Source organism: Neopsephotus bourkii, unplaced genomic scaffold (genome assembly GCF_033783945.1).
Source record: "Neopsephotus bourkii isolate Nb327-2 ecotype Australia unplaced genomic scaffold, CSIRO-AGI_Nbou_v1 NB_941, whole genome shotgun sequence".
Classification (NCBI taxonomy): Eukaryota; Metazoa; Chordata; class Aves; order Psittaciformes; family Psittacidae; genus Neopsephotus; species Neopsephotus bourkii.
This window is the reverse complement of record NW_026901435.1, coordinates 2984207-3038927: the sequence shown is the minus strand read 5'-3', so window position 1 is coordinate 3038927 and position 54721 is coordinate 2984207. Positions and strand designations below refer to the sequence as shown.

The following is a 54721-nucleotide window of genomic DNA, read 5'->3' as shown; positions in this document are numbered from 1 at the left end:
AAAGTTAAAATAAACTTATATTAGATGGGGAAAAAAAAACCCAAACCAAGAGGTCGGGTGAAAGAGAGTTTTTTATTAATAAGCATAAAGTTGAGGAAAGGGAAGATTTAATTTAAGGACTGTGTAAAGATTAAAAAAAAAAAATAGATCAGCCAGGGCTAAATGCAACCAAAAAGCAATCAGGGGGAAAACAAAACAAAACAAACAAACAAAAAAAAACCAAGCCAAAACAAACAAAAATAACCCACAAAACAACCAAATAAAACAAAACAAAACAAAAATGATTTAAAAAACAAAGAAAAAAGCAACCTATAAGTAGTGAAACTAAAAAAAAATTAAAAATAAAATTGCATAAGCCATCTGTTGCTTGCACCTGCTCAGAGTTTGATTCATGGGCAGAGGTACACTCAGGCAAATGTTGTCACCCTTTCCTGTCTATTTCATGGTCTTCTAAAACATGAATTCTTCACTTCAGATTTTTGTATGTTGCATAAATCTTCTATTCCACTTTTGGGGGGAGAGGAGGGTGTAGCAGCTAGCAGAATCTGAGTGCTATCAAGTTATTCCAAACAAGACTTTTTATTTGCTGATAAAATACTTCCTCTTTTGGTTTTGGTGTGTGTTTGCAGTCTGGATGCATTAGGTTGTTGCCCAAGTAATTATTTCCAGGTAACATCCTGAATGATTCTCTAATCAGTCATTTATTCTTTTATCTTTACCAAAAGATAGAAGTCTTCCTTTTTTTTCTTTCAACCCTTACACTCTGCTAACACTGCTCTCCTATCAATGAGAAGCAAAAGCCCATTTAGCTTCTTCCTTTAGCTCCAGATTTATGAGTTTGGCACTTCCCAAGAATGCATGCTGTGCACCCAGCTGACAACAGGTACACGGCCATGCAGGATGTGTAGTCAGGGAGATCTAAATATGATTGTGGTACAGCATTCTTGTCACTACTGACTGCAAAAATCTGGCACACCAGATCAACAGTGTTTCAATGGAGCGACCTTTGGCCTTATATTACTGTTCCTTTAAAATCTCTACTTGAAATTTGGCCCCCAGCTGGACTAATCTCTGTGATAATGTACAGAAGAGGACTGGACACATCAAAAGATTTTGCAGTCCTAATAAAAAAGATGTGGGAGAGAAAGAATACATATGGAGATCAAAGGCAACATGATGACTTACAGTATTCCTCAAAGATGAAAGCAGGTGAACAGTTAAGTCCAAATGCAACATTGCCCCAGAGTTACAGATTATTATCATGTCTGTTTTCAGTCAAAAGCCATTAAGGAGGCCACCAGTCATATTCACAGCTTTTTTACTTCAGGTCAGATGATTTCAGTAGCCATCACTGATCCCAAAAAGACATTCCTTCCTCTCCTTAATCTTGTGATAAACTGCCATGGAACATCTATGGGGATGTACTGGATATCTTAGCAATTTTTCAAGATGCCTAGTGCCACAGCTCTACGATATGTAACAAGCTGGGATAAGGAATGCTTTGCTATGTGTCAAATGACTAGTCGGATTTATTGCTAGACAAAATTACAGATTAAATGGAAGTTACTTGAGAAACATAGGTTTTCAGTTATGGAATAAATTCACAAAAGAGAAAATGACAATGGCATCATTATGATTACACTTAACAATACATGTTCTCCCTGGATGAATTCAACTGCAGCTATGCTCTACCTCACTTTCTCTTAGGTATAGCTGGAAATTTACTGCTGCTAATGAGTTAAGATGGAATAATTTTTTTTGTATGCTCATATATGTTGTCTATATGGCTTTTGCATCTGCCACATGCCTTCTTTCCCCACACTCACATCCTCTTGGTCATGGAAGAGCACAGGACAAAGGCTGAGAACTCCTTTCTGACTCATCTCAAAGCAGAATGTCTCATTTCTGGAAGAAAACTTTCCTACCCTTTGCTCGTGAGTGATGCCATACAATACAGAGGACAAGGAATTACTCTCTCTCATCTCTCCTCCTAAAGCTTCCATGATGAAGATTACCATGGTATCTCTCAATTAGCATATTCAGCCTGCCTGTTTAACAGCCATCCTGAAACATGTATTTAACCAATGAATACAGGAAAACTTTGTAAGTACTATGTATTTTTAGGTCTATTAGTCTGATTCTGAATGAATAAAATAGGTAACAATTTTAGTAATGCAGATCCAGCTGCATGCTTTTGGTTCCATGGATTTTCTTCTACCATATCAAGTTGGATTTCTATTGCTGTGCATAGTATGATAGTTAAGGTATATATATCAAATAAGCATCACTGGATGAAAAGGCTTCCTTCTTTAGACTACTGTATCGAATAGGAGTACTCTCAGTGGATACATGATTCACTAACAGTTTAGTCAAGCACAGAAATCCCACTGAACTGTTTTTACTTACTGTCTAGACCAAGAGAAGAACTACACCATCTCAACACCCAAAGGAGAGTAGCATTTCCAAACCTAGAGGGAACAGAAAACAGTTCTGAAAGGAAGTAACAATGGCGTCATGACTCTCTCCTGGCTCAGCTGGGGATGAAGCAACTGCTGGGAATGACAGGCATTTATCTAGCTCTGAAAAGTTAGACCTGACTTCAAAGTCCAGATTCATGTCAGGAATAAAAAGACAAAGCAGGACCTGACACTTCTGGAGGTTTACAAAAGGCAAGTGGATCCTCGTCCTTAGCAAGGATGGCTGTGAGCTTCCTGACTGAAATATACAGGGTGGGAAAGAGTATTAAAGGTAGTTTAATAGTAAGTGTGGAGCTATTCCCTTGCACTTCAGTATGCATGCATTTTTATAAAGCCTCTTCCACTCTGCTGTTTAATGTTGACATATGTATAAAAGTACTTCTGCTTATTTTAACTAGACTTCAAGGATTTTAAAGGTAACTCTTTAACAGCAATGTATTTTATACAGCTCAGAATCAGGATCCTGGGACACTTTAGGGATTATTTGAGAGCTGGTAATAGAGAAAACATAATTAAGAAACCTTTACAGCATATAGCAAGGTAGAAGAGAGTATGCACAGATGCCGGGAATCCTGAGACAGCATATGGTGCTCACCCCTGAAGACCAGTGACATTGCAATGGGGTTGCAAAGCAGAGGACTAGTGGACTGCTCTGCCATGGAATGAAACAAGCCTGAACTTCCCATCACTTTGTGCAGCAAAGATACAGATTTCTGCACAGGTTCGGGTTCTGATATCACCTTAATTTTGCCATTTGTCTGTCAGATTGCAGGTAAATCACTAGGTGCTCTCAGCATTATTTTGCACTGTATCCTGAAACATGGAAAAAGGCAGCTCACAGCAGAAAAATCAGATACACAGAAAAGGGATGTGACAGGAATTGAAAAGAACAGTGTGGGTTCTGAACTTTTAGGCCTGGCCTGCAACAAGTCAGGAAACAATAACATCATCTGAAAGCCAAAACAGATTAAAAATCCTGTCTGTCTTCTATAGCACATCTTCTGCAACTGTGGATGGGGTGGGAGGCTACAACCATCATCTTTTTTTTTTCTGAAACACTAAGGGCCAAATCATGTTAGTACCCTGATGAATTCCTAGTCCCTTGGAAATGGCTTTCCTAGGACTGACAAATACATGTTCTGAAAATTATAGAGTTAAAACAATGCTTATTTCCCCAAAGAAAGAAAACCAGTATCATTGTCTTCCTTAACAGAAGGGATGTAAGGCACAGAGTTCTCAGGGACACTTAGCAGGTCAAAACCAACTCAGTCTTTCTTCTGCTCCCACATCCACTTGATAGTCCCCCTTGGGCAGCACACTCCTGCAGGATCCCAGGGCATCAAGGGGCAGTGTCCATGAGACAGGTGCTGTGGTGGGTGACGTGGACTTGGTGGAGAGGAGAAGCACCGTGAAATGCTGCTTGGGTAACCACTGAGACTTGCAAAGCCTTGGGTCTCCTTTCAAAAGTAAAGTGGTAAAACATGGGGAAAAGAACAGGAATTATTTTCCCTGGGGCAGAATGTCTCTGAAGCTATGTTGAGAGATTGCCTCACACTGAATTCAGCTCTTCAAGGAAAAATAGAATTCATGGAACATCTTCTTATATGCAGTGAGGATGGGAAAACAACCCGTTAAGCTGCTCACAGAGGTCAGGCAGTAAAAATATATTTACCTGTCTACTGTTTCTTTTGATCAAAACATCACAAAATAAATGTCCAGACAGTCAAACCCATGGTTGGTGCTAAACATCAGCTGTCCTTCAGACAGGCACCCTGCCCTGCCTCTGCCAGCTGCTGACTAAATGAAGGAAAACAGCATTTTCTAGTCATACTTCTTCCTCAGCTGCAGTGGGAGCCATCTCATACACCTCCGCTGACCCAAGATGGACTACCATGGTAGGGGCACAAGAGCAGCCACTTCCAGTCCTGCCTTCACCAGCATTTTATAGGAGTTTCCCAGCCTTGAGTGGGGCTGGCTGGCTCTATGAACCAGGTCCTGAATTCCAGCAGTCCTGCTTGGCTGGCCAAGCAGTCACATCATCCCCTCCGTGGTGTGCAAAGTACAGTCAAGGCACAGCTGATTGATATCTACTCCTGAAAGTTCACATCTTTTTGGTCAGAAAGCTGACTGATTTATAGCTGTTTTCTTGTGTTCAGGGGTCTAAAATATTTGCAAATGGTCACTGGCAGACCACATGCTCCTCAGTTAAAGGGAGTGATATCCCCTTTGCTGCCTCCAGCAGCCTTCTATGCATTACATGAAAGCAAAATTGCAGTAATTTCAGATATAAAAAGAAATCAATAGTTGCCAACATGAACTCCACAACAGTACTGAAAAACTGTACTTCTTTGCTAATCTAGTGGATCAGAGAATGTGAAGTCTTAAGCCAAATGGGTCTTTTAGCCCTGAAAGGTTTTTTTGGGACTTAGAAGCCTCATGCTGATAAATGCAGGTCCCTGAGATAAAGAGCTACTGCCACATTCAGGCAGTCTCTTAGAGAAGACACAATTTTCTTTGCCAGTATTGACACTCCTTTTTGATATTCCTTTCTCATAATTTTAAGTTTCATAAGGTTGAGGCTTTTTTAGAAATGCATAAGACATTTTGAAAGGGAAGGGCACAAAGCTTGCGTTTGAAAAAGGTGTATTCAGAAACTTCAACTTTTCAAACAGCTGAAAAGAACATTTGGGATTACCTCTAAGAGCATTCAAAACCTCTTTTTTTTTTTTTTTCTTAGAAAACTAATCTGCAGCTATAAAAACCCCAGCATTGCTCCTCTGCTGAAGAACAACTGCTTCATTAAATGCAATAGGAAGCACTGCATCGTTCTTTTTAATGATGGGTCTGAATTCTTATCCTTCAAGAAGAAATACTGCCTCTAGCCAATTGAAGGATTTAATCCGCAAACAATATTCAGGCAAAAATCCCACACGTAAGGAAAGTTGAAAGCACGTGAAGAACTTCCTTCTAGCAACTGAGCTGGTAGCCATGCAGATTGGAAAAAGCCTGGTGGAATTCCTTTAGGATCTTATCCTAAGCCTGAGTAAAGGAATTGAACCATATCTGCTGATGAAATTGTCAGAATAGTTTGTGTAGTGTAACTGAAGTGTGACTGAAACCTGTCATTCAGGCAGAAATAAATTCACTGTTCCTATAGCAAAATGTAAAACTCCCAGTGCTACTAACTCTTATTTAATTGAAATAAATACTGCAGTTTAAAAATCTAATTGAGCAAGAGTATCCTACAGGGTGTTGACATCCAACTGCTTTCTGTGGAAGCTGAGTTATAACAGTGCCAATTTATGAACTACTGAGAAGGTCTGTGATTTAATTAAAGACAGAAGAGATAAAATCCTTCATAAATGAAATCTAATGCCCTCTAATTGTGTATAGATGAGGAAGAATACAGAGAAGCATGTGTAAGCCTTCTTTCTTTATAAAACCCTGGAGTGCCCAGATCTGGGAAATTACAGGATGATTAGTTTTTTTCTAATATTCAGTTCTTCTGTATGTGTAGAGACCCACTTAATAAAACAGAGCATAAGGAACTGGGCCCTAGATTTTCAAAGCATTCTATCAGCATCAGAAACCTCATTTGTTGGATACTCACTCTGGAAGACCTAAGGTGATGCTTTCTTTGAATGCAATTGTTATTGTACCATTCAGTGTCCATCTTGACGTCTTAACCTGCAAATTAACAACTAATAGAGGAATCATGGTCAGAAAACTGCAGACTAGCTAAAAGTCTTAATTCCTATCCACCTAATGCAGAAGCAGGGCAGGATAGGCTGGGGAATCAGCAATCCTCAGCACAACTAGAGACGAGAAAAGCATCAGAAATGCTTTCTGGGGATTTTCAGGCACAGTGGAATCAAACCAAGCACAACTGCATGTACAAATGTGTTGCTTCATATAATGATGGTTGTGGTCTGAATGTGCCTTTTTTTCCTTGCCTTGCTGTTAAGTTGTCCTTGCATGGTACAGGTACAGCATTCACAACCTCCCTGGACAACCCATTCCAGTGCCTCACTACCCTAACAGGAAAGAATTTCCTCCTTATATCCAATCCAAACTTCCCCTGTTTAAGTTTTAACTCATTACCCCGTGTCCTACCACTACAGTCCCTAATGATGAGTCCACCCCCAGCACCCTATATGCCCCCTTCAGATATTGGAAGGCTGCTATGAGGTCTCCACGCAGCCTTCTCTTCTCCAGGCTGAACAGCTCCAACTTTCTCAGCCGATCTTCATATGGGAGGTGCTCCAGTCCCCTGATCATCCGCGTGGCCCTCCTCTGGACTTGTTCCAACAGATCCATGTCCTTTTTATGTTGAGGACACCAGAACTGTACACAATCCTCCAGGTGAGGTCTCACAAGAGCAGAATAAAGGGGCAGGATCACCTCCTTCGACCTGCTGGTCATGCTCCTTTTGATGCAGGCCAGGATACAGTTGGCTTTCTGGGCTGCAAGCGCACACTGAAGCCGGTTCATGTTCATTTTCTCATCGACCAGCACCCCCGAGTCCTTCTCCATCGGGCTGCTCTGAATCTCTTCTCTGCCCAGCCAGTAGCTGTGTCTGGGATTGCTCCGACCCAGGTGTAGGACCTTGCACTTGGCATGGTTAAACTTCATGAGGTTGGCATCAGCCCACCTCACAAGCGTGTCAAGGTCCCTCTGGATGGCATTCCTTCCCTCCAGCGTATCAAAAATTTAAGGACATTAAGTACAATGCCCAGGCACCAATACTTGTCCAGTGCCTAACTGGTAATCTTGTAAGATTCTAATAGTTGCTCCTGCTAAAACTTTAGCCAAAGCACAAGTATTTAAATGAAAGAGACTGATTAACTTATCATGATGACTCCTTCAGTCATCTTTTCCACTAGCATGGAATTAATTGAAGTGCAGAAAGCTTTCACAAAGCCATTTCAGATCTAGCTGTCTGATATGTATGATCTAAACTTGGGTTATGCAAGATCTAGCCCTGACCCCATAAAGACCTTTATTCTTCAAGGTCCCAAAGCAGAGAGTAGCTCTTTGTGAAGTGTTGAAGATTGGTGGCCATCTAAACAATCACACTTTGCCTATGATGTCCATACATTCATTCCACATGAAGACTTCACAACAGATTAGTTTTTATGCTCTGGCTGTATTTTTGTAGGTAGTTTCTGGCATTCTAATTTATTCAACCCATATTAGACCTCCAGTCTTCTGACATCTGGAACGTTGACCGTCAACTATTTCCCTTCCCATTTTTTCCCAGAAGAGGTAATACGTCAGGTTACATGTTAAAAAGCTCATCTATTCCCCTACAAAGGAGCACAGAAACAATGGCAGGTGGGGGATGCTAAATCATACCCTGTCTTAGATCCTCCCTGACCCATCACAGAGGGGCCACATGGCCATCAAAGGCCTAACTCCGCAAGCCCAGAAGAGCACAAAGGCAGGTAGTTCTGGGGGACAGAAATTAAGGATGTGGAAATTAATTAAGAAATTAAGAGGAAGGCACAACCTGCCTGGATCCTTCCCAGAGTTGTCCCTGGGGAACCTCACCCATTGTGTCCAGGCATGAAGCCCATCACAATTAGTCAACAGGAACACTTTTCCCACTGGGGCAGATTCCTACCTAGGGGAATGAGACACTTTATGAGATGCAAGGGAAGAGCATAAGGCAAGACTTCGTCATGTTTAAACCCAATCAACAGCAAAGTACCATGCCAAAACCAAGCGGGAGGTGAACCAAAAGGGGGAGAAAGGGAGAGCTCAAAGTTGTTTGGGAAGGAACAAGTGTAGGAAACATTGTATGAAGGAGTGATACAGGAATAAAAGAACTGGCCCTCTGTAAACAAGGGCTGATTGATATGGCTGCCTGGCCATACTCTGCGTCTGATCAGTGCAGCCTGTCATGTCTTATTAAACTCTGTTTCTAATTCTTTTCCCGGGTAGGGGTCTCTATTTTGTGTGCACATATACACCTTGAGGTCTGTCGTGGTTTAAGGTTAGCTGCTCCCAGGGGAGCCAGTAAGGTCTAAGAGCCATTAACTCCAGCGGGATCATGGGTGGGAGGGGCTGAATGTCTGTGGTGCAAAAACTGGAGAGACCAGCATGAATGCATGATCACTTGCAGAGGTAAAGCCAGATTACCCAGAGAGCAGATGCAATGCTCCAGGAGCTGAGCGTGTGTATCTGTGTGTGTGTGTGTGAGCTATTACGACATCCTTAATGTGTGTATACGCATGTGCATGCGTGTGTGTGTGTGAGCAATGGTTTGTACTAGCAGCTGGAGTGGGGCTGCAAATAACTGTGGACGATGAAATGTGATATCTGAGCCCAGCTGCTGTATGGATCCACCTTATACATATATATATTTCGGTTTTTTCACTATTGGACCTCCATCCTAATTAGCCAGAGAGGTGAGCACTATGAGGCTATTGGTACTGCTTAGATTGGTGTGAGCACTGAATGTCTGCCTGTGTTGATCTGTGTGGCTGCCTATGTGTATACATATGTTGCACATATGTATGCATGTACCTGGGAATACATGCTCAGCCTCACTACTGACTGAAGCTGGGTCACAGAGCTGTGCAACCTCACCTGTACCAGGCTACTGGACTCAGCTCCCCTAGCACAGTCTTCCCAGTGGCCAGATCCACAGCCACGTGGCTCCTGTATCAGAGCTGCCCTGGACCACCCGGCCCCAGAGGAGAGAAGGCCCATGAAGCCCCTGGGGATGCAGGTTCAGTCATCTCTTACGTAGTCCTGAATCTCCTCGCCCTTCACTCCCTGACAGATCCACTGAATCTTTCCAGACTCAACTAAATGAAAAGATTTGGTATGTCCTTTGTGGGTCAGACAGACCCATCCCAGTACAAGCTTAGCACTGATGCTTTCCTTCTGCTGCCCAAACACCTGGCTGTTTTGTATGTCTGCACTGGTTTATGGTGTGGCTTATGTCATATCTGTGTCCTTCAACTCCACAGTAAATTTTTCTAGGACATTAATTCAGGAAAGGACAGCCTTCTCCTATAGATAGCAGAGACCTCTCCTATAGACAGCAAGAGACCTTGCTTGCTTTTGCACTAATTCTCTTACATGTACTAATTTGAATATTCCCTTTGCAAACAATGTTTCTTATCCTTTTAGTGACTGAATTTTAGAGGGCTGGGTCCAAACAAGATTCATGTTTTGAAGTCAGCACACAAGAAGAAAAGAGCAGAAAGTAATTGATATTTGAAATCTACAAGAAAAAAAGTGAACAAGCTTGGGAAGTGTATGCCTTAATATAAAATTGGGTACAAATGCATTAATCAAGATTTTTAGAAATGGCATTATGAAACTAATATTAGGATAGTTGGACCTCTGAAGTATCTGGATGGAAGGAAACTTCTAATTTCCACTTCTCTGAATTCTGGAAATGTATTTATTATTTTTGTCTCATTCTACCTTAAACATGTTCCTGAAATCCAATGTAACCTCATTGACGCCTAAATCTTCCAGATCTTGTTTTTTCCTGTTGTTCTAGTTTTTGTCTTGGTTCCATATAAGGAAAGAACTTATGAAAATGGGTTATTTTACATAATCATCCCTGGTCCTCTCTTTCCTATTTTTCTTCTCTGACCATTCAGCCTAAAAGACAGAACATGATTACCCAGTGAAAGCTCTGCAGCCATGAACCGTCCGTTTTGTAGCCTTCAAAGTATTGTTTCTATAAAGACAATAAAAAAGTCTTGTTCCTTTATAAGGATGACTGCAAGGAGTGCAAGGAGTTTGCTCTCTGAGAAGAACAGCAAAGATTTTCCTTCTCCAGCTCTTGAAAATGACTCAGTAAGAGATTTTGATCTCTATATTGTAAATTTGATATCCTGTGGATCTCCTCTTCACCTCACCTATTGAGTTGCCTGTTATATTACATCTTTCAAGCTTAATATGTGATTGATTAAAAAGCTTCATTTTCTGCTTGCTTTTCTATGTGATTATTCTGGGCTTAAATCTTTCATACTCATTAGTATTAGCAGCCAAACTCACTGCTGTAGGAAAATTCACTTAAATTCTGTCTGCTTGGTTTAGGTACTAATTATTGGAATATGTAAAAAACTTCTTAATACAAACCACAGATCTTTCTGTCTGATGTAGACAGGTTTTTAAGGATATGTCTCAAATATGTGCAATTCCCCTAAAGACAAAAAGGTTCCCAACACACAAAAAGAAGTTACCATCCATTTTATTGAATAAATGCACCCCTGTAATTTTCTTACGTCTCTCTGGGTATGGTCCTTCTCTCTGAAACTGCGGAGACCCAGGAGTAACCCTGGGGTTCTTTCCTTACTCACAGACCAAGTGTTGGAGATTTTGGATTACTTTCTTGGCCTCTTTCTTTCCTATGGGCTCACTTTTCTTGAGAAACATGTTCTTCAATCTCTGCTACATTTCAATTTGAATGGGATTTCACCACTTGCATATAAAATTGCTCTCAGCCACACTGCTCAGCTTTATTTGCTGCTGCAGATCAAAATGCTTGTTCTTCAACGTTACTACTACTTAGGGTTTTTTCCCTTTTTTCCCTGAAAGAATAGCTTTAGACTGACCTGGATTTTCAGTTAAAAGTCCTTACTTCTGACAATACCCAGTCCTTTCTGACCAAGACAGCAGCAAGCGTGAATCAGAAAGCCACGGGAGTACTCTCCTAATGAAAGGCAGATTGGTTTTTTGCAGGCAGGGGCAGAGAAGGGTGGAAACGTGGCTGCTCCAAATGGAATATTAACTGTCATTCCTACTCTACATGGCCCTGCTGGAGGTTGAATTCCAGGTCAGCTTCCTCAAATGCTGCAGCAGAGAATATGGTATAAATGTCCAAAGAATCAGTCGAAAACCCCTTTGTCCCATGGAGCCTTGGCTCCGTTAGTCAAGCATGCTTTCTTACCTTGCAGAAGAGGTAGAACTTTGTAGGTTGCTGCATGGCTGTATGAAGGTTCATTGCAAAGGATTTCCTCTCTCAATTTCTATATTCTGCACCTGTGTTTTATTAATTGGAATAGTGAGAAATGACTCTTAAGAAAAACTGAGGAACAGTGAAAAAACAGTGCAGCTACCAGGCTGCAAGCAGCTGCTCCCACAACTGCAGCTACTCTTGAAGTGTCATATGCCTCACAGTGTGTGCAGTCAGCAACACTATCATGCCCATATCCCTTACCATGAAACGTGAGAAGCATGAGGTTTGCAAACATGTGATCAACTTCAAACCTCAGTGCCAGAAATTTGTCTCAGCAACAGCATTTGAGAGTGTTTGAACCCAGTGAAACAAGGTAAGAGGAAGGCATGCGCTTCTGTATTTAAAGACTGAAACTACACAGCATGAGCTTCAGCACCTTTGGGGTTTACCTGCAGAGTCACGAAGAAGTTCCTCCCATAACAAACTAACACCAAGAGACAGGGGTATCTGAGCCCCTTCCACAGGAGTACAGACAGGGGTCGACAGAGAGCACAGCCTCTCCTACTGAAAATTCCAGAAGCTTCATCCTTCCAGAGGTAGAGCACAGTGACCAGGCACAGCAAAGGAATTGAGAAGCAGGAGGGCAATATCCTGAGAATCCAAACTTCACTTCCACATCTCTGTACCGTAACATCTTTTAAAACCTAGGTTCAACCAGGACACACTCTGCCAGTCATAAAGAAGCAAAGCTCACATGGGCCACCATTCCTGTCCTGAACACACTACGTGAATCTTGGAATGTGTATTAAATATTTATGCTTTCTAGCACTGAGTGATGTTTGCCCTACATTTCTTCTCTCCCACTGTGAACAGATGCATGTCCTCACTCTATCTCCCTCCAGGAACGTTTTTCTGAACTAGATGATGATGCTCAGGTAGCACAAGGCTTTTAACTAGGAGGTATCTCAGCAAGGCTCCAGTTAGCTTCCTCTTCTCTGGCCCCAAGTCACTCAGCACAGCTCTCACACCGTCTTCATAACAGTGAGCGTGGTTATCTGAAATGTTTGCTTGTGCAGGAAGTTTGGAGTCCCAGCATAAACTTGGAAGGATAATTTCTCGATGAATTAGCTTCTCAGCAAAATTCTCACCACAGGGAGCTGGGAGTATTTGCTGCCAGTTGCTGAAGATGAAGGTATACTCTAGCAGTGAAGGGACCGGAAAAGTCCAACTCCTAAACCTCACACTCGCCAAGGCACAGAACTTTGTAAAACTGCCAGAAAACTCAGGCCAGACTTCAAATGCTGAAAACTACAGTCTCATTTTCAATTTTTCAGGTGCACAAGAAGCCTAATGATTTCACTGAGAATTCGAGGTAAACAAAATTCACTCTACAAGACTGGAAAATGACAACACAAGTTAAGCATTGTTTGATGCTAACTTTGATGCAACCTTCCTTGCTTTTTCCATCCCATGGATGGAAAAAAAAAAGAATTTAAAAGCAACATTATCACTTCAGTCAAATAAGAGTGGTTTAGAAAATTTCTCTAATCATATTTAGTTTTAATAATTTTAGAGGGTACTTTCTAGAAACATAGTAGAATAGTTCTCTTTTTTAGAGATATGCAATTTTGAAGTAAGTCTTCCAGATTTCTTCAAATTGCTGAAAATGTGTATTTCCCACTATTCTGATTAAAATCTTGCAAACTTCTTTCCTGCTCATGACCACATCTTACTCGTTACAGTTAATGGGAGTTTTAGAGGCACAGAGGGTCGAGTTTTTTCTTTACTATTTAGATAGGCAAATAAAACCTTATTACTTGAATGACTCTCTGAAGAATAACAGGTAGATAAAATATGATTTATAAGTTTTTTCCAGTCTTTATAAGAGCCCTCATCAGGAATACATACATAGTTTTAAAAAAGCATTGATTACAGCATCCACCAAGTGCTAAAATAAGTTTTGTTTGCTTTTAATGAAGACAAATAAAAAAAGAACAAACTAAAAATGTAATGTTGGATTATATGAAATTAATAAGACTATACCTAACAGTACCGATTAGGATGAAAGCAAAACTGTTAAAAATTTGACCACTGATCAAAGCTTGCAATTTCAGCCTTCATCAATTGCTTTCTTGAGTGACTCATCAAATCAGTGTTACCTAGAAAGTCAATACTGAAAAAACAGGTAAACCAACAAATACTCCTTTTAGTCACACAACTCTTGAGAACACAGTAAAGCATTTTATTGTTTATACTCATTTTCATTTACACATAGAAGGAACAATCAATGCAGTTCTATCACAGCAGGTGGACCATATCCTGAAACTAACTTTTGACTGCTGAATATGCATAGACCTGTCTTAAGGTCAAATCAGAGGGGGGGGAAAAAGGAAGGAAAAAAAAAAAAAAAGAAAAGAACTATAGGAGGGAAGTAGGGAGGAGAGTAATTTCACTAACATCAGTTTACTCATGATTCATGGGTATTTATTTTGCAGGTGACACAGCTCTTCTGAGAGAACAAACTGCTTCACTTCTTTACAAAATACACTAAATAATGTAATTACTTAGAGAATTCTAAATTTCGCAGTGGTTCATGCAGTAAGGGTGTGCAACTGACACAAAATGGAAAACATGGTTACAACATCAAACTGCTACTTCTATTCCCAGCTGGCTTATGGAAAAGGTCATTGGACTTCCTGATTTCTGCTCTTGAGTTATGGAGTAAAAGCAGGAAGTATTTACTTTGTAAATGCAACTATGAAGACAGACTATAGATATGCAGTGCAGTTGAACAGGTCTACAACTCTGGTTTCTACAGCATTTGCTATTGTGTTGAAATACAAACATAACTTTTGCACACTGTCACTTCTCACACATGTTCAGCTGGAGGAGTCATTTACAGAATGTACTGTGATACTCCTATTTTAAACACTGCCTTTTTTTTTTTTTTCCTCCTCTTGGCCTCATATGTGAAGGGAGCAACTCTTTCCACTGAAAGAAAGAAATTACAGGTGTGCAGAAGTACAACTATGCTACCAACACAGACAGAGACAACTGTGCTCTTGTGCACACCCCTACAACCTGCCAGAGAACAAATTAAGAAGTTAAGCCTGCAAAATAAATGGAGTTTACTCTCAAACTTTTTCTTCAGTCCAGATGAATTATAGACCTTGATACGAGGCTGCCCTCTTTTTTTGCAACTGATCTGCGTGACTATTGGAACAGCATCTCTGCCAGAGTCATTACACTGAAATGCAGAGCTGAGCAGTTTGGTGGCAGTATGTATTGACGGTTTTGCAGCATCATGAGTCTGGCAACTGGGCTTGGGGAAGTTTCAAGCAGTGGGTCTTTACAATAGCAACTTGATTCTGCAGACAAAAAGCAAAAGATTGTCAGAATTATTAAAGTATCACAATAAAGGCAAGTGTGCAGAACATGGAGCTGAGCTTAGCTATTAGCTGGCAGACGCTTTTGTCAGCCGCGCAAAAAGGCACAGCTTCCCCGTGTGTGAAGAGAAACACAAAGGTGTCCAGTCTTTCATGGTGGCTAAAAAGCAGCTTTCCTCTCAGGATGCCTGCTCCCAGCCGGCTCCGCTCTCAGCAGGAGCAGTCGGAACCGTAAGGACAGAAAGTAGGCTGAACTTTACCAGCAGCCTTAATCTGCGGCCTGTCCTACCTTCCTTTCAAAAAAACAAACCCACCCCAAAACAATAAAACAAGCCGATGCTGGCACCGGGACTGCACCCGACTCCCTGCAGAGGGGGTTGCATCTCGGCTGCCTCGGGATGCCTCCAGCTACCGCCGTGGGACCGGAGGCGGCACTGGGCGGGGGCGACGACGGCACGGGGGGGATGCCCTGCCCCAGTCAGCAACCGGCTTGGAAAGCAAGTGCAATTTAGCACTAACTGGTCTAAACACGGACATTATCATACGAAATGGCGGCAGACTGGTTTAATAGGTGGAATAAAAAGCAGATTGCCGTGAGTCACTCCCTGCGAGCTGGGGGGGGAACAACCCAGCACACGCTGTGAAATGTCAGGAGCGTGCGGCATCGCCGCTGCTCGTCGCCACTTGCAAAGGGGCTGAAACTAGCTATTTATTTGTGAGGTCGTACCCCCTTCTTCCCGTTCCCGAAACCTTCCCGCCCCATTCCCGATCACCTCCACACGCCCCCCAGTCCTCTCCCGGAGCGCACCCACCTGTGGCGCCGGGCACCGGCGTGCGTCGGGGCAGACCCGGAGGACACATCGCATTCAAAACGTTCAGCCTGTGCATCGGAAACGTATGAGTTTGTGGAAAGCTTGTTTGAAGTCTTCGTTCGACATAGTATAGATGACGGGGTTGATGAGGGAGTTGAGATATCCAAGCCATGTGAAAAAATCAAAGATGGCCATGTGGAACCAGCAAGCGTCCTTGCAAATAGGCAACACCAGGCTGATGATGAAAAAGGGCAGCCAACAGACGATGAAGGCTCCTAAAATAATTCCTAAAGTCTTTGTAGCTTTCCGCTCTCTAGCGGCCGTGAGCTTCTTTTTCTCCAGGAGGGCATCCGAGACCTTCACCTTCACCTGGTTCATGTACACGGGAGAGCCCGTTTCGCTGAATCCCTCGGGGGTCTTGGAGTTTATGGACGTGACGGAGGAGGACGACCCCGGGGAGTCTGTGATTAACTGAGCCCGCGTTAGTCTTTTACCTGCTTTCTTTGGCGTCTGCTTCAAAATGCGCGACCTGGCTTCCACGTAGATCCTCCCGTAGAGGGCTATCAGCAGCAGGGTGGGGAAGTAGAAGGCTCCCACCGTAGAGTACACGGTGTAGAGGACGTGGTCGGTGTTCACCACACAGTGGGAGACTTCTTCAGCCTTCGCCTGCCGCCAAAACAAAGGGGGCATGGAAATGCAGATGGAGAAAACCCACACCAGAGCGATCATGCCCGCTGCCCGCTTGGGAGTCCGTTTTGTGGAGTACTCGACGGCGTCGGTGATCGCCCAGTAGCGGTCCAGGGCGATGACACAGAGGTGCAGGATGGACGCCGTGCAACAGGTGATGTCCGAGGACAACCAGATATCGCAGACTACCTGGCCCAGCGTCCACTTGCCGGTCACAGTGTACATGGTGCTGATGGGCATGACGAGGATGGAGACGAGAAGGTCGGTGACAGCCAGCGAGGCGATGAGATAGTTGGCCGGCGTGTGAAGTTTCCTCGTCTGGTAGACCGTGGCGATGACAAAGGCGTTGGAGAGCACTGTGGCCAGGGTGACAAGAGCCAGGACGACGGCGAGCACGATCTTCCAGGAGAGAGGGGTGGAATCTTGGTAGATCCCTTCTTCGGCGCTGCAGTTTCGGTAAGAATCGTTGGCGGGGATCAGCTGCGCCCGGCAGGGACCTGGCGGCTCCATCCCTCCGCTGCCGCCCCCCGCCCCGCAGACGGCGGGGCTCGGCGCGGCACACGGGGCCGCTACCCCGGTAGGACCCCGTCGGCACCGGGGGAGGGCTGCAGCATCCCCGCGCCAGCACCACCCCTCGCCCGCCCGCCCGCCCTTCCGGGAGCACCGAGCGGGGCTCCGCGGAGTCTCACTCCCCGCCGGCGAGGAAGCAGAGCAGATCGGGGGACAGACGTGCCCGCTCGCCCCGCCAGCGCATTGCCCCGCCGCCTCCCTGCGGACAGCGGCGAGCCCTGAGCATGGGGCTCTCGCCCCGGTCGCCCTTAGGTGTAGCCCCGCCGCCCGCAGCTCCGCACCGCGTCTCGACGGGCGCAGCGGCGGCGCTGCATGTTCGCGGGCGGCGGCCTCGCCCCTCGGGCTGCGGGCGCGACGGCTGCAAGGGCAGCGGAGCCGCCCCGCCGGGCTCTGCCTTCACACACAGCCCGCTGCAGCAAGTTTGCAGCCGCCGCCGCGGGTGCGGGAGGAGCAGGGGGAGGAGAAGGAAGAGGAGGGTCCGCAGGAGGCAGGAGGGGAGACCACCTCCCATGGCGGCCCGCCGCGAGCCATGCTGTCGGGGGCCTTCCTCAGCCTACTACCGACACCCGCGGGCAGAGGCCGGTGTGAGGGAGAGGTGAGCAGCCGCCGCCCCTTATATAGCGGGCGGCGCAGTCCCGCCGGCACCGAGCAACCGGTGCCGCTCCCGGGCGGGCTGCCCGCCTGCCCGCGGAGGAGGAGCCGCCCTCTGCTTCGGCCCTCCTTCCTTCCTCCCTCCCGCACCCACCCGCTGCCCGACGGGGGGTCCGGCCCGCCCCCGCCCCGCGCACCGCCCCACCGCCATCCCTCCGCCCTTCTCCCTGCAGGCGTCGGGAGGAGCCCGCGTTTGTCCCCAGTCCCACTACAGCGCGGAGGGGGAGCAGACCCTCTCCTCCCCAGTCCTCCCGATCCGACATGAGGTGCGACGGCGCTGGGGGATGTGGGTCGCACTGGTCCTTCGCCTGGCCCCATCCCTTGCTGCACCGTGTCCGCCGCGCCTCGATGCGGGGCCGGGTCATGGGCTCCCCACGGAGCCCTCTGGCCGCGCAGGGGTGGCTGTCCTCCGCCGCCCCGTCCCAAGGCGGCCTCGCAGATGCCGCTCCGTGCCGGAGCTGTGCGCTAGGGGGAAGAGCAGGGGCAAGCAGCATGGTGCGGTGCAAGGACAGAGGCACAGCCGGAACGGGCAGACATCTAGGTTCGCCCGCCCAGCCCGGCGGGCAGGGGGTTGTGCGGTGTGGCAGGTCGCGCTCCTGCGGGTGCCGCACGTCCCACCGGCTCACATCGCCTACTTTACACTTAAACGGTTAGCAATCCAGCTCCTCCGGCGTTCCGACTTTTTTACCTTTTATTCACCACCTCCTCCGGGGCTCAGACTTTGTTACCTTTTATTCACCTTTTCTTTCTATTTTTTTTTCCCTGTTGTGCTTGGAAATGCACATCCGTGACCGAACAGCCCTAACGTGCCCCGCAGGATCCTTCCCTGCTCCGGAGGCGGGGGCAGGAGGTGTACCCGGAGCACACATTTGTTCGTGTCTCGCAGCTCCTGCTGGCGTTTGTTCTCCGCAGCCGCAGGGAAGTTTTACACACAAAGGGAAGTGCGAGCTTGCTTTTTTGCTGGGTCAGGGTAATTCCAAGCTCAGTGAAATGTCTGGTCTCCAGCCATGGAGCAAATCTTCCCGAAGATGCCACGACATACCCAGTAGAGAGGAGCTAGGGCATGTCTGTCTGCAGGCATGTTTGTGCACACCTGCGCATGTGCTACCTAAACAAACTGCGAACTCTCAGCGCTCCCCTCTTGAATATCTCCTCCCGGCTGTTTTCCTCTGTGGTAGGAAGGCAAAGTGCCCTCATTCTTCCTGGGCTATGCTCAGCACCAGACAGGGATAAACACTGTGTGGATCTCCCTGGGACACTGGGCTGATGGCAGGGTGAGAAACCTCAGTGCCCTGTTAGTCATCCTTGAGCAAAAGCAACTGGCACACCTGAAAGGATGGAAATCAAGGAAGAACATCACAAGGAGGCTGGAGACAGTCCATGGTTGCCCAGAGGTCACCCCACTGGGTGAGACTTAAAACTCTAGAAAGAGAATCATTGAACTGCGGGAGAGCCAGGGCTGCACAAGAGTGTGGGAAAGCCAGAGCCCTGCAGGGACAACCCTTTTGCTCCCTCTTTCAGTACTGGGCAAGGTGCCCTGATCTTGGGATGCACTAAGCACCCACAGGTCCTCTGAGATAAAAAAGCAGTGATGGTGCTTGAGATTTTGTAAAATCAGTCATAGATCAGTTCCCTAATTAGGCTCTCTCAAGAACTGAGGTAGGGAGAGGGTTGCCTTAGATTAATCAAAGTGTGGCAGTGAAGGTTTGCCTGCGTTCACCAAACTGATAGGAAGATAAAATGTCAGAAAGCCTTTCTGTTTTCCCAGAAGAGCTTGGGATAGGGTTTGGTCTGTTTCCATGATTTTATTTTGTTAGTGCCTCCTGGTGCTCAGTGGAGCCTGGTAATTGGTTGGAGTCTCTAGGCTCTATTGCGTTAAAAATAATAATACAGAGCTATCTACAGTCTTCTGGTCTCTTTGATGGGCAGAGATTTTATAATCCTGCTTTTTAACACAGTGTGATATTGCTTCCACTTCTGCTTGACATTTCTGGCTTAATTTAGTTGTGCTTAAGTTGGCAGCTGCCCTCGAGCATCCATAGCTCAACATTCTTCCCAAATAGGGCTACATATCAGAAACCGATTTAAATTTAAAACACCAATAATAACAAAAGGAAAACCTAGTTCTTCATTCAGTATTGAGGCAGCTTTCCTCTAGTGGAAAGGCTCTTCTGATATTATAGTATCTCCAAGGGTAATGTGTTAGCTCTAGCCACTGCCATTAGTCATGTCATGTAATGCAGACACATACTATGTGAATGGGCAATGTGTTCTGGCCACCCTGCTAATGTCACTGTTTACCCTCATTATAAAATGTTTGTGTTCTGTGCACAGCTTTTGCTGTTGCCCTTCTCCATTAATTCTGGGTTATTATTCATCAGTAATCACCATTCATTGCTTCCCTCTTTGACTTGGCAAGAAGATGCTTTTCTCTTCCCATGTTTGTTTTCTTCTGTTGTGCTCACTTGTTTCTTATTCAGTTATGTAGTCCTGCTGCCAATGGTCAGGAAAGCATTCAACCCATTGCAGGTCTAACTGTGATTGACTTCACTACATAGCCCTGTGCCACACCTGGGCTCCCAAGAGGTAAGGCTTGGTGAAAACAGGCACCAGGTTCTGCCTAGACCATCAATAAGTGCTGGCATATTGGAGTACCACTCAAAAACATTTTCTGAATCATATATATTATCACATGAATAATCATATCTCATTGTTGTGCTGTCACCCTGAAGCTTACATTTTATTGTGTACCTTCCCTTCTCCTAACTGGATCTGAAAAAATGCTTAAGGGAAGAGATCCTATTTCCTAAAGCTTCTGGCTTCTGTGCAGAGGCAGGCATAAAATTAATTTCTTTCTGCTGACATAAGACTGTTAATACTTCTTAAATCCATATTTTGATGTATTAAAATACAAATATAGAAACTGCAATAAAAACTGAGCCTGTTACTGATTTATTGCATCACAAAGTGCCCATGTATGGCATAAATGTCATCAATGACTTATAAATAAACCAGAGAGAGAAGACAGACACATAGAAACAAACCTCAGTACCAGAAAGGAAAAGTCCTCATCCTATAGTCAGATCTGTCCTGGCCACAGATAATGTTGTCTGGGTTTTGGCTTTTGGACCTTCTAGGTATATTTGAACACAGGGCTCAGCACGGAATATAAACATCACCTCTACCCTTGACTCAGGTGGCAAGTTGTATGGAATGCCATCTGTAGCCTCCTGCAATGTGATGAGATTCATCCTCATATTTTAAATAATGAAATTCTGAGTCCTTCTGTTAGCAAAGATAACCTTCACTATGTAAATCAATGCAGTGGTATTTTGTTGAATTTGCCAACAGACAAATAACACTAATGTATGTGTGAAGTTTCTCAATGTTAACTTTGCAATATAGCTAAGGCCATTTAAATGCCAACACTTTTAAGTCACTAGTCAAAATAAAAACACCCAGCTTGAGTTACTGAAATTTAATTATAAGGAACAGCTGGGCCTGGTTTTGATTTTGACGCTAAGGACCCAGAAAAAGAAACAAGCACATGGGCTCAGTAGGCACATGTATAGGCTGAGTTTTTCTGACCCAAGGGAATAAAGCCAGATGAATTTATTTCCTTATTCTTCATACTGGTCAGGTACAGTTGCTGAAAAATGCACTCAGATACCCTCCAAAGAGTGTTCAATTACTTTAAGTAGGCAATTGAGGTCAAGCAAAAAGAAACTCCAGTCCTCCCTTACACTGTCTCTACCATTTTGCACCCATCCTGACACATTTCAGTTCATGGAGGCTGCAGTTGAGGTTGGTGGCTGTTCCTAATTCATCTACAAGGGATTGCTCTTTAATGATGTTTCTACAGATGCTCCACAGGAAACTGCTTCAATCCTGCCCCATCTCCTCTCCTTCTATGCTGCCCATTATTCTCTTGCTTCATTACAAAGCAGAAGAAATTACTGCTTGTATTGCTTCCTTGTTATTGTGTTTTCCATCTGAGGCTGCTGGGGCCTGTAATTCACACTAAAATCAGTTCAAATGCATGTTTTGCTGCCACAGAGTCTTCATGAAGAATCATCCCTGCAGTTCAGGTTGTCTCCAGTTACACACTTTTAAGAGGTTTTAACCCTCCAGGATCTGTCTGTGATGAAATAGATGCAGATCCACCGGGGAATGAACTGTAGGAAATAGCCATGACAGTATGACATAAAGGTACAGCTGTCTACTAGGATCGAAAGTCAATGACATAACCTTTAACTCCTGCCTACCACATAAGAAAGAAAAAAGAAAGAGAAGAGCACCCATTCAGCATGAAGGCAAAGGATGCTGCATTTAGACTCTGCAGGGATTCAGATTAAAGTGTCATGTTCTGTGCTCAGACCTGGCAGACTAAATCCTCCACTTTCAGATATGGACCCATACCAGCTTTAAAGTATTGGCCCACTTCAGTATGTTCAAATATTCCTTCTTTTGGAGATGAAGTCTGCAATGGTCTACTTTCAGGATCCAGATCTGATTTCAAATGGGTTCCAAATATAAAGTTTTCAGAAACAAAACATTGAATTCTGTGTTTAAAAAAAGTCTGCATACATTTTAAAGCAGAAAACTACTAATGCAGAAAGCTTGATGGAAAATTGTGCAATGCAGTGAATCAGAGTAAAGAAGTAAAATTGGTTAAAATTAAGAATTAAATCTTTTCCTTGTGAAATCAGCATGTCAACACTGATTTAAGGGGAGGTACAAAGATTTCTACCTAGTAAAGAACTGGTTCTTCAGCATGGTTAATTAATATTTATCTAGGAAAGAAGGTAACATATGCTAAGCCCACTGCCACTATTTATAAGTATGCTCTAGTCGTTCTTTGTTCCCGGAGATAATCAGAAGCTAGGAGCTTTGGCTGGCATGCAGATTTGGGCTGCTAATTAAATAAAATGCATTATCCATTAATTTGAGTCCTTTTAGGATGCCAGTGTTTACTAGTTGACAGTTTTCTTCCGCAGTACGACATTTAATTGCAAAATTCAGTTGTCTATTCTACTTAGCAAGAGGCTTACAGAGACGCTTGCAACATGCTGAAATTCAGAAAAGGAAGAAACTGATGGCCACAGAAGTCTTGTAGGCCTACTTTTATCAGCAGAGTAAGGCAGCAAGACTAAAGCAGTAGTGAGTGGCTATGGCATTGTCCAAATGCCAGAGATTTGCAAGGTTCAGAGGCCCTTTGAGGGATTCAGGATATGTGCAGTTTACTCTCAGCAGCACTTTGCAAGGTAGTGCACAGCCAAAGATCTCATTTTGATGACAAGTGAGAGCTTCTGTAAACCAATTAAATTCAATATAACCTGGTCTTTGGAGCAAGGCTGTTATGAAATTTTTGGTCTAGATGCTCCAAAGTGTGAAATCCACTCTACCTAAAGAATAATTGAGCTGGCAAAGGCCATCACTATCACCACTGCTTTATGAGTAGCTCTTTCTTTGAGGAAGAAAACAAGGACTCTGAGAAGCAAAAAGCTCAGAAGAGGTAGATAAATATAATTATGTCACTTCCGCCAAATATGAGCCATTGGTGCGTCCTGCTGGCTGGAAGCAGAACTGTATCTAATATGGCAGAAAAGTAACCAAGAAAAGCCCAGATCAGCATCAACCCAGTGATTTAAGGAAGCTGTAGCCAATGCTATCAAAGGATGTGACCTGTTATTGTTTCTCAATATTTTAATTATCTAAAGATTCTTTAACTGACAGGTCTCATAGAAACCTGTAAAACTCAACTTCACGTCTAGTGCGTACATGTGTTTATTGGAGAAGGGAGTTTATACTGAAGATACATATATAGATGCAATTTCTATTTAGAAAAGTACTTTTTATTTTTCATTACAGGAAGAAGTCAGTCTTAAAGGATGCCCAGAGAGAGATATTGAGCTGATCTTAAAATACCGTTCTGCTGGGTGTATCCTTTAAAATGTGAATGGAGTTTAAAAGAAAAAAAAAAAAAAAAAAGAGATGTGGTCTTTTCCTCATTTGCAAGATCATAGAATCACAGAATGGTTTGGGTTGCAATGGACCCTAACAATCACCTAGTTCCACCTCTCTGCCATGGGTAGTGATACCTTCCACTAGAACATGTCGCTCAAAGCCCTGTCCAACCTGGCCTTGGTTCACATCTGTGTGGAAGCAGAATCAGATAATTGCATCTTGTAGCTTTTATATTTCAATTGTGCATTTCATTGGTATCCTTTTCTTTCCTTGGGAAAATCTTGTTATGCCCTTTTCCCAATGCTTACTCTCTTCATAATCCTGCCTCTACGTTCCAGGTGGTCTGCAAACGCACATTGAATGTACAGTTCACCTCTGTGAGAGGAAGCCAAGGCTTCCGAACCCAAGCAGTTCTCTTCTTACCAAGTACAAGAAAAATATGCATCTGTTATTAAAACAAACAAACAAACAAACAAACAAGATAACCTACAGCTCTCTTTGTGTTTTCTTGACTTTCTCATCATTCTCAAAATTCCTTTGGACTTGGCCCAGATCTGTCCCCATATCCCTTTCATCCTAGTAATGAACTTTCTCTCCTCACTTCCAAGCTGCCTTCTCCATGTCTTGCTCCTTGCATCTGGGCACCCCTCTGCACAGGACCCTGACCTTCTGTTCCTCCACCCTGCTCACACTCCTGTCCTTGGGAGGGAGGAGGAAGGACTTCCTTGCATATCTCTCAAAGACTCACAGTCTCTCTTATGTTTAAATAAGAACACTAAATCATGGGGGATTTCTACATTCCAAAACTCTAAGCCCCATGTAAGATGCTGGAAAAACCTCAGGTGAAGTTACCTCACTGCCCAAGCTGCCTCTGCTTAAGAGTAGAGCTAGGGAGCTTTAGTAGCTAAAACTACCAGCCTGGTTTCTATCATGTTTCAGTTACTTTTTCCTAGCCTTGGAATCTGCACCATACCTAGCCTACACATTTCCAGAGCCTGCTGCTGTGGCTATGATCCCCTTCTCTCTTCATCCATTCTTTGTGCATCCCTCCGTTATCCCATTCCTCCACTAATACCTCACTAATAGGCACATTTTCTTTACATGACTTTCAAAGCCTTTGGTAGTTTATCTGCTTCTCATCACATATTCAGGTCAATTACTACCTTCCACTAGACTCTCATGCTGGCCCCTCCCAGAGTCTTATTTGATTTCAATCAGACATCTTCATGCTTTCCCAGGCTTGAGAGAAGCTTCCTTAACAGGCACAGATATCTTCATTATCTTACCTAAAAATCCTCCTTTGCTGTAATGCCTACAAAACACACTTGACAGAAGTCAGGCTGTTGATTAAGCCATGACTACTACCTATTATTCTTTCTGGTAGTATTTTGTCTGCTGATGTTCTCCCACCTCTGTGCCTCTGCTAGCACTAATCTCAGACTTTGATTCTTTAGAACAAAGACTACATATTTGCTCTAAGTGGTTGCAGAACCTTGAAAATAGCTTTTAGGGTCCTGATCCTGTCCTTCAAGTGGCTTGCTATGAACTGGTTTTGTATCAATAGTAACTATTAACAACATCTTTTGTGCTGTTTCTTATCTGTACAGTTCAGAAATCACTTTGTCAATAATCCCAAATCAATACAAGGTATGAACTGTGATGGGCTGATCCTGGCTGAAAGCCAGGTGCCCACCAAAGCCACTCTATCACTCCCCTCCTCAGCTGGACAGGAGAGAGAGAAAATGTAACAGAAAGCTCATGAGCCAAGATAAGGACAGGGAGAGATAATTCATCAGTTAGCGTCATGGGCAAAATGGATTCAACCTGGGGAAAAGGAATTTAATTTATTGCCAATCAGATCAGAGTAGGATAATGAAAAATAAAACCCAAATCTTAAAAACACATTCCCCCCCCACCCCTTCTTCTTCCCAGGCTCAACTTCACTCCTGATTTCTCTACCTCCTTTCCCCCGGCAGCAGAGTGGAACAGGGAATGGGAGTTGTGTTCAGCTCATCGCACATTGTCTTTGCAAGTCCTTCCACCTCAGGGGGAAGACTCCTCACACTCTTCCCCTAGTCCAGTGGGTTCCCTCCCACAGGAGACAGACCTCCAGAAACTTCTCCAAATTGAGTCCTTCCAAATTGGCTACATTCCTGCATGAACAGCTCCAGTGTGGGCCCCTTCCATGGGGTGCAGTCTTTCAGGAACACACTGCTCCAGCATGGGACCCCCCCTGGGGCCACAAGTCCTCCAGCAAACCTGCTCCAGCGTGGGCTCCTCTCTCCATGGGTCCACAGGTCCTGCCAGGAGCTTGCTCCAGCACAATGAACAAGGGGTCACAGCCTCCTCTGGGCATTCCTTTGTTCTGGTTTGGGCCCCTCCACAGGAGCCCAACCTTTTGTTTCCCCATCCTGCTTACGCTCCTGTCCCTGGGAAGGAAGAGAGTGACAAGGTGGATATATTGTGTAACCTTATCTAGGTGTTCCTGCTCCGGCAGGGGGATTGGACTAGATGATCTTTTGAGGTCCCTTCCAATCTCTAACATACTGTGATACTGTGATATTTGCTCCACTGTGAACCTCCATGGGCTGCAGGGGGACAGCCTGCCTCACCATGGTCTGCAACACAGGCTGCAGGGGAATATCTGCTCTGATGCCTGGAGCAGCTGCTAGCCTCCTTCTGCACTGACCTTGGTGGCTGCAGAGTTGATGCTCTCACATTTTCTCACTACTCTTTTCACCTGCAGTTGTGCAGATTTTTCCCCTCTTCTTAATGTTATCCCAGAGGTGCTCCCACTGTCACTGGTGGGCTTGGCCTTGGCCAGCAGTGGGTGCATCTTGGAGCCATCTGACACTGGCTCTGTTGGACACCAGGAAAGCTTCTAGGAGGTTCTCACAGAAGCCACCCCCATAGTCTCCCCTTTTCCCCCCTCAAACCTTGGCACACAAACACAATACAGCAACATTTGACTGATCCATATAAACTGGCATGATCAGTGCAGCAGAGAACTCTGAAATCAGACAGAACCTACAAATGTAAACATCCTCATTTGCTGTTTGAGGAAAACTGTAATGTTTTGCTATTTTAAAAGATGAGAAGGACTGTCCCTTATTTCCCTTATGCAACTAATCAGAAATAAAAGAGCAGACTATTAAAATATGATATGCTTCTGGTTGTTCTCTTCTATTACAGCTCTGAATTCTGAGCTGTAGAGAGAAAAGGGAGGAAAAAACCCAAACCTGCTGGAAAAGAAGTTCCCAAAGACTGGGGGGTTGTAAAACAGAGAGCATGATTACCCTTTCCCTTCTGCATCTGATCCTTACCTGTCCTAAGAGACCAGGTTCTCCAAAGTTTCCCCAGATGAGAATTTATCGGTTAAAGTTTTATTATAAGAATTAGTGGTTTAATCTTAAGTGATCTTGCCTACCCTCTGCCTAAATTATATTCACTTAAAATAAAACCTGGAGCACCTGGTCATGGCAGACAGGATCTCTATTCTCAGTGGCTTCCTAGGCCTCTTCGTCTTTCCTTTGGCTGTAGTACAAACATTGGTACTTATTCTAGGAAATCTCTTTCATTAGCAGTATGTTTCTTGCCTCAGGGAGGCAGGCTTTCTTCCTAGCTCAGCACTATATGTAACATTAGATGTTAATTTACTCTTGTCTTCCACTGTGCTGGCTTGTCAATGAATGGCCTTCTGACTAATGGTGACAAAACCACTAATGTAGGTTGCTTTTCTACTTGATTCAATATTAATCTGGTAAGATCTCTGCAGGACTCTTATTGCCTTCATCAAGAACACTGTGAATTCTTGCAAAAAGTTTTTAGTTTCATGTTCTGAGAGACCTGTAAGATTTCAGGAGTTCCCTTTAAAAAAAAAACAAACAGTGTTTTGGTAGCATTGTTCAGTCTTTGCCATTTTGATTGCCATTAAGTACACAAAGTCCTCTGAGACATTGTCCTCTGAGGAGCTGTGAAACACGGGTCAGTCAGATGTTGACAGCCTAATATTATCTGGCTGAAACAGTATGAGAGATATTCCTGGGAGATAATGGTTGTGTGCCTTCCCTTTTTTGGTTTTGTTATGTGAAAATTATTGGAGCGTGTTTAGACATCCTCCCTTCCTTTATGGAGGGAGTACTTTACACTTTTTTTTCTGAGATTTTAAGCACACTGTAAAATCGTCTACCGTTTTCTCAGTACTTTGCTCCTTTTTCTGGACCTAATTCTGCTTTCATTTAAAAGGGTCAGACTGCTCCTTTTTTTTTTTTTTAGAATTGTAGAATCATTTTTTTTCTGGAAAAAGACCCTTAAGATCATTGAGTCAAACCATTAACCATTTTCAACCCCTCTGACTTTCACTGATGTATCAGCACTTCCCATTGAATTGCCTATCAGATTTATTAAAGACGAGAGAAATGAAGAAATTCATTGCTTGGATGTCTAACCATAAGCAGAGAGGACTAGATGAAATGTTTCTAGGGTTCTTTTAGTGAAGTTTCTCCATTTTGACATATTTGAAACTAAAGGGCACAGTTTTACTCTGTGTAATTTAAAGAACACTCGGTGGGCACAGCCAGATGAAGGAAAGCAATAGGGGAATTTGAGGATATTTATACAACTGTTTTAGATAATTTAAGTCTTTGCTTCTTGACAATAGTAGATTACACAAGTGGTAGCTTCACTAAATTATACACTATTCAGATGGAGGTGATTTGCAAATGAATATATCTCTGTAGGAAAAGTTTGTGTGGGTTACTCTGAAAGCAAGGAATGTGAAAGTATAGAAGATGAACAACAAATTGTCTCAGGGACCAAAACCCAATTTTGACAAAATAAGGAACAAACCCCGCTATCATTTAAGAAATGTAGCTACGTACATTTGCAGCTAAATTCCACCTATGTACTGGATAGCATTTTTTGAATATTTTAAAGTTGTTAAAGAGTTTGAGATCACCTATTTTATGCAGAAAAAGGTTTGAGATAATGGCAATATCTTGACAAATACATTTTTAGGTTCGAATCAAATTTAACTTGGCACAATGTGGGATGAGATTATCAAGAACTCATAAAATCAATGTGAAAAAACAAAAGGACTAATACTGGAGGTCAGGCATAACAAGGCTAGTAAAAACTATGAAGATGTTTGGATGGAGACAAAGTCCTTGACTTGGTGGATAAAGAACTGGCTGGATGGCCGCACACAAAGAGTTGTGGTCAATGGTTCAATGTCCGGCTGGAGGCCAGTAACGAGTGGTGTCCCGCAGGGATCGTTGTTGGGACCGGTCTTGTTCAACATCTTCGTTGTTGAACATGGACAGTGGGATTGAGTGCGCCCTCAGCAAGTTTGCTGATGACACCAAGCTGTGTGGTTTGGTTGATATGCTGGAGGGAAGGAATGCCATCCTGAGGGACATTGACACGCTTGTGAGGTGGGCTGATGCCAACCTCATGAAGTTTAACCATGCCAAGTGCAAGGTCCTACACCTGGGTCGGAGCAATCCCAGACACAGCTACTGGCTGGGCAGAGAAGAGATTCAGAGCAGCCCTGCGGAGAAGGACTTGGGGGTGTTGGTCAATGAGAAAATGAACATGAACCGGCTTCAGTGTGCGCTTGCAGCCCAGAAAGCCAACCGTATCCTGGGCTGCATCAAAAGGAGCGTGACCAGCAGGTCTAAGGAGGTGATCCTACCCCTTTATTCTGCTCTCGTGAGACCTCACTTGGAGTATTGTGTGCAGTTCTGGTGTCCTCAACATAAAAAGGACATGGAACTGTTGGAACAAGTCCAGAGGAGGACCACGAGAATGATCAGGGGACTGGAGCACCTCTTGTAGGAAGATCGGCTGAGAATGTTGGGACTGTTCAGCCTGGAGAAGAGAAGGCTGAGTGGAGACCTCATAGCAGCCTTCCAGTATCTGAAGGGGACCTATAGGGATGCTGGGGATGGACTCTTCATTAGGGACTGTAGTGATAGGACAAGGGGTAATGGGTTAAAACTTAAACAGGGGAAGTTTATATTGGATATAAGGAGGGAATTCTTTCCTGTTAGGGTGGTGAGGCACTGGAATAGGTTGCCCAAGGAGGTTGTGAATGCTCCATCCCTGACAGTGTTCAAGGCTGGGTTGGACAAGGCCTTGGGTGATATGGTTTAGAGCGGGGTGTCCCTGCCCATGGGAGGGGGGTTGGAACTAGATCATCTTAAGGTCCTTTCCAACCCTAACTATTCTATGATTCTGTGACTAACACATCTAACATTTATGCATAACCATATTTCATACATAGGACAAAGAAAATTGCTAGGTACTCCTGTGATACCATCCTTCTCTATTTATCCATGACCAAAGATAAAAGAGTAGAGGGGCTGCTAAGGACATAAGTTCCATCACTCTGATAATACAAAGTTCACCATAATTAAATGTTGTCATAACTACATAGCAGAAATCAAAAGCTGAGTAAACATGATTCTTCAAGAGCTAATTTTTCTTGTGATTATAAAATATTCAGAGATCAATGCAGACAGTATTAATAAAGTAAGCATTAAATGTAATTTTTTGAAACTGAACAATCATAGTGTCAAAGAGTCCTGGGAAAAGCAATGTAATGCTGACATAGCAGGAAGATAGAACAGAATGGCAGACTGAGTGTATCTACAACCTGTTCTAAGAAATAACAGCTGTCTATATACAGAAAATACATAAAATTTGGGGAAATACATCTACCCATCTGAGGCTTCTTGTAACCATTCATCAAGTAACATATTTTTAAAGACCCAAAGAGTGTTAAAGGTTTCTACCACACAGTTCCACCAGCACTGTTCTGACTCAAGAATCTGTGACTGGAGTGAAAATCAGGCCATGGAGGAGGGAGGAAGGAAATATATTTTATCTACCTAGATGACATAGCTGGAAGAAAAGCAAACAAATCCTCAGGGACACAAGAGCAGCACCTGTCTTCAGCAGGTCACACTTTCAAGTACTGACCCATCCCAACTCATTCTCCCACTTTTTAATCTCTCTTTTTAATCTACTCCACTGGTAAATTGCTTCCTCTGATAAAAATGTCCATCTTCTTTTCAACATGAACTTGGATGACTTCACTGTTAACAGGCGGTCCTGCCATGCTTTGTTCAGTTAAAGAGTACCTGCTATAAAATGACTTCTGCCAATATAGTTCTCTGCAGCCTGCAGTTGAATAGCCTGCAATCAAGCTTTCTTCTCATACTCCTTCTGCAGGTAAAACAGACTTGCTGTCTTCAACACTTTGTATCCCCATTCCTATTTTTTGTGGTATTTGAGTTCTCAGTCTTGTTAGTTTTTCCTACACCATTCTCCTAAGTTTTTTTTCCCTTACATTGCTTGAAATTAGTGTAAAAAAACTAAAAAATACAGAGATACATATCAGATTTCTATGATATGCACATGTATTATATATGTATATTTTATTTATTGATACATATATAATTATATATATGGTACAATATGTGTACAAATATATGGATATATGTGTATATGTGATGTATACAAATATATGTGAAAGGCAATCACAAAAAGTGAGAGAAGAATCTATTGTGGTTAGTATAAGAAGTAGTGAGAAATTGCAGTCAGGAGGTTTCTTACAATACATTTGGAAAGCAGTTTACCTTGGGAACAGTGAAGCTCTTAAGCTGTTTTGCTTCTAGGATAAACACAAAAGAGGATTAGTATAAAATCAGAGCTACACATTTGATTTTAAAATATACATATGTAACATAGCTCTTCACTAGTAAATTGCAGATGTACTCTACCATTTGATAAACTAACAAGTGGAAACAAAATAGGAGGCGAATTCAAAGAGAAGCTGCATCTACCTCTGCTGCGTTGGCAAGGCAAAGCCACAGGCTCACCTGACCCAGTGCTGGCACAGGCCTGCTCTCCAGAGAAGGTCAGGCTGGATGACTTCCAGAGGACCCTTCTCCAGATGGCATTCCTTTGCATTACGTTTCCATGCACTAATGCAGTGGGACTGCTGGACATAGCCACTAGGGATTAATAAATAGCAATGACTGAATTTTGGAAAGGCAGCTTTAGCTATCAGGCCAGTGAACATTTTGTCAGCCTTGATATAGACTTGTCACTTTAAGTACTGTATATGGGTGGGAGTGGGAAGAATCACCATTTGGGTTAAAATCCCAGCAGCATTTGGACCCTGCCCTGTCGTGCTACTGGCCAGCACCAGGTGTTAGCAGAATCAGTGTGACCTGATTCTGGCAGTGTGCTGTTTGGTTTTCAGAATGAACTGTTGTAAAATTACAGGAATTAGAACAGGAATCAGACTGATGAAGTGAAAGATATGGGGGATTGCCAGGAATGTGGAAAAGGCCGGCAGGAAACAGCAGCATTTCACCAGTCTGTATGTGGTTAAAGGGGGGATACAATGTACTAGAGAGCAAAATTGGTGGACTACAGCAAATCTGTTTATTGATCAAAGCAAAGTTTTGCCTTAGCACATATATAAGTGTTGGATTTCTGCTGCTATTATTGCTGTTCCTCTTAGTTACCCAGTACAATTCGATAAAGATTGCTTTTGTACTGGGCAAACCCTGTGGATCCTCTGGTCTTCATCAGAATTTTCACTTAGCAGGAACACTGAGTGGCTTCTTTTCTAACTTTTTTTTTCATGCTAATAGAGTATTTGTATGACAGGACAGCTCTTAATAATCTAAGAATTTAATAAAAGGTTCAATTGCAGAGGCATTTTTCTGAAAAGCAGAAGGATATTTATTCCCTCCTCAGAGAGTCACAAGGAAAGTTAGATGAAGAGGTTTGTACTTTGAGATTAATATGAGGTTTAAAGGACAGCTGACCACTTCAGTAGAAGTGGGTTTGTAACAATCATAGCTAAGGAAAGAACAGGGAATTACTTCATTTGTTTCAGACAAGTCAGAAATTTGAGTCTTTTTTTAGGCTTGGAAATTAGCCTGCACATTTGAGTTCAGCTTCTCTCTGATAACCACTTCTCTGATGATTGATTGACATGACTCCATGGTGCAAAATGCATTTTTGTGGTATGGGAGTCTCAACAAAATCCCAAACCTGTTTACCCTGTCTGGTCCCTCATTAATGAGAATAAAAGACTCACGATGTCTCTTTGATAAGAGGAATTTGGGGGTCAACATTCAGCCATCAATACATGCGGACAGCCTGGTCTATGCTGATGAGTACTGTTAAAAGCATTACAGACTATACCAGCGCAGGATAGAGGATTTGATGCTACATATGTCTCTCTGCTTCAGCAAAAAACAGGGAGGCTGCCTTAGCCTAATTCCCTCTGCAACTAAATATTTGCGGCATATATAAAATTTTCCTTATAAAACTTTCTCTTTTGTCAGCATGGTATAAAGGATCTTAATGGAAATGAGATTCAACCCCATATTGCACACTACAGAATGCTAATTTGTTACAAAATGAAGCACTGCTATTCAACAGTGTATTAATGAAACTGTGAGACATATCCATCTTGAAAACACTGTGAGAAAAGGATGCTGAAGCAATTGATTAGGGACAAGGAAAATTGAAAATATGTATTTTTTATAAGCCTATGTTAAATATGGGCAGTAAACTTTGGCTACAGCTCTACAACACTCAGTTTTGTTCCTCATTATGGAAAAGGACATACTCTTTATATGTTGTCACCTAAGTTGCCACCAGAAGAGTACTTTAATTAATTAGGTTTTCCTAGATCTAGACTGGAAAGCAAAACAAAACTGCAGAACCTCGCTAGTGTGGGCCATAGAAACCTGATATTTTACACTGCAAATTTGCAAGGTTTTGTTTTGTTTGACAGTCGTCCTGCTCTCCATTGCTTTTTCAATGCCAGTTGCAAAATCCAGCCTTATTTTTATTTAATGTAATACTTTAATGTGGTGGTGGCTATCATTGATGTTTTGTAGTCAAAACTACGCTTGTAAGACCAGTCAAAAGTGGAAAGTCATGTTGCACAGCACTTGAGATTTATCTAGCTGATAATAACATAGTTACTTGTAAAACAGTAAATGGAAATAAAGGCATTTCTTACTGGCTTGTTTTGTTTTTCTTATACCGGGAAGTTCAGTGATGAAGCCATTTACCAACATGGCAGTGCCAGCTTTGAGGATCTAGATATTCTGTTCATTTGAAACAGTCAGAAAATATTTCAAACCTTTGAGATAATCTTAAAAATCAGAATTCCTCTTACAAGGAAAACCATGGGCATTATAAGTCAGTGTTTTTCTTAAGCAAACTATTAGTCTGTTTCTTTTGAAACTTTTTTAAGTAAAAGGAACTGGCACACAGCTCAGATGTCTAGTGTTTTGTCAGTATGTGCTGCTTTGGGATCCTCATCTGTCAGAACAGAAAACTTAGCAGATTTCTTGCCATGTGATTAGGAACTTCTGTAAATCTGCACCCTCCTCACTTTCATCTCCATTTAACCATGTGCTGTTTTGCTGAAAACTCCCTCCCCCAGTCAGCTTGCTGGCGGTGTCCTCTAAGCTACAATCTCCTTGTTTCACCTTTCAGATCTACCTTTCATTCTTTCTCCTCACTGGCTTTTTTGCACTCTATTCCTCTTATGAAAGGTTTCCTTGACACATGCCTATGATGTTCCTTAACTTTGCATCCTGTCCTGTCGCTGCGTTATTTCTCTCTGTTCTACCATGCACGCACTCAGAAATCAATCAGCACTGATTACCCGCTACATCTATAGCGGGGCTCAGAGCTGTAGTTTTGAAAGAAAAATTGTGGAGGAATTCAGACATCAAAGGGGGCCTCATTCTGTTGGATCAATTTGGACTGAGAACACTGGAGTAACTTACTGTTCTTCAAAATGAATGGTTCCACCAGTCGATAGCTGAATAACCCAGACCTTGAAGAACACATTTCATTTCGAACCACAAAAATGACTACTTTATCCTCTGGAAAAAAAACTAAATGGTATCAACAAAAGCAAGGGAGGACTGTTGTTATTTTAATTATTGTTATTGCTGGCAAATAAAGCACTGGAGAATTCTAAAGGTTTGTGTTCAGAATCTGGTATATTCAAATAATGCAGATGCTATCACAGGAAATTATTTAAATGCCTAATCAGCCTATAGCCACAAAATAATGTGTTAAGCCAAGGAATCTTTGGGGTCACATTGATTTATTTAACAGCTGATGCATTTCATATGAGCACAGCAAGCAAACAAAATTGATTTAGAGCTGCAATTTATGGAAATCAGCTCACCAGGAGTTGTAACCATTCAATCTCCTGGAAGACTGTCTCACACTGTATTACTAATGCACAATGGAGACTGACATAATTCTGTGATTATTTGTCCTGTCTGTGGCACCAACAGATCTGTACCATTATGCCTTTCTGGTACACTTTATGATCCTGTTTTTTTGCTCACTGTCAGTGGATCATAGAAGAGTTTCTTCTTGTGGGGATTCAGGAGAAATCAAAATAGGCGAGGGAACTGAGGAAAGCAAAGTTTGAGAAAAGTGACAATTAAAATCTGGAGGAGGTAAAAGCTGAGCACTGGAACATGGTATTGTCAGCACATAGTTAATGCTTAGGAACTCGCACATCACCAATAGGAGACATTTGAAAAACAAACCAAACTTTTACTGCTTGGTTGTGTCAGATAATTTTGGAGGCTTCTGGAAATCTTTGTAAACCGGGTTGTCATTAAAACAGACAAATCTGAGAAAAAGAATATACTTTACAAACAACAGAAATGTGTGCCTGGTATATGGTATTATGTTGCCTTTGAAATCTTGCCATAGGGGAGGTACTATAATGGGATTTGCTGCTTGTCTAGCTTGGGAAAAGGATAGTGTAGGCTTGTTCTTGTAAGTTGTGTGCTACACAAGAAAATGTTATAACGTCCAGTAGAAGCACTTAAAAAATGCATTATTTGAATTGCAGTTTGCAAAAACAACAGTTGGTGGCACTTTGAAACAATTTTTATTCCTAAATGTGTATTTGCTGATTGTAGGTGTGTAGAGGTTTACTTTAAAATATTAAATCACTAGTCCAGTGATTCAAATTATGGTGACGATACAGAACTTCTGCACACTGCACAGCTTGCTAAAACCGAATCTGAAGGTCCACATTTGTAAAAAGAAGGGAAGGTGCTCAGGGAGATTAATTCTTCTTAAAAAATGTCAGAGAGGAATTACAAGAAGAGACAGTAATGATGAAGGCAGCAGGGGAAGTCACTGTGAACTGCACAGCTTTTTATAGTCCACAGAAGCACTGAGGCTTGCAGAGGCATGGCACGTTTCTGTGGGCAGCTGCCTTCACCGAATTTACATTTTAAGTTTGGATGGGTTTTTTTGTCATGGCACTGATGTCTGTGTTATGTAGCATGCATAGAGGTTTCTTTTTTAACCAGCACCCACTAGGTAAACAGACATTTCCCAGGATTTTAATGCCCAAGACATGTGAGGGAGAAGGACAGAGAGAGAGAGCCATGGCCATTTGAGAAGAACCAACCATTTACCCATGGTGTTTCCATCAATTAAGCACAATTACACCATCTGCACAGGAGCTGCAGCATGTTTGGTATCACAGAGGGAAACCGGGGCATTACTGGAGAAAACTGATGGTTTGAAAGATACTCTATTTATCACATACCTTGTCTGAATACTTGACATTTAAATGAGTTGACAAGCAAACCCTCTTTCTCTAGACATTACATACAAGCCTTTCTTCCACATGCCAGTTTCTTTTGGGACATTATAATTCCAGAAGGGACACATCACCTCTTAGCCACAAAGAAAGAGTTGAATACTACGACAACTTGCTGCATTAGCTGTGGCCATTTGTTCAGAGGACTGGAAGACCAGACCACAGCTGGTGCTTGGCAATCTTTACAGCTTGGCCAGAGAAGCTTCAGTGCCTTCTGTTCCCTCTCTGATTCTTGCATACTGGAAATGAGAAGTCTATATCAACAGAGTATAATAAATCTGGAACCACTGCTGCACTCTGCCCCTCCCCATTATCCTGCAGATCTGTTGCAGATGATTCCTGTTTGCCATCTTGGCCCTGAATATGTTGGTCTTGACAGTACAATCCATAAGTGATTCTTATTTAGCTTTCTAAATTACATGTTTTGCAGTTATTAATAGTTCTTTACATTGGCCAGTTTGAGTTCTGTGGCAAAATGTTTCCCTCGGCTTCAGACAAAAGTTGCTTGATGCATTACAAATATGGTCTTGCCTGGGAATATTTTGCTGCTTTACCATTTGTTTCCACAGGGCTGTTTGCCCTGAATGGGGAGCTTGACATATCCAGTATGATAAGACAAACCTCCTTGTTTTGAACAGTAATGCTGCCTGGCATTCTAGATTTTCCATAATGTGCTGCTAGATTCGATGTAACTGTGAACTAAATAAATGATTTGGAGTGTGCTGGCTTTCATATACTTCCTTGTGCCTCAGCTTTTGTCTGTCCCTGCTTTAGCTACATTTGTGTGGTACTTAGGCAGCCCAGCAATGACTACAAGTTTTGTGCCTTAGTGACTTTCTGAATGTTTGATACCCCTGTACACCCCTCCCTGCAGCAGAATACTTCTTTCAGTCTGAGAACACAGCTTTTGCTTCAATTTAAGATGATGTTTTGGGTCTCTTCAAAGCCGTTCTCTCCAGTGTCTAATTCAGCAATTTGTACCCACACCCAGGAAAGAGGGCTTGCTGATGCTAATGTTGTTCTCTTGTATGCCTGATCTGGTGCTGGCAGAATCCTTTGTTTAGGCATTTTGTATACCTGCCTGGATGAAGAACCAATTTTCATACACTGGTGTTTTCAGTATGTTCGCGTACACAAATACCTATTTCCTATGTGAGTTTTACCTTTCCTGCATTGTAGACTTAGAAGCCGCCCTTTATAGCAGCTGCCAGCCAAGGTAGTCATTTCTGGCTCAGCAGGAACTATCCTTCATTACATTTCTGACCTGCAGGCTTGATTGTTTTCATCATGCTAAATATAATCCTTCTGGTCACATTCTCTGAGCACCTGTATCAATGGTACAACTGGGTGCTGGGTACAGCTTGATCCCAATGTGGCTGGCAATGTTGCTACATCAGCTGGAAGCTAGGGACTGAAACCTTGGACTCTCCAACTCTGATCTGTTGAGATTTTGTTTGTTTAGTTTGGTTTGGTTTTTTGTAGAGCATCATCATTCTGGTCTCACAGTTCTATTTGTAACTGCCATTATGCACAATTTCTGACCTCCCAACGACTCCCATAGACTGGTTGCTATGAATAATTTAGTCTGTTATTAGCACCAGCTTTGAAGAACTTGTTCTGAGTAGGTGTAAATCAGTGTCCCCTCCAGGGCTTTCTTGCAGCCCTAGTCTGGTTTCTTCCTACACCATCCCAAGTCAAGTTTCGTGATCCCTCAACAGTATGCTCTTCTCCAGTGGGTGCCAGTTCTCAGAAGAGCACCAGGAGGACACACTCCAAGTGAGCAAAAGTATTTGATATTTTCTACAGTCTCTTTGTACTCTCTGAGGAAGACTCAGTGCTTCATTGCTACCTAAAAAAACCTAAGTTCTCTATGCTGTCAATAAAGAGGAAGAGGTGCTTCTGTTTAGTGGATAAGATTGCCCTCTGTAGCATTTGAAAAGCACAGTTCTCTTTCCACTGACTATAAAGCTCTCTTTATAGGGAATATATGTCATTATATTAGGTGGACTGGATCACACTTACCATCCTTTATTCTTTCTTTCTCTTTGTCCCTTCCCTTCCTCTAGTTACTTCCTCCCTAGGCCAGATGCCAAAAATGCTGGCGTGGCAGTATCTCAGCTATCAGCTTAAATTGTCAAACTGGCTTCCACCTCTTTCATTTCAGAGAGCACTGTAATTGAAATTCCTCTTATTTTAGGCAGTGGTAGTATTTTAAACTCAGAACTATGTAAAGAATTGGCGATAATGCTGAACGGCTTAGCTGCGAAGGGGTGGTTACAGACCAAGTGAGGAAATGTTTGCATAAATCCTATGTAGGCAGATTCTCACCTAGCAAAAGCTGGCGTTTCTGCCAAATTTTTCAGAATCTCTCTGGCATCCACCACAAGACAATTGTCAGACTTCATTTGTCCAGCAGAGAAAGGCTTTTTCTTTCATTTCTATATATTTGATGCCAGCATATTTCCCTGACAGTGATGTGAGAGGTGACAAGATGAGTTCATTGAACGTGGAGGTGCCTACGCAGGGAATCTCTTTCCTTCTTCTTCTGCAGAGGTGAGTGGAAGCCTGCAAGCCCAAAGAGAACAGGTTGCCGGTGTAATCAGCTTTTATAAAGTCCCCAGGTTGCATGGGCTGGTGCTGCTTAAGCATTGCAGGTGACAGAATGGGTAAATCCGGGCTTTGCTCTGGAGCCAGAGCTCTGTAGTGGGAAACCTGAGATGTGTCCTGGCTGGGGAGGCTTGGCTTCAACTATGCTTGTATCATGTTTCTCGTTCCTTTCATCAACAAGGGTAAAAACCAGGGATTTCAGGGACACAGGAGTCCCAAATTCCTGTTTAACACTTCAGTGACTAGGAAATAAGTAAAACATGACTGTGCATTTACTAAACCAGAGAAACTTGATTAACTTGCTGTTCACTTCTGTCATGCCTGTTTTGTTAAGCATTAGGGGGCAATAGCAGGAGAGGGGAGAATATAGATTTCTATAGTTTCTATATGGACCTGGCTGTGCTTGTTCATGGCTTACTTCCAGACATGTGAGTGTTCAAATGGTGGGATTTCAGTGGGAGACCGGCTTGGAATTTGTTCTGAAAATGGAGAATTATGAAAAAGTGGGACTCCAGTGAGATGTGCTTCAGCCCTTAAAACATTTTCATTTGTCATTGCTATCACCTAATCAACAATAAACAGGAGCAGGGAGCCTAAGGATGAGGCTGAAGGGAAATGCTGACTGGACACAAAGGGGGGACTGATTTGCCTCAGGTAACCCAAGGGATGGTTTGCAAGTCTGAGGTATTGGCAAGGGGAACAATGAGCACAGCATTATCCAGGAAGGCTATGGCAAGTGTTTTTTGAAGGCTGATTGTGGGGCTGCTGACCTTAACAAAGAAGGATTTCTCATGCCATCCTAAATATGTAAATTAAATCTTAAAGGGGAAAAAGAAAAGAAATGTGGTATGTTTTGATTTGTTAATGGAGAAATGCTGTACAGCATGTCTCTTAAGCAGTATAGTAAGTGTTACTAAGCAGTATGGATAAGAAGGAAAGAAGAATTATCCTTTGGGAGATGGAGTAGATTGGGTAAGTGAGCATCTCCTGCATGGGAAAGCTCTTCCACAGAATCAGTGTTGACTGGTTTGTTCGGCTTCAGTATGAAAGCATTTTCACAACATTCAGGTTTTTTGCAGAACTGATGCTCAGATTTCTCAGCCATCTCCTCAGCTGCTGTGTTTTCTAACTTTCCAACTCTTTGTTGCATCCTCACAGCAACCTGTTCTGATGTGCATCTCCCTGCCCAAGTGATACCAGAGATCTGTTTGGCTTTGCAGGTCTAAGAATGAAATACAGTTATTTTTCCATTTTAACATGGATTCAGCTGTCAAGGCCATCATCTCCACACCCCACCTTAGCATGCATGCATGCTAAATCCATGTGCTCCTTCAGAAATAGGTTGCCATTACATAACCTCACTAACCCATTATGATGTTACCGGTACATATATGTGGCGCAGCTTGAAAAGAAATGAAAACAATTTTAGGGAACATTTATTTTCAGTTATCACCATATGTTACAGCTGTAAGTCTGAAAGTATTAAAAGCTGATTTACAAGGTGATATGTTTTTTGCCACTTCCTGTTTGGAAGCCAGTCTTAGTTTTGTGTTAATGATAAGAAAACAAATAAAACAGCAGAAAGAATAGCTGATTCTTATAGGTGGATACCCATTAAAAAAAAACAGAAAATCTTCTTCCAAACCAGAAAATTGTATATGCAATATGTACTTGCAGGTTGTCTCATCTGCAAAAATCTTTCCTACCCTGGGGAGCAGTAGCCCGTTTATTAAGGGCTGCTCATACAAGTAAAGGGTTACATGATATACAATTGTCTCTTGTCTATCCCAAATCAAAATAAGAAAACAAACAAATTATTTCAACATAAGAAGGCTCTAAAAAAATATAATAAAAATACAGAATAAACAAACTACACAAAAATAACACCTCAACAATATTATGGTACCCGTTAACCTTGTTGAGGCCAAAGGTCAAAAAAAAACAGTAAAAAAGCTTTCATGTCTGCAAAGAGACACAGGCTTTTGCAGACACTGCCAGATCTTTTATTTCTCTTGTCTTGCTGGGTGAGACAGTCACTCAAAAATGGGATCAATGGCTTTCATCAATACTTCACCCAATATTGTGAAAGGTCATATATCATTGTCTCGCAGCACTAGGGCAATCTGCAAACAGACGTTTCTTGCATTGGAGTCGTGCCCAGAGGATTCAAGCAGGAAGGAAATGCCACTCTGCTGGGCAGGCATAAAATAAAATAGTTCACACTTACAGCTGAAACAGGAACGAGCTGTGACAGCAGTAAAACACTGGCAGCAAAGGCTTGTGAGGTAAGGGGTAAGTGAAAATAATGGCAGAGGAATGGCAGAATAACGCAGTGCCTCTGAGAAGCTGTTCCCCAAGGCTGAGAAATGTCTGTAAGGGGCAGCTCATTAGATGACTGCAGATGTTTCTAGTACCTAAAGCAGTAAATGGATTTTTCAGAGAAGCTGGTGCCTGACTATTTCTGAAAATCTCCCCATAGCATGACTGCAGGAGCCATGAGCTACTGACTGCTACTGAAAACTTGGCTTTTGCTTAGCTGTTGACATGGAAGTTAAACCCATCCAAAAGTCTGTGTTTCGGTGTGGCTGCTTGCACCATGAATCAGTGCATGCTCCTCCTCCTCCATGTCTATTACCAGACCCTCTTTTGTCCTAGATGCGGGAATTACCGATGTTGTCAAAGGCTAATAGCTAAAGAAATAATTTTATTTGTAAATGCCCCCAGCTGACAAGCTGTTAATGGCAACCCAGGAGAGCTTGCCAGCTTGCATTTTTGAAGATGCAAGGAAATAACATTATTGCCCAGTATTTGTTTTACAGCACTGTCTAATGAGAGTGCACTTCTTGCTATTTTGTACAGTGTCCAGACCAAAATATTAACAGTGCCTGTCTTGGAGTGTTACTCTGCTTTGGTACACTTTTTCAGGTGGCATATATTTATTATACTCTATATACACAGAAAACTCTGCTCTTTGATTAGGTTATTAAATTGATTCATGTTCAAAGGCAAAACAAAATATTCATTTGCAAGTGAAGATAAAAAATGAAAAACAATAGAGCCTCACAGAATGGGATGGATTTGAGGAATTGTGAAATCAGGGCTCAAAAGGAAACGTTGCATCCTAAATATTTTATTACTAATCATAATTGCTTTATGTATAGCATAACTGGGCTAGTGATATTTGTTATTTTGATTTAAGAACACATTTAATTTCCCAATTGTCTCCTGCCAAACATTGTTTTCAGTGCAATCAACATGAGAATAACATGAACGTATCTAAAATAATATAATCCCTCTCATTAAGTGCCATAAAAAGTTTATTAACTGTTTCAGCCACTGTGTGCATGTAAATTCATCTGACTGTCACAGATTGTAGATACATCACAGGATAGGTAAGGAAACTGAGTTGTCCTGTTTCCAAATTCCTTAGTGAACATTTCTTCTCTAAAACTGGAGAAATCTTCTGTGACGCACCTTCTGAGATGGTACCATGATCCAACTACAGAATATACAGTTATGAATTACTGGCCATTCTTGACCATTTTGAATATTGAAATATACCTCATAAACATACATGTGACCAATTTTCTTCAATTAGTGTAAGATGGTGTCAACACCAACTCTTCTGCACAGATTGCAAGAATTAGATCTTCCTTTATATTCATTGTAGGTAAATAGAGCCATGATACCCTGCAAATAAAGTATTATGGTGGCAAATCTATCAGCTGAATCCTTGGCTCACAGGCATAACTATATTCCAACAATAAGATGAGCTGGACTTATTTCTATTCAAAAGTTACAAACAAAAAAGTGATGCTAAAGAAAGTAGATATTGGAAATGGGGTTTGGTTTTGTACAACTTTTTCAAGTTGAGTATTGCACCATTAAAATAATCCAAATAACCCTAATTCAAATCATACTCATATTTTTGAGACCAAAAACCTTAACATGACTAAGTCTTATCCAGTACAAATTTTATATTAAAAGCCAATCTGAGAAAACTATACTCGATGATACTAGACTAGATTGTGATTCCTGTATTCACATGGAATATCCATTTCTTCTTCAATGAAAATTCATTGGATTCACTCCATTACTTGAAGAGCGAGGTACTTCTTAACACACTAACAGCTCATGTGAGTGACACTGTGAACATCCTGACCCACCTGAAGATGAAACAGTCCAGATTTGCTGTTCCAGAGGAACTCCACTGTTCACACGTTCTGCCACCACTAAATGTGCTATTACCACATAAACACACAAACCAGACCTTAACAACACCCAGTTGATCAAGAAAAAACGTGTCAGTGACTGTAGTGACAGTTTGGTGTTTTTTTCCTAAGAAATTACCTGGCCTCATCTTATGCCAGATGGTTCATATTTTTATGTAACACCTAAGAGGTCTTGAAATACCACATTATCCTCCAAAATACAAATTCTCTGCAATACATCTATTATTAAAGACTTTAGCAAATGTCTTGATTTCAAAATAAATGAAGTGAAGCCTGAGTCTACATCCCAGTTCTAGTCCAAGACGCCAACTCAAGTGAACGTTTTGAATGTGAATATTTTTTCAATATGCACCTTCTAAAATGTGAAGATCAATTTTGCAAATACGAATATAGTTGCCTCGAAAACTGATTAAGTAGTCCTAATTTGATGTTACAATAATTCAGCAACTTTAAAAAGAAACTTACTAAATATTTCCAGCTGTGGAAAATCCTTATGAACTGTAAATCTAAATCTCCCTAACAAATTTGCCACAAATATCATATGTCATTTGAAGAAGTTAGACGTAACAACTTTTTATTTAATCATGAAAAATTTATGGCAAGATTAACTAGAAAGAGCCCACTCCTACTCCATAGCCATTAAAATGCAGTAAGTCACCTACTCAATAATGCAGAATTGTTGTGTATTAAAAATTTAAATCTATAAATATTAATAGAACAAAGGTCAGTCTCTTAACCAACAGAGGTAGTTGTACACATAGCTATCATTGTTAGCCTTAAGGGTTGCACATTCTTTAGGTATAGAGCAAAACAGATACGATAAAAGGCAGTTGTCTGATAGATTTTGATCCTTTTTTCAGATGAAGGATAAGAAAACCTATATTAATCCTGGGGATTGTGGTTATCCTTTGGGAAAGTAATATTTCTATTTCAATCTAACGAGCCAAGGTGTTGCAGTCAGCTTTACAAGTGCATGGCATAAAGTTGTGTATGTATGTATGTAACGGCAGCCAAAGTCACCTTCTGCAGCCTTGCTTCTTTACACTACTTCGACTGTATCAAAAGGTCAGAAACATGATACTGTTTTCCAAGGGAAACATGATACTGCTTTTCAAAGGACTGAAAAGGCCTGGCCAGTGTATGCCAAATATACCCAATACCAACAGAGAGGTGATTGCTATGCAAGCGATGAGAAGGAAACTCCTGGGTTATCACAGTCCAGGTATTCATGTTCCCAGGAATGTGAAAGCTGGGCAGGTTGTGAGAGGGCTTTCAGTGATGCCCATCAGCATAAATCAAATGTGAAGTACTGGAAAGCTACAGCTATCCTCTCAGCAGTGATTCCTCTTAGGTGTGTCAGCAGTTTCTGGATGCAGGGAGCATCAGCTTTATTTCTGGCTAGAAAATACAGACTCTTCACTGTAGTAGACTTACATGGCCCTTTACAGCCTGAACCAAATTCACACCCCTTGAGCACTCCCCTGTTCAGTCAGGGTGGCTAGTTAGCTACATCCATGAGTGGTGGCCTCTGTGAAAGACATTCACGTGACTTGAGTGAGAGCAGAGAGGAGCTTGGACAGTGTGCATACCACAGGTCTGCCAGGGCTGTGTCTAGAGAAATGTTTCCTTCTTCACTTGCTGCTCTCCTGTCACCTGCTCTGGGAAAACTCTGGAACATGGCCATGCTGTCACACAGCGTTATTATGTTTGCCACACTGATGGCAGATTAACCATGGCTTACAAACATTGTGCAGTACTGGAAATGCAGGCAGAAACAAATGTCTGCTGCATGCAGCCGAAGGGTGAGTAGTGGCTACCTGGTTATTCTCTAAAGCTCCCTGGGACAGGTCTGCTGCCAAACAGTGCAGAGGGGATGTGCACCTGTCCAAAGTGCGCATCCCTCAGGGCACTCACCCAGGCTGTATGGTTGGAAACGAGACGACAGCTGGTTTATGCTGTGTTTTCCACCTCTGTAGAATTAGTTATGCTCATTTGAAAGAAACATTTATGGAGAAGGGGCTGAGGGTAGGACAGGACATGCCTTTGTCATGACAGGCAGGAATTTATGGTACAGCTCTGAGGTCAGAGATGCTGAGAACCTCACCAGACCCTTGAACCCAGAGCTGTGGATTGGTGCTTTGTTCACCATTTTGAATTTTGCTCCCTTGAGTTAACAGTGACCTCAGTTTGGATTAAGAGTATATGAAGGTGCCCCTAAGCTTACACAGGAATGGACTACAGGAAGGGGTCAGAATCATCTGCTTTTCTTAGACAACCTTTCCTACTGCCACTATTTGAAACAGAAACAAGAGCAGAGAGACCACTGGTCTGCCCAAGGAAAGCCTCTCATGTTCCCATGTACTACTTCCACTCCTGATCTGTTCCAAGATATTTGTCCCCAGCTTTGTGAGAATACAAATGCAAAAATGGGAACATCTTGTTGAAGTCGTAAGTCTTTCTCAGAAAGCCCAACAGAATTGCCTCTGGGTGTAAACATTGAAAGGAGGTAAAGGAAAGGAAAGAATTAAAGGCAGCTTTGCCACAGCCATAGGAATGTTTCAGAGGACCTGAGGTCTATCAACATTGGTGGTATTGTTTGGGACTGAATGCCAGGCTGGCCAAAGCTACATACCTATATTGTGAAGACCTTGGAGAAGGAGGAAAGATGTCAGCATTGTGATATCCTTGTTAAGGAAGGGTATGGGGACAACACAGACATCCTGGAGAGGGCAATCTATTCTCTTTAAGGCAAGGCAAAAAACACAATCCATAAGGCAAGATCCACTGGGGGAAAAAAAAAGGAAAAAAAAGAAAAAAAGAAATGGTAGGTGCTTTTCTGCATGTTGGGGGTTTTTTTTCCTGATGTTCTTCCTCCTGTCCTATTCAGGTAGAGCAGTAAGAAACTGCAGGCCAGACTGCAGGAATAATTCTCCAACACGCTACAGAAAAAGCTGATCTTGTCACATAGGTTGCTGTTTGGCACAATCAAAATGTTTTCACCATTTCTCAGAATGACACCTTCCCAAACTGCTCCACTGGGTGCTCTTCTGGCCCTGCTTCTTGATAAAGCTATCAGCACTTCAGGGGGGTCAGAGGACCCACACCATGGCCTCTATGGGCCCTCTTGAGAAAATCACCAGGCAGAGACACCTCATCTACATTCAGCAAATTCATTGTGCTGAGTCTGTTTTCTAGTACACTTGATAGCTCACATGATGCCTTCAGATCTCCAGGCTTTGAGTAGCATTTTCTGATGTTTCCTCTGCTCAAATTTGCTGAACTGCCTCAAAACAAGCCTGAATTATTTAATATGTTTAGGAATAACGCTAAAACAGCTGCACGGAGTTTTCTCACTGCTGTTTTTCTGGCTCGTGTCTCCTTGTAAAGCATTTTGTCTTGTTCCTTACCAGTGCCTATAGCTGGTGTACTGTACAGAGTCATCTCCTTCACATCTGCTGAAAGCTCCAACTCCACTGGAAAAAAACCCAGAAGAAATGGACAAGAGAAAAGTGTTTTTTACTTATTGCATGCTGCTTTTGGGTTGGGTTGGGTTTTCTTAGTTCTTACAGGGTGGTACATGGACAGTTAGAAAGAAACTAGCCCCTAGAGAAAGAGAAGCAGAACACCAGGGTATCCTGAAGAAAGTCACAACAGATTCCTCAACTAGCTGTGCAGGTGAGTCGTGAACCATGTTGACAATGAACAATTAGATGTGACTTCCATTCAGTGCAAAGCTTTCTTTCCAAAGTGAGGAACCCCTATATGATACATCTGTGTGCTTCAAAGCATGATTTGGCTTTACGACTTAATTCAATTTTAGACTAATGAAATTAGTCTAAAAATAAAAATATAATAGTTATGAAACCATTTAATAAATAGTTTCATAATGCCAGTGGAATGAGGTAAACAGAAACTTGACGGCGGCAACATTCAGTTAATGAAATTTTTTGAAATTGGGAACATTTCTTTTGAAATTGAATGGTTGTTAGGCATTCTGGGCCTGTTTAGAATGATTGTATTTAGTTATTGAAGTCTGAAATTGAAAAGCAATTTCATAGATGTGTGTTTGTCCTAAACTACTACTTCTGCATTTCTAAGGGCTCTTGATATGCTAGTTTGTGGAACACTCCCTTATTTTAGTGGTTTGACAACCTGCAAAAGATTGATGACTGCTATTAACATAGTGGAGAACATACAAGTCACTTCTGTATCTGACTGTGTTTCAGAACGGAAGACACAGCCAGTGCCAGATCTCTTGTCTCCTGAAATTTTGCCCCTCTTAGGATGGCTATTTTTGTTCTACTGTAATATTTATCCCATTTCTGATTACAGTTCTTTGAATGCTGCAATGCCGAAGCCAAGCATAGTGCATGAGCTGATCTAACATGGACCAGGAACAAAAAGTCAGGATGTAGCACTAGTTAATCATTTTTAAGTGCAAGGTTAAGTGTTATGAGATTAGGGAGGAAAAGATCAGCAAAGCACTTCTAATCAATTTGATTTCAGACAAGCCAAAAGTACTAATTTATAACCAGCTCCTGTGCAATAAAAGATGTTAAAACAACATCAAAACCTGTTCTTTTGTGTGTTTTACCAGCCCTGGGTTCCTCCTACCGGTCCTGCTGGACTTCTCAGCTTCTTCTACTTCACTATTTGTTTTCACTCACTCAGACTCATGCAGTTTCACATAGCTGCACATGATTAACACCACTGCCATTTTTTACTTCTTCGTCATCTCTTTAATTTACTGCTAGACTTTTTGTTCTTTGATCCATTAATTGGATCCTTTCTTTATTCTCAATTTACAGTCCTATTTTTTAGAAACACTGAACCTGGCCACTCTTCATGCCCAGTTCCTTGCCCTCACTTTCGTTATTGTTTATTTCCCTCCTTCTCCTGTTCATGGCACATTGTGCTTTTTACAGATTAAGAAGTTTGTCATACGTCTATTTTTGGACAGTTATCATTAATAAATTAAAACTTTGTCAACCTGTGTGACCTGACAGGATTGTGTGCCTGGAAGCAAGGAGGATGTGGCTTTCCATTTTTATGAGTGCTGCTTTATATGTCAGTGCCAGAGGTTCCTTCATCTCCAGGAAGCAGACAGGTATGTTTAGTGTTGTCTCTTTTAGAGAGACAGAGAGAATTACTTGGGGAACCAAATTCCCTCCTAGCAAAATCAGTGGGATTGCTCCAGGGCAAAATGAGACCTAGTGTCTGTGTGATATTTTGGAAGTGCACATTTCTGCATCCTCTCTTATTATTTCTCCTTTCAGAAAAATACAGGGCATCTAACAACTACCAGACTATCAGTCTGTTGGGGCTAGCTGATGGCTTGTGTGCTGAAAAGTACAAAACTTGGAATGGATCTGAGGAGTTTTATTCTTTTGTTCCCGGGGGGGGGGGGGGGACGGACAGGTGTGCGGGAAAGGCAGAGGGCAGCAGATGGCTGCTTAACTGAGCTATTTTGTCTTTTTTTACTAAGGACAATCAAGTTTCCTAGAGTATTCCCACACCAAAACACAACCTAGCATGAAGAACATTTAGCTGAGATAGCAGGTCAGTCTCCAAATCTATGTAGACTTATTAGCAAGGGTCCACACATTGCATTGACACTTCTGTGTGGCTTTTGCCTCTGAGCTGGCATGGTCTCTCAGCAGCATCTGCCCTGTCTTTGCCAAGTAGATGGGCTTGGTTAAACCATGCTTTGGTTAAATAAGCTCCAGTTGTGTGTTTCACTAGAAAGCAAAATTTTCATAAAAAGGACTGGATTTACAGTGACAAAAAGATGCAAAATGAACACACATTTTATATTATATAGGGTTATAAATACTGAGATTTTATTTGGAAGAAGACAAGAGAAGAATGTGTTTATGTACGTGTCTGAGATACAGATGCATAAATGTTGAGACTTTTGCATTTGAACATGTATCACAGCACCAAAGTAGAGATTCTTTGCGAGAAACATCAGCAGGTTTACTGTTTAATAGCTTTTATTTAAAATTTATCCACAGTCTTCCACAGCATTCACAGTGATTTACAGGATTCCATTTATATGCTTCACATTTTGCTGTAAGCACTGAAAATTGACTGAAAGCCATTCACACCTTTTTATCAGAGTGTTTTGTGTAGAAGTCTTGAAACTCACATACATATCTAATACTTTTGGAAGAGTTGTGTAGAGATGAAAATCTGCCCTGTGTTTCAGCATTAATGAAGGACAGAAAGAGGGAAGAGTTGCTATGGTATTTATATACATAGCAGTTCCTCGAGCAGTATTCAGAGTCAATTCAAACGAGAGCAAAGTGAACTCTTCTGTTGTTTACCACAGACAGAAGAGTCGATGGTGTGATATGCAGCTACTGAGGCATAATAAGAGAGGATGGCTGAGATTTATCCAAAAAAATTGAATCTGACCACAAGAGGTGGTAATACATGAGAAGGAAAGAAAGAAGCTGGATTTCCACCCACCTGGAAAGGAATTTTTGTAATAGTTAAATATGAAGCCCCCCAATTAATTTTGGTATCAGAAAAAGTCCCAAGGAGGCAACAAGAAAAAACAAAAGATGTCACAGAGGAAAAAGTAATGCAAAGCTCAATAAAAAGCTCTTCAATATCTGAAAGTAGCATTCCAGCCATAGAGCTGCAGTGTGAGGGAGAGGTGAGACTTTTCAAGAAAAGGTGCAGATTCTCAAGTACTTTTCTGTTTTAATACCTTGGACAGAGACAAAGTAGCATTACATTCAGTGAAACAAGTGTTACCATTTTGCCATGTCGTATATGCAGTATAATGTTTGAGTTTGTCTAAATAATGTTATAAATTTAAAAATTAAATGCATTGTTTCATTTACATGGTGGATTTACTAATCCAGGGAATGTATATTCTTGCAACAATCATATTGATCTTCAATCTGATAATTGGCTAGACACTAGATTAGCAAAGAGTTTTCCACAGCACATTTTGTATGTGCATGTGTGAGTACCCACATGTACTTGTACCTACCATGCACTTAATTTCTTCAAACTGTAAATTAGTTACTGTTCTTAGAGGTGGTATATCAGATTGTCTGATGAAGGATACAAGAAGATTTCCATTACAGAAATTTATACTCCCTTCTCTTCCAGAGGGAAATCCAAACTGTATTACACAATAGTACAAGAACCCATATAATTTGCACTTGATTTTACAACCGACAGAATCATACCTTTACTAAGCAGGGCACAGCTTGATCCTGAATATATCTGGATTATATTTTGGTATGTGAGACTAACATCAAATTGTGCTTCTTGGGTTTACTGGAAAATACATATGTAACAGGCTAAGAAAGTTTGGTTCGACATGATGCAACACTGTCCATTCCCCAGCTATTCTCTCAGCTATACTACTTAATTTACAGTATAACTGCTAGTGTGGTTGACATAATCTGTGACAGTATTGCAAATGCCTTGTTTTTCTGCGTGTTACAGTGGACAAATTTAATGGATAATTGCATATTAGATTTCATGCCTCTGGTTTATAAAATTCTATGGCTCAAAGTCAGCCAGAAATACACTTAAAATCAAGTTTCTGTGTTTTACCATAAAATGTAGCTATGAACAGTTCTACCATTGTCTCAGATTTTATAAATGTATTCCTGTTGGCAAATTAAATAATTCTGTTTCATCAGAGATGCATTGACAACAATTGGCATACTTTAATCCAAATTTTTAGGAAGGTATTACTGTGAATAAAACCCATCAGGAATATATCTCCCTGATGTTGTCTTCATGATTCTATAATGTCAAAGATGACTTATTACAGAATTCAGGACAAAAGGGATTGTCTGAAGACATTTTAAGCTGATAGCAAATCTAACCAATTTCAAAATGCTTAGAACTGGCCTTCCTAGTCACTGCCAGTATTATCACAGGTTCATTGAAAATCAGAGAAGTCTTTCATGGGGTCATCTAGTAACGTAAACAGAATCAGGAGCTGTCACTGAGTTCAGTGACACCAAATCACGTCTCAGGAAATATAGTCCCTGTTGTTGAAAAATTACTCATTTTACATATATTTTTAGGGGGTTTTTTATTCTACAGAAGCACATCTTTTCGCACTGTTCATTTTTCAACCTCCTAGGCTAGTGGATTTTTTTCAGATGCCAGGTTGCTCCAGTCAAAACTATTTTTTTCTAGCCAGCTGTAATCTCTCACGGTACCACAGAGTCACATCAGAGTTCTGCTTCTCACAGCACTTTTTTACCCTCCCAAGCTGAATCCAGCCTTTGAACATTCCGTTTTGCTCATGTTTATGCCCATGTGAGGAACCCTTCCACTTAACAGATGTTCTAATGAGGAAAAAAGAGTGAAACTAAGACCAGTTTAAAAATTGCAGGTTTGAGTACTCAGTGATTCCTCTTGGTTTTTCTGTGTAATTTCCTCAGAGAACAAAAGCTTTGTTCTTTGTTGGTAAATCTACCTTGAAGTTTAAACATACCATAAAGCAGATTGGCTTCCAAGTGCACAATATTATTCATTTATCTCCCTTTTGCTATTCCATTGACATGTCTACCTGCCTCTGAAGGTTTTAATTGCTAGCTCTCCTGAAGATTTTTTGTTAAGCTTGTACAAGTATTATTGCACTGCTATTCCTTGCTCCGGAGTGCATTTTTATGCCCTAGCTGCTGCTGCTGCTGCTGGACCTTTGTTGCTTGGAATGTCTCTGGCTTTGTAAGATTCCACTGACCTTTTCAGGCATCATTCAGGGGGAGACTCAAGCATTGAGCGTATTCTGTAGTGTGATAGGATACCCTGTACAGGCTTGCACAAGTGCGTGAAGATCCATATTCATACTTAATTTTAAAACTTCTGGTTGTTAATCCTGTATTATGCCGGTAAAGAGTTCCTAGTGGAACAGAACCAAGGATGCAAAAGACCCAGGGTGCAAAAGACATGATGTATGGCAGTGTTACTCTCCTCTTATGATTTTTTTTTTTTGCCCAGCATAGGTGGCACTTTCTGTGCTTATGCGGGATTTATCACTAGCAGGGAATCCATCAGAAAGACTGTGCCGGTCGCTGCTAATTGTGCAGTGGCTTCAGGTTGTCAGTTTTTGATGGATAGTGTCTTTTAGACCTCACCTTCTAGTCTGACTAAAGTCTCACAGTCAAGACCAGTTGGAACAGGTTTTGTGTCCTCTGCATTTAATTTCAGTGCTTCTCTGTAGAAATTTAAGATGACAGGTGATTAACTGCAGGGCTTTGATTCTGTTGTAAAGTTCTTCTTTTATATAGGACTTCCTGTATTAGCAAGAAGATGCTTACTACCACTTACTATTTCTTGTAGCATCAGTAGTTAACACTTCTGCAGTTTTTTCAATTTATGCCTGCTCTTAATCCATCAGATTCAGGAGGTCATCAGTACATGACATCTGCCTTAAGAAAATGTACAGAAAACATTACTCTGTCATTTTTTCATTATGTAAATGCTAAATATGTGTCTTTTGGTGATCCCTCATTAAAGATACATACAAATTTCAGCTACAACAATGATCAGAGGGCTGGAGCACCACTCCCATGAAGAAAGGCTGAGAGAGTTGGGGTTGCTCAGCCTGGAGAAAGGAAGACTCTGGAAAGATGCTATAGCAGTCTTCCTGTACCTGAAGGGGCTGACAAGAAAGATGGAGACAGACATCTTACCAGGGGTACTGATAGGACAAGGGGTAACCTTTTAAACTGAAAGAGGGTAGATTTAGATTGGATATTAGGGAAAAGATCTTTACTGTGAGAGATGGTGAGTACTGGAACAGGTTGCCCACAGAAGTTGTGCCTGCCCCATCCCTGGAAGTGTTTAAGGCCAGGTTGGATGGGGCTTTGAGCACTCTGGCCTAGTGGAAGGTGTCCCTGCCCATGGCAGGGGGGTTGGACTAGATGATCTTTAAGGGTCCCTTCCTACCCAAACCATTCTGTGATTCTATGATTCCAATGTACTGTTTCAGATCTGTACAGCATTGAAGACACAAAAGTATATTTGTCTTGTGATAAATTTTTTTATATAGTCATCCAGATCTCATAAATTTTTGACTCATACTACATTTGTTGACATTGTTACAAGATTCTAAATAATTGACTGAAGTTTCCAAATACAGCCTCATTTGAAGGATATAGCTGAATGAAAATAGAAGTATATGCAGTTAGAGGCCGTTAACTGAGCACATCATGAACTGAAGAGCAGCACGTTCAGGAAAGGATAACCCACATTTTGTCACTCTGAAATTTTTAAGGAAATACCTGAGCAAGCATTTAGCAGTAGAAAGATGCCACTTCCATTAGTGTATGGAGTGAAAGGATTTAAGAGGTTTGGGTTATTTTTAGAGGGGGGCAAGATAGGTGCTGTTGCAAGTAATGGTTGCCTGGTAACACATCTAGGATTACAAGATAGCAGGGTCATTGATGTAGGCTTATTTCATCAGTAATACATTAAAAAAAAAAGTAAAACTAACCCCAAACCAAACCCAAACCCACTCCAGCAAACTGTTGCTTGGCAAGATCTGTTTTTCAGTATTTTCTGAGCAATTCAGTGATGTCAAGCTTTCAGAAATATATGTTCTCGAAATGCAAGACCAGAGTAGCAGCTCCTTAGTCATTGCTTTTTTTGCATCAATAAGAAAGCCAGTTTTGCCTTTGGGCTTGGATTAGATTTATTTTCATTTGCCTTGCATGTCAGTTTACAAATATACAAGCTTTGGATGCTCCTCTGTGCTCTTCTGCTTTAATAAATATTTGTTGATATTTCTTTTGTAATATCTTTGGACCTGATCCTAAGAGCATAACTCATACTGAAAGCAAAATATATTTAATAAGATCACTCATGTATTCAGCTACTACCTCTCCTCATTAAGACTGGCAGAATTAGGTTTCACATAAATGTAAACTGGTGAGCTTTTCTAAGAGTACCTTCTTAAATCTATATTTAGGTATTCATTTGTTGAAGAAGTATCCTAATTTGCACAGGCATTGAGTACTTATAATAAGCATTGTTTGCCATGGACATTTTTGATCCTCAGAATGCCTTGATGAAGGAAGCTTTCTACAATTTTGGCATCAAGATATGCTTGAAATGGCTGGTTAGCAAGTACGGTTGTCATTGCTGTATTCTTAGGACAACTTCTTTTTCTTTGAAAATGTCCTATCTTTCTGCCAGAAACACTTCTCCAGCCAAACTGAGGACAGCCACATTAGTCACTTTGCAAGAGGTTTCTTGGAGGTTCAACCTCTTCCTTTGAAGACTTTTGACTTTCCCCAAATCTTTTATTGCACTGTCAGGGTCCAGGAACATATCCCACATCATATCTTGCTTGTTGCTAAGTTTCTTTAAGCTAAAGGCGTAGACAGGAGCCAATAGTGATTGATGCCGAATCACACAGGCCCTTGAGTTTCTTATGCAGTAAAATTAATCTTCCTTTAGTTTTGCATGTACAGACTTAGCCTGTGACCTCACAGCTGTAACCTGTGATGAAGCACAGCGTAATGAATCGTAAAGGATCTTGTCATAGACTTGGGGCTGGGGGGGAAATTCTCTTTTGTTATCCTCTAGACTCTTTTATAAGCAACTGAACAGAGGGACAGTCAAACTGGGGAGCAACTTATTCCAGTATCCAGAAGGCTCAGACAGCAAAAGAAAAGTGTTCTGGCTTAGGCACAGGTCCTATAATACTTCTGATTTCATGGGGGTGGA

At 42.0% G+C, this 54721-nt stretch overlaps 1 protein-coding gene and 1 long non-coding RNA gene across 2 annotated transcripts; one reads left to right on the top strand and one right to left on the bottom strand.

Moving 5' to 3' along the window:
- Positions 1–13624: 13624 nt before the first annotated feature.
- HTR1B (5-hydroxytryptamine receptor 1B) lies at positions 13625–16805 on the bottom strand. Its single transcript, XM_061358388.1, has 2 exons — positions 15602–16805; positions 13625–14771 (listed from the first exon to the last, which is right to left on the bottom strand). The coding sequence occupies exon 1, from the start codon at positions 16796–16798 to the stop codon at positions 15665–15667; it is 1134 nt and encodes a 377-aa protein (XP_061214372.1). The 5' UTR covers positions 16799–16805; the 3' UTR covers positions 13625–14771; positions 15602–15664.
- A 1827-nt stretch (positions 16806–18632) lies between these two features.
- LOC133214933 (uncharacterized) lies at positions 18633–47859 on the top strand. Its single transcript, XR_009726273.1, has 3 exons — positions 18633–18916; positions 23381–23450; positions 46426–47859. It is a non-coding gene; the product is annotated as an uncharacterized LOC133214933 (long non-coding RNA).
- Positions 47860–54721: the final 6862 nt, after the last annotated feature.

What these genes read in the sequence shown, in the direction of transcription:
- HTR1B (XM_061358388.1), bottom strand. Translation starts at nt 16,798, where the DNA reads ATGGAGCCGCCAGGTCCCTGCCGGGCGCAGCTGATCCCCGCCAACGAT.